Consider the following 72,089-nt stretch of genomic DNA (forward strand, 5'->3'; position numbering starts at 1 on the left):
ACCGTCTTTTCCCTATTTTGGGAGCAGCTGTGGGATTACCACCAGGGGAAGAGACAATAGTCTCCTCTGCACAGCGACCCTTGTGGGTGCAGATACAATGGGCTGCTTAACAGATGAATGTAAGAATGGCAATACTGGGTCAGACCAAAGTTCACCTAGCCCAGTATCCTGTCTTCCGACAGTGGCTAATGCCAGGAGCTTCAGAGGGAATGAATAGAACAGATTATTGAGAAGTGATTTATCCTCTCTTGCCCATTCCCAGCTTCTGGCAAATGGAGGATAAGGACACCATCCCTGCCCATCCTGGCTAATAGCCATTAATGGGCTTATCCTCCATGAATGTACCTAGTTCTTTTTGAACCCTGTTATAGTCTTGGGTTTCACAACATTCTCTGGCCAGCAATTCCACAAGTTTAGGGTGCACTGTGTGCTTTTTAATTGTAGCTATAAAGGTGTAATGGGAGATGAGAGAAGAAGAACCTACACAACAGTGCAGATTCCAATGACAACTTTTATTTTTCCCTCTTGTGTGGTGGTTGGTACCAAGCGGAAAGAAGTCAAGCTTAAGAGCCCACCCTTTTTGTGAGATGGAAAGCATGTGAGAGCCATGACACAGTAAGCATTGTTGATTCCAGGCTATGGTGATGCCGTCCACCTGGAAGCGGAGCAGCCATCACTGTCAGTGAGATCAGTGTCTGGTTCGGTGAGGACCCCACCTGGCTCCAGGCAGGGATGCTCCGTTAGCTAGGGCTATGGTTGTAAGAAAAGTTTCCTGACTAGCTGTGGCTATGAAGCAGACAAGGTCCCCATTATCAGGGGCTGCTCATTTCTCTGGTTAGGAGCTGTGTGTCCTCTGCAACAGAAAGCTGGATCCAGGAGGATGACTCCAGCTGGTGAGTTTCTTGCCTTCCTCACAAGTTTCTGTCTCTTCTCTAGTGTGTTGATCAACTCTCTCTCTCTCCTTGTGCCATCTCCCTTCATAGGACACAGGCATGTTTGCTAGATGTGCATCCCCAGAGGCTTGGTTTCAGGAGCTGTGATAACTGAAGTGGGAGGGGTAGCTCCCTTATGAACACCCAGCTAGCCAGTTGGCTGTAAAATTCTTCTTAGTGTCTGTTCTCTGCTTGCTTTACCTGTAAAGGGTTAACAAGCCCACAGGTTAAAGAAAAGGAGTGGGCATCTGATCAAAAGAGCCAATGGGAAGGTAGAACTTTTAAAAATTGGAAAAGGAACTTTCCCTTTGTCTGTTGTTCTCTGGAGAAGGAGACACAGAGCAGCAATGCTATAAGCAGGAATGTTGTGTAAAGCTTGAATCAGGTATGAAAATTCATAGGATCATACCTAGAATTACTTATTTGAACTCCCCAAAATATGTAAGTAAGTTAGGAATGTTTAGCTAGATGTGATCAGGTTTATTTCTTTATTTGGCTTGTGGACTCCTCTGTGCTAACCCCAGAGGCTTTTGTTTGCTTGTAACCTTAAAGCTGAACCCCCAAGAAAGCTATTCTTGGTGCTTAATTTTTGGAATTTCTCTTTTAAAATCTAGCAAAAACCGAAGTTCCAGATGTATCTTCTTCTTAAAAAAGGTAAATTTTATTAAAAACTGGATTGGATTTTTGGTGTCCTAAGAGGTTTGTGCATGTTGTTGGATTAGCTAGTAGCAACAGCTAATTTCCTTTGTTTTCCTTCTCAGCTCTTCCCCGGAGGGTGTGGTGAACGGGATTGAGGATACCCCACAAGTTGGAATTCCCAAGTGCTCCTCCCTAGGTCCAAAGGGGTTTTTTTTTTGAGTGGTGGCAGCATTTACCAAGCCAAGGTCAGAAAAAAGCTGTAACATTGGGAGTTTAACACAAGCCTGGAGTGGCCAGTATTAATTTTTTCAATCTTTGCGGGCCCCCACCTTCTGTACTCAAAGTGACAGAGTGGGCATTCAGCCTTGACGGGAGTCATGAACAAGTAGGAGGGAATGAAAATCATGCTGGGTAGTGGTAGGGTGTATATGGTGCTGTATGGAATCTGGGGGACACTTTAGGATATTATTAATACTAATATTGTAAAATTGCAATGAGTTGTGCCAGATAGGCCGTGTACGGTGATGGGGTTCGGTCACAGAGACTCCCTTGGGGACTGTTGCCTGATGGGCTGAAACTACCTCTGAGCCCGTTTTCCCTGTCAGCTTGCCTTGTTGAGCCAGACACACAACTCCACTCCAACGCAGACCCAGGATCTGAGCCACGTCCCCAAAGCTGCAGGCTTTAACTGAAAACCACTCAGCAGATACTCTTATCTCCAGCACCCAGATGACCAGCTCCCAATGGGATCCAAACCCCAAATAAATCCATTTTACTCTGTATAAAGCTTATACAGGGTAAACTCATAAATTGTCCGCCCTCTATAACACTGATAGAGAGAGACGCACAGCTGTTTGCTCCCCCAGGTATTAATTACTTACTCTAGGTTAATTAATAAACAAAAGTGATTTTATCGAGTATAAAAAGTAGGATTTAAGTGTTTCCAGTAATAACAGACAGAACGAAGCAAGTTACTAAGTAAAAAAATCAAAATACATAAGGCTAACTTAATACACTAAGGATTTAGTTACAAATACTAACTTCTCACACTAGATGTTATCTCAGGGGCAGTCCTTTTCAGACCAATGTTGTAGTTTATGGCCTGGGTCTAGAAATTACTCACACCCCCGTAGTTACTGTCTTTTGTCCCAGTTTCTTTCGGGCATCTCTTTGGGGTGGAGAGGCCATCTCCTGAGCCAGCTGAAGACAAAATGGAGAGGCTTCCAGGGCCTTTTATATTCTCTCTCTTGTGGGCAGAAACGCCTTTATTCTGTGCAAAATTACCGCAACAAGATGGAGTCTGTAGCCAGCTGGGCAAGTCACATGTCCATGAATGATTCAGCTTTTTGCAGGCCAATACCATTGTTTACTTGTTAGTCTGAATATTCCAAGGAAAGCTCAGATGTGGATTGGGGTCTCCTGAGGTCGATTGTTAAGTCCTTCCAGTACTTGAATGGCACCTTCACAATATGTTGGCCAAACCTCCCTTATGTGTTTCCTACAGAAAACACTTCAAATACAAGCATGGAGCCAACGCTCATAACTTCAGATATAAAAATGATACATGCATACAAATAGGATGAATATATTCAGTAGATCATAACGTTTGCAAAGATATGTTGCGTGGCATATCTAGCACAACCTATTCCAGTTATGTCATATTTACATTCATAAGCGTATTTCCATAAACATATAGAGTGCAACATCACCTACGGTATCTGCAAAAATGTTATCATTTGCCAAATATGATAATCTTGTTTATATGTTTATATCACCTTTGTATTATGAGTTATGGTTAGGTATGTATGTCTGTATTTCAAACTTGTGCTCTGCTTCTGACACGCTCAGACGGTTTAGCATCAGCACTGCCTAGCCTGCTTGATGGACCATCAAAAGGGTCAGGAGCTACATCTTATGACTCAGCAAGGCATGTGGGGACATGCGTATGGACAGAAATCTAAGGCTTCCAGGTCATGTGCTGGGCAGCTTGTGTTTGGAACAGAGGAAATACAAGCCACATGGCAAAGGAATATAAAAGGACAGTTGCAACCTTCTCCATTTTGTCTTCAGTCCTACTTCTTACCTCTGGAAGAACTTTGCCACAAACTGAAGCTCTGAACAAAGGACTGAATGACCCATCCGAGCTGCGGATGTATTCCAGAGGGACTTCAAGCTGGCAAACTCCCCAGTACTGCTAAGAACCTGATAGAGGGACTTACAATCTGTATATGTATGTGACTGCTTCACCATTTAACATCTCTCTTCTTGTTCTTTCTGTTTTTTTACAATAAACCTTTAGTTTTAGACACTAAAGGATTGTCTGGCAGTGTGGTATTTTGGGTAAGAGCCAAACCTGGTGATGTGGCTGGCCCTTTGGGGTCAGAACATTTTGTATATGTGAGTAAAGTTTTAAAATAACTTCTATCTCTGCGGGACCTAGACGCTGACTGGGAGCATGATAACTGGAATGCAAGAAAGAGGCTGTGTGATTTCTCTTTTGCTTCTTGATAACCAGATCAGGGGATCAGAAGCACAGTTTGTGACTGATTGGGGAGTTGAACTTCAGTGTTACTTGCAAGACTGGAGGGTATTTGCTCTCCTTTTTGCAGCTTGCTCGGACCTTGGCATTTCCAATGAGGACTGCTACAGGCACACTGGGTCACGGTGTGTGTCGGTGTTGATTCGGTTTCTGTTCGAGTGGGGCTGATGTAGATGGCATGGGAGAAGGAGGAGGGCAAGATTTCACACACAAATAGAGTTTTGTGTAGTGATGGCTCTTGCTTGGCTTTATTAGCTGTGCTTACAGAGGAATCATCCAGGAGCCTCAGCCAGAGGAGAAGCTGGCACAAGTGGACCTGAGCAGCCTGGACATCGTTGTAAGCAGAGATGAACAGTTCTCAGCTTTCTGCCTTATGCATCAGTGGCTGTGAGTAAGTGGTCAGTGCTTTGAATGCCTCATCTGTTCTCCCTCTAGTTTTCTTCAGAGGCAGTGAGCCTTGTCATTGGGCATGGGGCTCTGTGGGATTATGGCTGGGGAAGGGACAATAGTCTGCTATGCAGAGTATTTTGGGTGCAGGTGCAATGGGCTGCTTTCTAGTTGTAGTTCTAAAGGTGTAATGGGAGGAGGCTTGAGGGTGGAGCCCTGGTATGTGGTAGATGTCAGAAGAAGAGCCTACGTGAAGTTGCTGACTGAGATGCTAACTTGTTTGCTTTTCCCCCTTATAGTGGGTTTAGTACCGAGAGAAAAGAAGTGAAGGATCAGAGTCCACTCCCCTCATGCTCCGAGCATTGTTGATGTCAGGCAAGAGCCATCCAGCTGGGAGCAGAGCAGATGTCACCGTCAGTGAGATAAGGATCTGGTTTGGGGAGGGCTCTGGTCACAGCTTACTTGTGGCCAACAGCCAAGTGACACATATTTGAGTGGAAGAAAGAGAGATGCTCACCTGTGCTGGCCTAGATTCCGTGTGTTTTCTCCTTCTCTTTTCAGTTTCTGATGACATTGGGTATATGAGAGAATGGCCAACATCTAGGGGACGTTCAGAGAAGGAGCAGCCACTCTGAGTTTATCTGTGGGGATGGAAACCAGACAGTGATGTGCTGAGTAAGAGGAAATGGAAATTTTCTTGAGGAGTTGCAGATTAAGGTTTCCTGGCACCCTGGGTCAGAAGAAGTGGAGGCCGCTTCCCATCCCTTCTGCCTATGGGTCCACCCCCCTTCACGCCCCTTTGGCATGTGGCCACGCCCACAGCTCTGCCTCTTTCTATTCCTTCCCTGGGGCTCACCTCTGTCCCACCCAGCATCCCTTTTATTCCATCCCCCGCACTGCAGTCCCACAAGAACCCACAAGAAGGGTTTCTTCAGGTATGTTAGCAACAAGAAGAATCAAGGAAAGTGTGGGCCCCTTACTGAATGAGGGAGGCAACCTAGTGACAGAGGATGTGGAAAAAGCAAATGTATTCAATGCTTTTTTTGCCTATGTCTTCACGAACAAGGTCAGCTCCTAAACTGCTGCACTGGGCAACACAGCATGGGGAGGAGGTGACCAGCCCCCTGTGGAGAAAGAAGTGGTTCGGGACTATTTAGAAAAACTGGACGAGCACAAGTCCATGGCGCCGGATGCACTGCATCCGAGGGTGCTAAAGGAGTTGACAGATGTGATTGCAGAGCCATTGACCATTATGTTTGAAAACTCATGGTGATCAGGAGAGGTCTCGGATGACTGGAAAAAGGCTAGTGTAGTGCCTATCCTTAAAAAAAGGGAAGGAGGAGGATCCGGGGAACTACAAGCCAGTCAGCCTCACCTCAGTCCCTGGAAAAATCATGGAGCAGGTTCTCAAGGAATCAATTCTGAACCACTTAGAGGAGAGGAAAGTGATCAGGAACAGTCAGCATGGATTTACCAAGGGCAAGTCATGCCTGACTAACCTAACTGCCTTTTACGATGAGATAACTGGCTCTGTGGATGAGGGGAAAGCAGTGGACGTGTTATTCCTTGAGTTTAGCAAAGCTTTTGATATGGTCTCCCACAATATTCTTGTTGGCAAGTTAAAGAAGTATGGGTTGGATGAATGGACTATAAGGTGGATAGAAAGCTGGCTAGATCGTCGGGCTCAACGGGTAGTGATCAATGGCTCCAGGTCTAGTTGGCAGCCGGTATCAAGCAGAGTGCCCCAAGGGTTGGTCCTGGGGCCGGTTTTGTTCAATATCTTCATTAATGATCTGAAGGATGGCATGGACTGCACCTTCAGCAAGTTTGCAGATGACACTAAACTGGGAGGAGTGGTAGATATGCTGGAGGGTAGGGATAGGATACAGAGGGACCTAGACAACGTGGAGGATTGGGCCAAAAGAAATCTGATGAAGTTCAAAAAAGAGAAGTGCAGAGTCCTGCATTTAAGAAGGAAGAATCCCATTCACTGTTACAGACTAGGGACTGAATGGCTAGGCAGCAGTTCTGCAGAAAAGGACCTAAGGGTTACAGTGGATGAGAAGCTGGATATGAGTCAACAGTGTGCCCTTGTTGCCAAGAAGGCTAACAGCATTTTGGGCTGTATAAGTAGGAGCATTGCCAGCAGATCGAGGGACATGATCATTTTCCTCTATTCGGCATTGGTGAGGTCTCATCTGGAGTACTGTGTTCAGTTTTTGGGCCCCACGCTACAAGAAGTCTTGGCACATCAGTTGTCAGTTCCCAAGGGAGTTTCTGTGATCCAACCCATCACATGGTGGTTTAGGGTGGATATTAGGAAAAACTTTTTCACTAGGAGGGTGGTGAAGCACTGGAATGGGTTACCTAGGGAGGTGGTGGAATCTCCATCCTCAGAGGTTTTTAAGGTCAGGCTTGACAAAGCCCTGGCTGGGATGATTTAGTTGGAGTTGGTCCTGCTTTGAAAAAGGGGTTGGACTAGATGACCTCCTGAGGTCCCTTCCAACCCTGATACTCTATGATTCTAACCCCTTTTGCTACTTTCTGCCCTCCTCCACTGTGGCCCCAAGACCAGAGAAGCTTTGTCCCTGTTCCATGGCCCCAGGGTGCTGCCAGGGTTGGGGGCAGCTGCGGGGTGGGGGTCGCTTCCACTGCCCAGTGGTGCTGCTGCAGAGCAGGGTTGCAGCATTGGGACTTTCAGCCTGTCAGCCAGAGCTCTGGGCTTCTGCCACCTAGAAGCAGATTCTATTTCTTTCCTTCTTCTTGGCAGTAGCTGCTCTTCAGCAGCTGGAAAACACTCCTAGGAATTACCATCTTGAGGGTCAATGAGAGCCTGTAAAATGCTCAAATTCTTGAATCTTTGCTGTGACTTTTGTGGATTTAAAATTTGATCCTAAATACTAATAAATCTGTGACATAAAGTGTTTGGGTCTTTTGAACTCTTATGAATTGTGACCTTGCTGCCTTGTGAGCCATTACCTAGCCAAAAACTTATAGAGCTGCACAGACGAAGAAACTGTTGGGCCCGATCCCCAGCTGGTATAAGTCAATGTAGCTCCATCTAGGTAAAAGGAGCCAGATCCCCAGATGGTGCAAATCAGCATATCTCTATTAAAGTCAATTGGCCAGACTCCCTAGCTGGACTAAACTGATGTTATTTTAGGCGTTACAGCAATAAAAATAATAATTGATAATAAGTCTATACCACTATGCCAACTTACATCAGCTCAGGATTTGGCCCAATTAACTTTTAAAGTGAGAAGTCCCAAGATCCAAAAATAACTTTGTTTGCTTCCTGTTCTAATCCCTTGTAACTATGATCACAGACTGTCCATGAAATCCTTTAACAACACTTATAGTGGGTGTAATTAAAAGTAGCCTTTAACATGGTCCCAGTGTGATGCAACTTGTGAATAAGTTACAACCACAAATCTAATTCCAGTTTTCAGCCGCAAGGTTATGTGAACACGAAAGAGACCTCAAACTTTGTTTCTCAGTAGGAAGCTGATGCAATATGAAGTTTAATTGCTTTCCAAGTGCTGCTGGAATTGGAGTTTAATCTCAAGGTACATGAATTTCTATGTAAGTTACTTTACCTATTTCTGCTTCAGCTTAGTCCTCAGGAGATAAACGACTGCCAGAAGAAGAGAGTGGGTTGGACAGAGTGAGGCAGGGAAGCTGCCCACGAAAGTCAGGGTCTGCCAGCAAGGACAGAAATAACCATTGCTCCAATCTGAGCTCAGCAGGACCTTGGTATGAAAATTTTGCTGAGAGCTGACAGCTTAACGTCCTCCCCATATCCCTAAGCGGGTCATTAGTAACGTACAGACTGCACAGAGGGACCCTAAGAATAGAGGGCGAGGTTTATACATCAGCAGACAGCGCTGCTCTGGCTGGCCAGTTTCATAGTTTAAATAGCTCTCTATCAGTCAGGTTTCCCATGCTGTACACACCGAAGGACTTTCTCTTCTGAGCAGGTGAAAGCAGTGGAAAGTAAAGCAAACGTCACTTGAGAAAGCTTTGGCAATGCATCCAGTGTAAGTGTTCCATCTGTTTGTCTGTGTGTCTGTCTGTCTGGTGTCCATCGCCTAGCACTAAATACAAGGATTAGTTGGCGCTTTATTACTCTTCCGCTAGGGCCATAGTCTAAGTCGTGTTTCCTGGGTTTCTTTCTCTCACAGATAAATTAAAGCACAAAGGGCCAGATTTTTAAAGGTATTTAGGTGCCTAACTCCCATGGAAATCAGTGGGAATTAGGCACATAAATACATTTAGAGATATGTCCCTAAGCCCATTGATGTTAATGGGAAACAGAAAAAGCAGAAAGCCTACAAGGAGTGGAAGAACGGTGGGATTAGCAAGGAAAGCTATCTTAGTGAGGTCAGAACATGTAGGGATAAAGTGAGAAAGGCTAAAAGCCAAGTATAATTGAACCTTGCAAAGGGAATTAAAACCAATAGTAAAAGGTTCTATAGCCATATAAATAAGAAGAAAACAAAGAGAGAAGAAGTGGGACCGCTAAACACTGAGAATGGAATGGAGGTTAAGGATAATCTAGGCATGGCCCAATATCTAAACAAATACTTTGCCTCAGTCTTTAATAAGGCTAATGAGGAGCTTAGGGATAATGGAAGGATGACAAATGGAAATGAGGGTATGGAGGTGGATATTACCACATCTGAGGTAGAAGCCAAACTTGAACAGCTTAATGGGACAAAATCAGAGGGCCCAGATAATCTTCATCCAAGAATATTAAAGGAACTGGCACATGAAATTGCAAGCCCATTAGCAAGAATTTTTAATGAATCAGTAAACTCAGGGGTTGTACCGTACGACTGGAGAATTGCTAACATAGTTCCTATTTTTAAGAAAGGGAAAAAAAGTGATCCGAGTAACTATAGGCCTGTTAGTTTGACATCTGTAGTATGTAAGGTCTTGGAAAAAATTTTGAAGGAGAAAGTAGTTAAGGACATTGAGGTCAATGGTAATTGGGACAAATTACAACATGGTTTTACTAAAGGTAGATGGTGCCAAACCAACCTGATCTCCTTCTTTCAGAAGGTAACAGATTATTTAGACAAAGCAAATGCAGTAGATCTAATTTACCTCGATTTCAGTAAGGCATTTGACACGGTTCCACATGGGGAATTATTAGTTAAATTAAAAAAGATGGGGATTAATATAAAAATTGAAAGGTAGATAAAGAACTGGTTAAAGGGGAGACTCCAACGGGTTGTACTGAAGGGTGAACTGTCAGGCTGGAAGGAGGTTACTAGTGGAGTTCCTCAAGGATCAGTTTTGGGACCAATCTTATTTAACCTTTTTATTACTGACCTTGGCACAAAAAGCGGGAATGTGCTAATAAAGTTTGCGGATGACACAAAGCTGGGAGGTATTGCTAACACAGAGAAGGATCGGGATATCATACAGGAAGATCTAGATGACCTTGTAAACTGGAGTAATAGTAATAGGATGAAATTTAATAGTGAAAAGTGCAAGGTCATGCATTTAGGGATTAATAATAAGAATTTTAGTTATAAATTGGGGACACATCAGTTGGAAGTAACAGAGGAGGAGAAGGACCTTGGAGTATTGGTTGACCACAGGATGACCATGAGCCGCCAATGTGACATGGCCGTTAAAAAACCTAATGCAGTTTTAGGATGCATCAGGTGAGGTATTTCCAGCAAAGATAAGGAGGTGTTAGTACCGTTATATAAGGCACTGGTGAGACCTCAGCTGGAATACTGTGTGCAGTTCTGGTCTCCCATGTTTAAGAAGGATGAATTCAAACTGGAACAGGTTCAGAGACAGGCTACTAGGATGATCCGAGGAACAGAAAACCTGTCTTATGAAAGGAGACTCAAAGAGCTTGGCTTGTTTAGCCTAACCAAAAGAAAGTTGAGGGGGATATGCTTGCTCTTTATAAATATATCAGAGGGATTAATATTAGGGAGGGAGAGGAATTATTTAAGCTTAGTACCAATGTAGACACAAGAACAATAGGTATAAACTGGACACTAGGAAGTTTAGACTTGAAATTAGATGAAGGTTTCTAACCATTAGAGGAGTGAAGTTCCGGAACAGCCTTCCAAGGGGAGTAGTGGGGGCAAAAGACATATCTGGCTTTAAGACTAAGCTTGATAAGTTTATGGAAGGGATGGTATGATGGGATAGCTTAATTTTGGCAATTGATCTTTGATTATCAGCAGGTAAGTATGCCCAGTGGTCTGTGATGGGATGTTAGATGGGATAGGATCTGAGTTACTGCAGAGAATTCTTTCCTGAGTGCTGGCTGGTGAGTCTTGCCCACATGCTCAGGGGTTAGCTGATCGCCATATTTGGGGTCGGGAAGGAATTTTCCTCTGGGGCAGATTGGCATAGGCCCAGGAGGTTTTTTGCCTTCCTCTGCAGCATGGGGCATGGGTCACCTGCTGGTGGATTCTCTGCAGCTTGAGGTCTTCAAACCACAATTTGAAGATTTCAATAACTCAGACGTAGGTTAGGGGTTTGTTATAGAAGTGGATGGGTAGGGTTCTGTGGCCTGCTTTGTGCAGGAGGTCAGACTAGATGATCATATTGGTCCCTTCTGACCCTAAAGTCTATGAGTCTATGAATCTTTCCATTCACTTCAGGGACCTTAGACTGGGACCCTAGCTCTGGCTCAGTGTAATTACACTTTCCTCTTTGATAAACATGTTTTCATTTCTCTATCTGTGTTTTTGTTGGTTGCTCTGTATTTACCATGAGTTAGGGCTGGTGAAATGTGCTGGATTGTCAGAGCTGAAGAGTTACTTCCACAATTATCACCAGAACAGGTAACACCCCCCCCCGCACCCCTGAATGCCCCAACAATGCGTGTTAGCCATGACTGTGAAAGCCTGCCCTACCCTTTCACACACACACTATTTGTGACAGAGGAATTCAGTCATCACAATTCATTCAGACCTTGTCCTCTGTTGACAGACCAGGTGGGACAGCTAGTGCCAATTGTGGTGGTAGTTTTTGCTTAGTTGACACCTGTCCAGTAAGGAACTGTACTGAGAACCCACCAACTCATTTCACACATGCTCTTGAACAGCCAGCAGATTGCAATGGTGTGTAAGACCTACCAAGCTGGACTGACATAAACGGGTGAGTTAGATGTGAAAGAATCAGTGACCCACAAATAGTGTAGTAGACCACACAGTCCTTATTCCCTTGGATAGACTGTCAGCATATGAAAACAATCCTGACTGTAGATGCATGGACATCCCGTATGAACATATGGAGCCTCACTCTCCTAGGCCACTGCTGGTTTGATTATAACCCATCTGTTAGGGATTGAAAATCATTCCCCTCTGATGGCCAATTTGAAATGAACTGAGGGTTTCAGTCTGGTTCCTAGAGCCTCATTGTAGAAACCCGTGGTAGGTCCATGAGCTCCAGAGGGAACACACCCCCGGTAAGAGACAGCCCCTGCCCCCAAACAATCCCAACAGACAAGAGAGACACAGGCTGGGGTAGGAAACAGAGGATAAGTGGCTTGCTCGGAGTCCATCACAGGTCTGTGGTAAAGCCAAGAACAGAACTCAGATCTGCTGAGTTCCATTTCATTGTCCCAGCCCCTGGACACATTGCCTCAGGCTGTCGTCCCCTAGAGTCTGATCTACCCAGATTAAGGAAAAAAATTACATGCACGGGTACACAAAGTATATCTGAAATATACATCCAGCACCAGTGAAACAAGAACACCCTCATGGTGTTGAATAGTTGCTGTTGTGACTTGTTGAATTGTTGCTGACAATAGATTTTTAATGTCCGTGTAAAGTAGCTAGAACCTCCCTTTTTTTCTTAAAGTTTAATCCAAAATTAACAATTAACTATTCGTGGTACCTTGTGATAGGACTGACCCATCCACATCTCTGATTGACAGTGTAACGGAAGACCATGAGCTGAAATAGCATGCTCTTTTGTTCATCTGAACTCCAAAAATGAAAACACTTCATGTAAGTTTTGGGTTTCCAGAGGCCACTTTCTTTTCAAAAGCAGATTTATTTAATATTCAGGAGTGCAATGGGACATATTGTAAAATTGTACCAGTAGTTACACTATTTCACGCTCCACTTAGTGGAAAAAGTCAATTCCTCTCTGATCCACAGGTGAGACTTCCTACCTGTACAACAAGAGCTCAACTGCATATTCCATACTCATAGATTTGTAGGCCAGGAGGGACCATTATGGACTAGTCTGAAACTCCTGCATAACATAGGCCAGAGAACTTTACCCATAGATTCCTGCAGTGGATGGCATATTCTTCCATATGTTGTAAATAAACACTGTTGGACCAAATAACTAGAGTATTATCCTTTAGAAAGACATCCAAACTGCATGTGAAGACTCTAAAAGGTAGAAAATACCCCACATTACTTGGGAAGCTGTTTCAATGGTTAATTACCCTCTCTGTTAAAAAGGTCACTTTTTTCCAATTTGAATTTTTTAACTTCAGATTCTAGTCAATGAAATCTACTTATGCCTTTGTCTGGTAAATTAAAGAGCCTTCCCCTATTAGATGTCTTCTCCCCAGGTAGGATTTGGTAGCCCATGATGAAATCACCTTTTAAATCCTCTCTTTGTTTAGTTAAATAGATTATACACTTTTAGGGTGTCCCTGCACTGCAGTTGGGGGTGTGACTGTAACCCGTGTACACATACCTGAGCTCACTTTAATCTAGCTAGTGTGAATATCGATAGCACGAAGCCACAGCAGCATGGTCTTCAGCCTGGGCTATACAAGCTTGCTGAGGACCCTGGGTACTTACTCAGCCAGCTAGCCTGTACTGCCACAGCTTCACTGCTCTTGGTACTTGCACTGGCTAGATTAAAGCTAGCTTGAGGATGACTACATGAGCTGCAATCACAACTCTGACTGCCGCGTACACATACCCTGAGTCTCTCTCACTGTTTTGCAGACCTCGGATTACCTCTGTAGCTCCCTTTCGGACCCTCTCCAATCTTTCAACATCCTTTTTAAAGGGCCCTAGAATTAGACACAACATTCTAGTAACAGATCATTCCCTTCTGACTTAATGGAAGTTATGCTCATGGAAGAATAGTACAAATCAAAATCAGCAACGTGGCACCTGAGAGAATTTTACCCATTAAGCAGCCACCAAATTCTGCATATTTGGAGTTTAAAAGTTCTCTATTTTGCAATGGAACAATGATTCTCAAAGTATAGGCACATAAGAAATATGATAAACAGATAGGCAGACCTATAGATGATGTATAGATTATACTATAATTAGGGCTGTCAACTAATCACAGCTAATTCACATGATTAACTAAAACAATTAATTGTGATTAAAAAAATTAATCACAATTAATCGCAGTTTTAGTAGCACTGTTAAACAATAGATACCAATTGAAATTTATTAAATGTTTTGGATGTTTTTCTGCATTTTCATATAGCATTCCGTGTTGTAATTGAAATCAAAGTATATATATTTTTATTACAAATATTTGCATGGTAAAAATGATAAATTGTATTTTCAATTGACTTCATATAAGTACTGTATTGCAATCTCTTTGTCATGAAAGTGCAACTTACAAATGTAGATTTTTTTTTGTTACATAACTGTTTTGTTTTTGAGTGCAATGTAAAACTTCAGAGTCTACAAGTCCACTCAGTCTTACTTCTTGTTCATCCAGTTGCTAAGACAAACAAATGTATTTACATTTACGGGTGATAATGTTGCCCTTTTCTTATTTACAATGTCACCAGAAAATAAGAACAGGCATTTGCATGGCACTTTTGTAGCCTGCATTGCAAGGTATTTACGTGCTGGATATGCTAAACATTCATAGGCCCCCTTCATGTTTTGGCCACCGTTCCAGAGTACATGCTTCCATGCTGATGACGCTTGTTAAAAAAAAAAAAAAGCATTAATTCACTTTGTGATTGAACTCTTTGGGGGAGTCTTGTATGTCCCTCCTCTGTTTTACCCACATTCTGCCATATATTTCATGTTATAGCAGTCTCAGTGATGATGACTCAGCACTGCAGATTTGACAAAACGCAAAGAAGGTACCAATATGAGATTTCTAAAGACAGCTACAGCACTCGACCAAGGTTTAAGAATCTGAAGTGCCTTCCAAAATCTGAGAGGGATGAGGTAGGGAGCATGCTTTTAGAAGTCTTAAAAGAGAAACACTCTGATGGGCAAACTACAGAACCCAAACCACCAAAAAAGAAATCAACCTTCTGCCAGTGGCATCTGACTCAGATAGTGAAAATGAACATGCATCAGTCCACATTGCTTCGGACTGTTATTGAGCAGAACCTGTCATCAGCATGGACGCATGTCCCCTGGAATGGTGGTTGAAGCATGAAGGGACATATGAATCTTTAGCATATCTAGCATGTAAATATCTTGCGATGCAGGCTACAGCTGTGCTATGAGAACACCTATTCTCACTTTCAGGTGACATTGTAAACAAGAAGTGGGCAGCATTATCTTCTGCAAATGTAAACAAGCTAGTTTGTCCTGAGCGATTGGCTGGACAATAAGTAGGACCGAGTGGACTTATAGGCTCTAAAATTTTATATTGTTTTATTTTTGAATGCAGGTTTGGGTTTTTTTTACGTAATTCTACATTTGTAAGTTCAACTTTCATGATAAAGAGATTGCACTACAATACTTAGGGGAATTGAAAAATGCTATTTCTTTTGTTTTTATACAGTTCAAATACTTGTAATCAAAAATAAATATACAGTGAGCACTGTACACTTTGTATTTTGTGTTGTGATTGAAATCAATGTTTGAAAATGTAGAAAACATCCCAAAATATTTAAATAAATGTTATTCTATTATTTTTAACCATGCAATTAATCACCAGATTAATCTCAACTAATTTTTTTAATAGCTTGATAGCCCTCACTATAATTCTTTATTGATATTGACCACAAACACAAGAATGGAGTGTTACTTTGGAAACGTTCTCAGCTGGTTATGGGCACCCTCTCTCTCTAGTGATCTTGAGAAATCCCATCCAACCCCAACTATTCCTAGGGTTCATAGGCATCCCGCAAACAGAACCCTCATTTATGTCATAATTAATGTGCTTGTTGCCCAATTCACTTCAAATTTGGCTGAAAAGCTCTACCTAGGTCCTAGGTATAACCAGCCAAATTTAAGGCTGGTATGACTTTTCTGGTGGATTGTAGAGGGGATTCCAGAAGTAAGCATATAATGGAAATAAGTTGCAGCCTTAGTTATGGAGTGGATGCACTTGCTCCATAATAACTGTAAGGTATTTCTATGTGTCAGTGCAGGTGAATTATTTCTGACCCATCACCTGTGCTGAGTACATGGAGAACAGAAACAACGTGACTGTGTTCATCCTCTTGGGACTCTCCCAGAATGAGATTGTGCAGCGGGTCTCCTTTGTCCTGTTTCTGCTCATCTATATGGTGATCGTGCTTGGCAACCTTCTAATCGTGGTCACCGTCAAGTCCAGCCAGCACCTCCAAACGCCCATGTACTTCTTCCTCTCGGTCCTGTCCTTCGTGGACATCTGCTACTCCTCTGCCACCGTACCCAAGCTGATGGTAGACCTGTTGGCAGAGGACAAGACAATCTCCTACCGGGGCTGCATCACTCAGCTCTTTTCTGTGCACATTTTCGGCTGCACTGAGATCCTCATCCTCACAGTGATGGCCTACGACAGATACGTGGCCATCTGCAAGCCCCTCCGCTACACAACCATCATGAACCAACGTTGGTGCAGCCAGATGGTGGTGGCCTCCTGGCTGGGGGGTTTTGGGCATTCCATGGTTCAGACTCTCCTGACCACCCAGCTACCCTTCTGTGGGCCAAATGAGATTGACCATTATTTCTGTGATATCTACCCTTTGCTGAAACTGGCCTGCACTGACACCCATGTGGTGGGAGCCCTGGTTGTTGCAAACACAGGGATGATTGCCCTGGGCTGCTTCCTTATCTTGCTAATCTCCTACGTCATCATCTTAGTCGCTCTGAGGACACATTCCTCTCAGGATAGACGCAAAGCCCTCTCCACCTGCACCTCTCACATCACTGTGGTGGTGTTACTGTTCGGGCCCTGCCTCTTCATCTACATCCGCCCTTCCACCACATTAGCGGTTGACAAGGTCTTTGCCTTGTTTTACACCATTATCACCCCAATGCTAAACCCTATCATTTACACCCTGAGGAATGCCGAAATGAAAAGCGCCATGACGAAGCTATGGAGCAGAAAAGAGAGTGCTTGGCAAGCAAGATAAATGGAGTGATGTGGGTTGGGAGGGTCTGGTGGGACAGGTGGCAATATTAAACCCAACCAAAGCACAATCGTAACTGGTACTCAGTGGACCCCAGGCTGGCAGCCATGGTAGGGAGACCAGAGACTAGGCTTGGAGGTGAGATTCCATGGCAGGACAGAGGCGCATTGGCAGAAGTGCTATGTGTGTTTGGGAAGTTGTCTCTTTCACTGCCTGTGCTCTACCTGTTCTGGGGTTAAACACTGAACATTGAACTGCAGGGCTGTCATTCTGGAACCTTTCACAACCTTAAAAGTATGTCTACACTAGAAGTTAGGAATGTGATTTCTTAACTTGTATAGACATAGCCGCATTAGGTATCATTGAATTACTGTGCTAAAAATAGCAGTATAGCCAAGGTAGCATGGGGAATGGTGGCATGGACTAGCCAAGCTGTGTATATACCCAAAGGGTTTAGGTGGATTTGTATTCTGCATGGCTATCCCATGCTGCTGCTTTTCTTTGCCCATGCTACCCATGGCTATGCTACTATTTCTATCATGATAGCTCGATGAGAGCTAGCATACCACTACACTAGTCAGGGAATCACTGATTTTTCAGTTTAATGTCAATTCAATTTTTTTTTAAAAATGCCTTCCTTTTGGGTTGAATCAAAATTGAAATTTTTCAAAATTGTCAGTGAATTGGTTGAAAAGTTGAAGAAAAAGTTTTGTTTAATTTTTGAGTATTTAAATGGTTTAATTATTTAAAATAAAATTAAAGGAAATTTCAAAGCTAAAAATCACTTTAATTAAAAAATTAAAATATTCAAATCTGAATGTTTCAAAATGAAATGTTTCATTAAATTTTTTTTTTCTAAAGGCTCTGTGCACCCAGCAACTCCACTCCAGAGGATGGCCCAAGCAACAGAAAGTTGTCATTCAAACAGTTTTGATTTGTAGTGTGGCTACGATAAGCAATGTGGCCTTATCCTTCCATCCTCCTCCACCCCACTCCACCTTGTCAGTTATGTCACTTTTTTTTAATTAATAAAGAAAGAATGCATGGTTTCACAACAATAGTTATTTTATTTTGAAGGGGAGAGGGTGGCTGGCTTACAGGAAATTAAAATCAACAAAGTGGGTGGGTTTGCATCAAGGAGGAACACACACAACTGTCACACCGAAGCCTGGCCAGTCATGAAACTGGTTTTCAAAGCCTCGCTGATGTGCAGTGTGCCTAACTGTGCTCTTCTAATAGCCCTGGTGTCTGGCTGCTCAAAATTGAATGCCAGGCGATTTGCCTCAACCTCCCACCGCGCCATAAACGTCTCCCCCTTACTCTCACAAATATTATGGAGCACACAGCAAGCAGCAATAATGGTTCTGCTTTGAGCAGGGGTTTGGACTAGATGACCTCCTGAGGTCCCTTCCAACCCTGATATTCTAGGATAACAATGGTAATGTTGGTTGCAGTGAGGTCTAACCTAGTCAGTAAACTACGCCAGCGAGCTTTTAAACGTCCAAAGGCACATTCTACCACCATTCTGCATTTGCTCAGCCTATAGTTGAACTGCTCCTTACTACTGTCCAGGCTGCCTGTGTACGGCTTCATGAGCCATGGGACCAAGCAGTAGGCTGGGTCCCCAAGGATAATTATTGGGATTTCAACATCCCCAATGGTAATTTTCTGGTCTGAGAAGTAAGTCCCTTCTTGTAGCTGCTTGAAAAGCCCGGAGTTCCTAAAGATGCGAGAGTCATGCACCTGTCATGTGAGCATCATGCATCCCACACTGATGTCGGTGAAACGTCCCTTGTCATCCACCAGTGCTTGCAGCACCATTGAGAAGTACCTCTTGTGGTTTACATATTGGTTGGCAAGGTGGTCTGGTGCCAAGATAGAGATATGCAGTCTGTCTATTGCCCCACCACAGTTAGGGAACCCCATTGCAGCAAAGTTCACCCACTATGACCTGCACATTTCCCAGAGTCACTACCCTTGATAACAGAATGTTAGTGATTGCATTGGCTACTTGGATGACAGCAGTGTTTGTGGACTGCAATATAATGATCATGCACCATCACCATGAGGATGAAGCCAAAGAAATGGACTACAAACTTCAATTCAATGTGTCTGCTGTGATCTACAAATTGTCTGGGTCACCGTCCTGCAAGACATGACCCATCTCTATCTATTCCATCATTGGAGATCAACTCTCACTATTGGTAGTCAGGGCTAAAGTTACCATGCCAAATTATTCATAAATCACACCCATGTAATGGTACAGAAGTTAATTGGCTGCACAAGTGCAAATAGTGGTAGACTTTGGCCTAAGGCAGTGGTTCCCAAACTTTAACAACCCACGAATCACTTTCACAAAAATGTGAAGTCTCATGAACCTCCTCCTAAAAATGAATATTTCCAGGGATTTAAGTTTAAATCTGCTCAGTGTGATGCTAACATTCACTCACCTCTCACTGAAGCAAAACAGCACTCCAGAGAAAATGACTTAGGATCAAATTTTTGAAGCACCTGAATGCTGCTACATTGACTACTACCTGGTTCCAGCTGGTTTGGCATGCAAACACCTTTTCTTCCACCACCAGGGCCATCCCTAGGAGGGTGCCCCACAAGGGACAAATTAGCCTGAACCACTCCCACATACAGCATGGCCCCTGCTCATTCTGCCCCTCATGCCACCCAACTTTCCATCTGCCACGGACAGGGGTCCCAGCTGCCTCTCTGCCTGCGATGAGGCTCAGGCTGCTGGCCCCATGCCGGGGTCTGGATTCCTGGCTCTGCACTCCAGGGGCTCAGGCTGCTGGCACCTGCTGACTGCTGGGGCTTGGGCTGCAGGCCCCAACTGCCTGGCCCCACGCTGCATGGGACTCAGGCTACCGGCGCCTCCACGGACCAGGGCTTGGCTGCGTGCTCTGCCGGGTTTGGCTGCTGGTCCCATGCTGATTGGTGCTCAGCTGCCCACTCAGTGCTCCACAGGGCTCGGGCTGTCTGCTCTGCAACTGAGTCACACCTGCTGCCTCCCATGCATGGGATCCTCTGGATGCCATTAAGGAAATTTTTCTGGTGACTCCTCCCTAACATTGTGCAAACCCCCAGGGGTTCTTGAACCCCAATTTGGGAACCACTGGCCTGAGGGTATATCTACACTATGAAATTAGGCTGATTTTATAGAAGTTGATTTTTAGAAACCGATTTTATACAGTTGCTTGTGTATGTCCCCACTAAGTGCATTAAGTCGGCTGAGTGAGTCTTCGCTACTGTGGCTAGCATCAGCTTATGGAGTGTTGCACTGTAGGTAGCTATCCCACAGTTCCCACAGTCTCTGCTGCCCATTGGAATTCTGGGTTAAGCGCCCAATGCCTGATGGGGCAAAAACATTGTCACGGGTGGTTTTGGGTACATGGTGTCAGTTGCCCCTCCTTCCCTCCCTCCCTCTGTGAAAGCAATGGCAGACAATCATTTTGTGCCTTTTTTCCTGGGTTACCCATACAGACACCATACCACAGCAAGCCTGGAGCCCGCTCAGCTCACCGCTGCTGTTGTGAGCATTGTAAACACCTCACATGTTATTCTGGAGTATGCGCAGAACCTGGCTAAGAGACACCAGCACGAGGACGATTGTGATGAGGACATGGTCACAGACATTCCTGAAAGCATGGGCTGTGGCAGTTGGGACATCATGGTGGCAGGGAGCTTGTTGGTACAGTGGAATGCCAATTCTGGGCCCGGCAAACAAGCACAGACTGGTGGGACTGCATAGTGTTGCAGGTGTGGGGTAATTCACAGAGGCTGAGAAACTTTAGCATGTGTAAGGGCACTTTTCTTGAACTTTGCAAGTGGCATTCCCCCACCCTGAAGCACAGGAATACCAAGATGAGACCTGTCCTGACAGTTGAGAAGCAAGTGGTGATAGCCCTGTGGAAGCTTGCAATGCCTGTCTGCTACTGGTCAGTTGGGCATCAATTTGGAGTGGGCATGTCTACTGTGGGGACTGCTATCATCCAAGTAGCCCATGCAATAAGAGTTGCTGATATCAAGGGTAGTGACTCTGGGAAATGTCCAGGTCATAGTGGATGGCTTTGCTGCAATGGGATTGCCTAACTGTGGTGGGGTGATAGACGGAGCCCATATCCTTTTCTTGGCACTGGAGCACCAAGTGAGTGAGTACATAAGCCAATGGTGCTGCAAGCACTGGTGGATCACAAGGGACGTTTCACCAACATCAACGTGGGATGGCCGGGAAAGGTACATGACACTCACGTCTTCAGGAATTCTGGTCTGTTTCAAAAGCTGCAGGAAGGGACTTTCTTCCCAGACCAGAAAATAACCATTGGGGATGTTCAAATGCCTATAATTATCCTTGGGGACCCAGCCTACCCCTTAATGCCATGGCTCATGAAGCCATACATAGGCAGCCAGGACAGTAGTCAGGAGCTGTTCAACTATAGGCTGAGCAAGTGCAGAATGGTGGTAGACTGTGCATTTGGACATTTAAAAGCGCACTGGTGCAGTTTAGTGACTCCTATAGACCTCAAGAGAAACCAAACTTCCCATTGTTATTACTGCTTGCTGTGCGCTCCACAATATCTGTGAAAGTAAGAGGAGATGATTATGGTGGGGTGGGAGGATGAGGCAAATCGCCTGGCCACTGATTATGTGCAGCCAGACACCAGAGCGGTTAGAAGAACACAGCAGGATGTGCTGTGCATCAGAGAAGCTTTGAAAACCAGTTTAATGACTGGCCAGGCTCCAGTGTGAAAGTTCTGTTTGTTTCTCCATGATGAACACCCCCCCGCCCCAGTTCACTCTACTTCCCTGTAAGCTAAACATCCTCCCCTCCCCCCTTCGATCACCACTTGCAGAGGCAGTAAAGTCATTGTTACTTCACATTCATGCATTCTTTATTAATTCATCACACAAATAGAGGGATAACTGTCAAAGTAGCCAGGGAGGGGTGGGAGTGGAGGAACGCTCAGGCTGGGGTGGAGCTATTGAGACACATGGAGGGAAACCTGGACCAGGAACCCCCTTCAGTAAGAGGCTGCAGGTACTGAGGCCTCAAATAGCTCTAATGGAGCAGGATTCACAACAGGTGCCATGAGATGCTGGGAATGTGTCTGCATGCTCTGGAACCCAGCTCACACAGACAACACAGGACCCCTACTGCTCCCAGCAGCGATAGCTCCTGCAGCTCACCCGCTAGAGGTTTGGGGTCTTTTAGATCAGGTTCATTCCCACACCTCACCCCATGGACATTCCCGGGAGCTCTTGTCCTGTGTCCATGACACACTCACTGCAGCGGGAGACAGCTCCACACCTGAGCTGCTGCAATGCACCAGAGGAGAGTCCTTACCTCTCCCACCCTAGCCAGGTTTTTATACCCCAGGCGCTCAGGATCCTGGAGCCCGTGCCGGCACCATAGGTCTGGTGCCTCTCTGGTGTTGAGCCCTGGGGGAGAAAGACACACCCATTGGGGAGGTTTGGCCTTCTGTTTTCAGTGCCTGTTTCCTTCTGGGTGCACACTGGCCAGGCTCCTCGTGGCATCCACGGCCCAATGGAATCGCAGGGTCTGTGCCAGGTCGGTTAGTACCAGAAGGGGGATTTGTTTCAGCCATCACAGTAATCATGTGACCCTTACAGTCATTGTGCTCTGGGAGTGGGTGCCTGTTCATGGGGGTGTCTAACACTGAGAACCCCCCACACCCACTGAAGTCAGGATCTGGCCCTGGCTACCCAGCTGGGGACATCCTACAAGCTTTGTGTCCATCCCCTGTGGTGCCTGCTCCTGCCCCTGCCCTCATGATGGGCTCTTTCCTTCCATGTGTCTCAATAGCTCCGTTCCTGTCCTCTCACGAGCTGGCTGCCCCATAGGGGGGTGGGCTGATTTCCCTGGGCTGGGGGACAGAGCCGGGCTCTGAGATAAAGCAGCCAATTTCCCTGGCACTTTCATGCTCATCTCTCTAATTCAAAGAGAAAGGGAGAGAAAGAGTCATCATCTAAGCTGGGGTCAGTCTCAGAGGAGGGGGCTTCTTTCTGTAGGGTCTCACTGCCCGGCAGAGAGAGTCTCAAAGGAGGGGCCTTGTTTCTATTGGGGTTCCTCTTCCCCGCTACAGCAGGTCTAAGTTAGTTCTAGAGGCGACCCAATGGCCAGCTGGAGCTTGTCTCCCAGAGGCTCGTTTCCATGGCGTCCCATTGCCCAGCTGGGTTTCTTACCCCTCTTTCAGAGCAGGAGCCTCTGCAGCCAATATATCCCATCCTTGGCTTGCCGACTGATGTCACTGGCTGGGCGGGATATGTAGAGACCCAGCTGCAGCACTAATTTGCCTGCCTTGGAGAAGTCAGAGGAGATCTGATGGAAGGAGGACGAGAGGGGAATCCATCACCATTCTCCCTTCAGCTCCCCAGTGCCCCTGGACCTGAGCTCTGCTCCCACCCCTCTGTAGGAGGTGCTGGGGGAGAGGAGCGAGAGCCCTCTTCCTCCTTGCCCCCAAGGGAGCTCGGAGCAAAGGGAGCAGGGCAAGGGCCCTCTCTGAGCACTCGCTGCCTCGCTGCTCCAGAATAACAAGGGCCCTGAGGCCAGGCACGATCCTGCCAGCCAGCGGCCTATGGAACGCAGTCCTTTACAGACCCAGGGAGGGCCAATTACCCAGGGGATGAGGAACATGACTCTATAGGATGCTGGGGTCAGAGGTCACTTATGTCAAATCCAGGCAGGGAGGTGGCAAATTGGAGCAGGGCTGCGCTGGTCTGTATGGCCCTGGCTCTCTCCTGGGTGTTTTTTGAATGGAGAGAGAGATGGATGTGCTACGGGAGAAGGAGGCAGGGCAGGGTCAGCGGGCAGGTGTACATGCTGTACAAACCAGCCTCTCCCCCTCCCCAAGGGGCTCAGACTTTGTGCTCAGGGTGGAGTAGCCAAACCCTGGTCGCAGAGCTTGAAAAGGGGTTCATGACACTGCCCACGTCTTGCTGGGTACAAGCTCCTTGTCTCTCCAGGCTGGGACAATGGTCAGTCTTGGGGCTGGTCTATTTGCTGTGAACCCCTGATCCACGAACAGCACGTCAGGATCAAGGCACATGCCCTGGACCCCAGACCCCAGCTGCAAAGGCCTTGGTAGGATGGATGGAACGGCCCTGAGGACAGTCCCTCCGGGAACTGCAGCGTCCCTGGGACAGAAGAGCTGATTCCCTGAGGCTCCTCCTGTATCTCAGGGTCTCTCCCTAGCGAGGAGCCAGTGACTTTTCTCTGAGGCCCGTGTCATGCATCTCGCTGGGGTTTCAGTCTCTCAGGCCCCAGCAGGGCCTGGTGCTCACTGTTAATGCTTAATGCAACCGTGCAGAGCTCTGGCTAACAGTCCCAGCTCCTTCCCCCTGCACTGGCAGCTCTGGGAAAGTGTGGCCGGCTGGGTCCAAGCAGGGAGGACACAATGGAACCGTGGCTCTTCTAGTCTCTCCTTTGCTGCCCTCCCACAGGGTTCAGGGGCAATTCCACCCCAGACCGTCCCATTCTGCTCACCTCCAGGAGGTGCTGCAGCTTCTCCATGGCGGGGGTCTCTGTTAGCCGGCCCCTGAGCAGGACGTCCAGGCTCTGCGAATAGCTGTTGTACAGAGCCTGCAAGAAGAAGGATCACCCATCCGTCATGGGACATGGAGCTACACCAGTCAGTGAACAATTAGGAGGATTCTCCAGGAGCCCTGGCAAGACTCAGAAGGCACATCCTGGCCTCTCCCATTCACATCACTCCAGGGACACTTGGCAAGAGTTTATGGCCAGATGCCTGCTGCCTCGTCAATCCTTGCTCTTAGCAGTTCTCTGTGCAGGGCCTGGTACCTAGCAGAGTATGGACCAGCCAAACTGCAATAGGTGGGAGGTAGGATCCCCAGGAGAGTCCAGGCAGGAGATCAGAGAATGAGGAGAGGAGAGAAGGCTGGGATCAGCCACAGAGGGGTAATGCAATCCCCTCTGAACCCCTGATCCATGAACAGCACGTCAGGTTCAAGACACATGCCCTGGACCCCAGACCCAAACCAGCAGCAGGGCTCAGACCTCCATAGGGTTGGACGTTGAAAGCCACCCCCTTCCCGAAACAGACAGGGGTTGTAACTTGGACAGAGTCTGCGGGGACCTTGGCCTGTGTGGGACAAATGTCCCCACTTTGGGGTGCCAGATAACAGAGGAAATGTGTCCGCCTGTTGGTGTCACCAGGTATAAATCTAGGTAACTCGGGAGAGTGGTAGATCACAAGTGTCAATGAAGCCCTCCTGTTGTAGGCCTCAGTGAACCATTGTTCCTCCATGTTCAACACTTTGTGTAACCTAGTGTAACCTAATGTACTAATAGTTGCAAAAATGTAATGTTAGCAGTTAGTTTTTGGTTGTAACAGGCAGTTCTCTGCTGTAATACATTGAAGCTCGGCTGAAGCAAGTTTCAAGGCCACTTTTAGATACAGCATACATGTCTCTGCAGCAGAAAGGGGGTAGAGGGAGGGGGAAAACAAAGAAATGTGTGAGAAGAGAATGCTGCAGCTGGACAGAAGAGGGAGGGGAAACGGGGGATTGCTAGTCAGCGAGAAAAGTTCTCATGGATATAAAGGAACAGACTGCTTGTTTTAATCGTGCTTGATTTGAGTCAGTCTCCCTGCACCGCTTTCAGATCTCAAATAAACTTGGTTTGCTTCTCCATCCTGGTGTGTTTATTGGTGCGGCACACCAGGCGACAGACCCCCCCCCCCCGCTGTTGCTTGGCCTCAGGCAGTTACCTGCCGGCAACACCCCTATTGGGGGTGAGGGCTTCTCTGGTACAAGACCCCCTGCCTGGGTGAGGATGGAACAAGGAGCAGGACAGACTTGGTGGCAGCGCAGCTGGGTGATTTTTGTACCTCAGCTCTGCCCTGGAGGTGCTGCTGGATCACCATGATGGTATCTTCCTCAGGGGACAAATCCTGCTCCTCCTCCTCCTCAACGCGCTCCTCGTCTTCCTCCTCCTCAGGCCATGCCACCTGGGCACTGGGGGTGTCTGCACCAGGGAGGGATGGAGAAAGTTTAATCCCTTCTGTTGCTGGGGGGATGCAGTGGACAAAGAAGGCTCCATGTTTCCCCTTTCTCTGTAAGGAGCCCCATGGCAGCGAGGGCCCCACCCTGCCCCTCTCAGAGATGCCCTCAGCCCCATCAGCCTCAGGGCCCAGTGGCAGTCAGCCCCACTGCAACATGATCAGGGGAGGCTGGAGCTCCCCGACTCCACCTAGCATCCCCTGCCATGGGGCGTGGTTGTGCCACCCCCACTGGTGTTAGTGGGGCTCACATGGGTCAGTCCCGGTGCCTTGGCGAGCCAATGAGCACAGGGTGTTACTAGTCCCCCACTGCCCCAGTCCTCCTCCCTTTCCCCTGGGTCTCCCCTCAGCTCCAAAGAGGGAGCCTTTAAACTCACGGCTGCCAGACCCCACGGAGGAGCTGCTGGCCCCACAGGAGTATGCGAAGCTGCTGGTGTTTGACGCGCAGTCGCTCAACTCCTGCACTGGGCTGGCGGGAAGCTCCTCGATGGCCAGAGTGGGGCTGGCAGGAGGCTCCTCGGTTGCCAGGGTGGGGCTGGTGGGAGGGTCCTCAGGGGCCAGGGTGCGGCCGGTGGGAGGCTCCTCTGGGGCCAGCGTGGTACTGGCGGGAGGCTCCTTGGTGGCCAGGGTAGTACTGGCGGGAGGCTCCTCGGGGGCCAGGGTTGGGCTGGCACAGGGCTTCACAGTTGTCATGGTGGTGGACGGCTCCTGCTGGGCCCTGGGGCGCAGGTCCTGGCTCCTTGGCTTCCTGTGAAGTAAGCCCCAGTGCTGCCTTCCCCGGCTCCTTCCCTCTCCTGGCTCTCTCCTCCATAGCTGAACCCGGGACCACCTCCATTTTGGCCCAGAAGGTGCCTCAGGGTCAGCTAGGGGAGCTGGTATCTTCCTCCTCCTCCAGCATGTGACGCAGCTCCTCTCTTTCTCCTGGCCATAAGCCTCTTCCCCGCCTACGGGGACAGAGGGGCCGCTCTCCTCCTAGGAAGGCTGGCTGATGTTTACTGCTGGCTCTGGAGCCACCTGCTCGGCCTTCCTTCTGAGCATCTGCCTTATTCCCTCCATCCTGGAACTGAGTGGGGAGCAGCCATGAGTCTGGCTTCAAAGCAGCTTTTCATTAACGAGCCTGCCTGCTCCCCTGCCCACCTCCCCTCTGCTGAGGCAATTTCTCCTCCTGACACAACCCACCTCAGGGCACAGGAACCCTCAACCTGGGGAACAAACCCTGACAAGGGACGGGCTGGGAGCCCTAGTGATGGGATATTCCCACCACACTGGGGATGGCTCTGGAGAACTCCACTTGTTCTAGATCGGATGAAGCTGGATGGCAGATGCTCAGGGTTGCTCCTCCCTTCACCCTCCTCGATCTCCTGCACCCAAGTGGCCTGCAACGGGTGCCGCACAGTGCCCTGCCAGCAGGGCAAGGGGTAGAAACCAGAGATCGAAACTGGCTGTGAAAACAATACAATGCCACTAGCAGAAGGCTCCTGGGACACTCCATAGCTGTACCGGGGGCCACTTCCATTTTGGCCCAGAAGGTGCCTCAGGGTCAGCTAGGGGAGCTGGTGTCTTCCTCCTCCTCCAGAAAGCCAGAGCTGGGAAGTGCCAGCAGGACTCTATTCCCAGTCTCCCTGGCTCTGAGTGTGACCTGTTGTAGTGACTGACGGATTTGCAGCTTGTCCCCCATCCAAAGCCAATAACACATCTCTGGGTTGTTCTCAGCACCCCTCTGTCCCCCGCAGCCCTCAGCTGTTCCTTGCATTACAGAGGCTTGGACGGTAACAGGATTGGATATTGTTACTGGCTCACTGGGTGGTTCTAGCCAATGAGGGTCTCAGTCTAGCCTCAGAGGCCCACATCCCCAGACACTACAGGTCAGGGTGGATTGATTTCATTCCACAAGTTCTGTAGTTGTATTTTTAAGTTATTTTCCTAATGAGAGATTGATTCTCATTAAATTCTTAGTGGTGGCCAATGACAGAACAGGGAGCAATGGTCTCAAGTTGCACTGTGGACGGCTTAACTTGGCTATTAGGAAACACTAGTTCACTAGGAGGGTGGTGAAGCCCTGGAATGGGTTACCTAGGGAGGTGGTGGAATCTCCATCCTTACAAGTTTTTAAAGGTCAGCTTGAGAAAGCCCTGGCTGGGATGATGAAGTTGGAGTTGGTCCTGCCTGCAGCAAGGGGTTGGACTAGATACCTCCTGAGGTCTGTTCCAGCCCTAGTCTTCTATGATTCTAGGAATAGGGATCCATTCAAACATGTTGACTTGCTGGTTTTGCAGGATATATACAAACAAAAAGGTTGACTGAACCATTTATTTTCATTTTAAACAAACTGAGGTAAAGAAGTATCTCTAGTTCGTGCACTGAACTGATTGTTCCTGCTCATAATGTCCTTCCAGATTTTAGAAGTAGTAGCTCACATCTCTGCCTCTCTAGCGTTTATTCATATATTACAAGGGGAAAAGAAGCCTTCATCCTTTTTCAACTCCCAATCAGTTTCTTACATTTGAATGAAATAGCTGCATCAGCTGGAATGAAGAAAATATTCTTTCTGCACCTGCAGAAGAGGCTGGTGCTGCCAAAATCTGGCTGAGTGTTTCAATAACTTCTGGACCCCCAGGTGCTTAGGCAATGAATTCCAACAGTTCAGTGCTTTGACTTCCTCTGACACTTGGCAGCAAACACTGACTTCTTCATATAGGTATTTATTTAAATTACTTTAATAGGCTGGAGCAACTATAGGCCTTAACATCGCTTGTCATTGTTTCAAATTTTATACTTGACAGGTTTTAAAATAAAAATTTGTCAATATAAATTTAAAAAACCCAGTTTAAATAAAAAAAAATCTCTGGGGGGGTGGGGGTTTGAGTTGTGAAAAAGCCTTTGATTGGTCTTGCCCTTGATTTTAGAAGAACTACTTCATCTGAGAGAATCAGAAACTGCTTGTATTCTAGTCAAGGAGAGGAGGCAGCAAAATTCATCCTAGCAGTAATTTGTTGGGCCTTATTTGCTCAGTCTTAAACAAACAAGTGTGCAAAACTCTAGCTTGTCTCTTTTATGTAGGCCCAGCTAAGAGGTGGTAGGAGGGGCAGGAATGCTGTCTGTGTCCCGGATCCAGTAGCAATCGCACAGGATATTGCCACAAAAGCTACATTTTACTGCCAAACTGTCTAAGCCATTCCTCTTCTGCGCTTCCTGGTTTCTAAGTTTCAAATCCACAAAACCTTTCCCTTGCCAGTCACTGCCCAGGTGGTGCAGCAGGCAGAGGAACCTGAGCAGTAACATTGTGACACCAGAGGTAACTCAGCCACCTGTCGCTTCCTGACTCCTCTAACCCTGAGCATAAATCCGAAGCCTGAGCCCTGCCTTGGGCATCGCTCCCACGGAAACCTGCAGGTTCATTTACTGACTTCTGCAAATCACCTGTGGAGAGTTAGCACTGACTGGCTGAATTCAGTCTCAAGTCACAATGCCCTTCAGCTTACAGCGCTAATGGAAGGGGCACAGAGTGGAAATCAGGCTTTTCTGGTGGTCTGTTTTCCAACTGAGAAGAAGGGACAAGAGGGAAGGAGGAAGAGGGAAGCAAAATGGTTAAATTCCAAACGCCCCCAGCAAGCCACAGATTAATTCCAAGCCCAGAGGAAACCACTGTTGTCTGACTTTCTGTTTCACTTCAGCCATAGAATGTGCCTCAAAATAATTCCCATAGGAATTAGAGCAGATTTTTTAATAAAACACCCAAGCTTGATTTTAAAATAGGCCAGTTGTGGAAAATCCACAATTGCTCCAAACTCTGATGTTCAAAATGCTCCTTGCCTTATTTCCAGTGTGTATTGGTCTAGCTTTGACTTCCAGCCATTGTCTGCTCATAACCTTTATCTGGTAAAGCGAAGATGGAGGCTTGCTGCAGCAAGACTACAGGGCTCTCGGAGGTTCCCCCTGTCCTGCCTGGCTGTTGTCAAGGGAGCTCTGTGAGGTCACAGATGCCTCATTCATAGAATATGAGGGTTGGAAGGGATCTCAGGAGGTCATCTAGCCCAACCCCCTGCTCAAAGCAGGACCAATTCTCAACTAATTGTCTTTGCTCAATGGGCTGAGTCCCTGCCAAAAGCTTTTGTGAAGTCACTGCCACACCCACCTTTCCCTGACAGGCCTGATGTCTGCCCCTGGCCAGCCCAGCTGGATGTTTGAGCTGCACCCTGGATCACCCCACTTGCTCATTATTGATTCTGGGGAGCAAGCAGGCTACCCAGTAAAACAGCAGGGTCTGTTCCCCACACTGAGCTTTTCATAGAGGCATCGGTTGTGAAACAATTCAGTCTCCTAATCTGGCCTCTATTTCACGGGCTACGACATTTCACACTCTTAGCACCCTATTAAGCCCAATTGCTTGTAATTCACTAAAAGGCACCTTCCCAACCAGTTATGATGGTAGGACACCAGGAAACAGAGACTCCACCTCTCCCCTGGGTAATTTGTTCCAGTGGCTAGTCTCCATCACTGTCATAATTACATTTGAAATTGACAACCTCTGAGAAGGGCCAAATTTATGACAATCTTTTAAATAATTTAAATAAAAGAGAAAAAATAACATTCAGTAGAACATGTTCACTGCCAAGTGTTTCAGACAGTCGCACCACTGATGTGATAGCTAAGGCCCTGGAAGCAAAGTTAGCTGAAATGCTAACCCAGCTCTGAGCAGCAGTAGCTTCCTTGAAAGGTGCAGAAAATCTTGTCTTCCTTTCAGTTTATTCAAATCATTCAGTTCAGTCGACTAGTTTGTTGAAATTCAAGAAAGCCTTCGGGAATTCACAAAACAGGCAGACTTGTTTTCCTCCCTCAATCATTGGATAAAAACTAGGGAATAGATCTACTGGTTCATCAATCTAGAAACACGTGGAGACAAGAATGTATCATTTCAGTTCACTAACCACACATCAAATTGCCTTTGTTTAGGAAATCAGTTAGTTTGAAATGCAAAACATTTTGATACAACTTCTTTCTTATGATTCTCTTTCTAGCTCTGGCATGACTTGCTGTATGACCAAAGAGAGGTCACTTCTTTTCTCTTTCCCTCGGTATCATGGGGGATGGAGAAAATTCTCTCAGTCCTAGCAGGAGAGAGATTTGAGCAAGTCAGGCATGTTAGGGCCCTCGTGCTCTAAAGGACAATGGGAGATTGTTGTTTGGGGCAAGAATCCCAACGGATTTGTTACTTGTCCCCCAACCAAAGCCAAGAACACATCTCTGTGTTTTCAATCATGAGTTAGACATTCTCAGCACCTCTCTGTCTCCCGTAGCCCTTGGATTAGGGAGGCTTGGATGCTAAGAGAACTGGAATTATTCTACTGGCTTCTTGGGTGTTACTAGCCCATGCGGGTCTCAGTCTGGCCCCCAAGGCCCACACTCCCAGACACTAAAGATCACGATGGATTGACTTCACTCAAAGGTTTTTTTTTTGCATTTTTGAATTATTTTCCTAATGAAAGATCGATTCTCATGATATCTTAGAGCTGACAGAAGACAGAACAAGGATCAATGCTCTCAAGTTGCAGTGTGGAAGGCTTGGATATTAGGAAAAACTTTTTCACTAGGAGGGTGGTGATGCCTTTGAATCTGCTAGGATAGAGTCCATGATCTTGTATGTCTATCTGGAGCCTACAGTTTTTCTTACCTTCTACACAGATGGCAACGTCTTTGAAAAAAATACACACGGGAATGACAAACACATGCATTGAATCTCCTGCCCACCAAAGTCTCTTGGTCCTCAGTGAGAGACCACGAGATGGAGGCTTGCTGGAGCAAGGCTACAGGGCTCTCCGAGGTTCCCCCTGCCCGCATCCCTGTCCTGCCTGGCTGTTGTCAAGGGAGCTCTGTGAGGTCACAGATACCTCATCATCTTTGCCCAATAAGCTGAGTTCCTGCCAAAGGCCTTTGTGAAGTCACTGCCGCACCCACCTTTCCCTGGCAGGCCTGATGTCTGCCCTTGGCCAGCCCAGCTGGATGTTTGAGCTGCACCCCGGATCACCTCACTTGCTCATTATTGATTCTGGGGAGCAAGCAGGCTACCCAGTAAAACAGCAGGGTCTGTTCCTCGCCCCACACTGAGCTTTTCATAGAGGTTATGAAACAATTCGATCTCCTAATCTGGCCTCTATTTCACAGGCTATGAAATTTCACACACTGTGCACCATATTAAGCCCAATTGCTTGTAATTCACTAAAAGACACCTTCCAGAATGACAGGCAGTTGTGACATGAAGACACCAGGAAACAGAGACTCTACCTCTCCCCTGGGTAATTTGTTCCAGTGGCTAGTCTCCCTCACAGTCAAAAATGTGTGCCTACGGGTACGTCTGCACTATGGGATTATTCCGATTTTACATAAACCGGTTTTGTAAAACAGATTGTATGAAGTCGAGTGCACGTGGCCACACTAAGCACATTAATTCGGCGGTGTGCATCCATGGTCCGAGGCTAGTGTCGATTTCTGGAGCATTATACTGTGGGTAGCTATTCCGTAGCTATCCCATAGTTCCTGCAGTCTCCCCTGCCCCTTGGAATTCTGGGTTGAGATCCCAGTGCCTGAGGGGCAAAAACCATTGTCGCGGGTGATTCTGGGTAAATGTCATTAGTCATTCCTTCCTCCGGGAAAGCAACGGCAGACAATCATTTCACGCCCTTTTTCCCTGGATTGCCCTGGCAGACGCCATAGCACGGCAACCAAGGAGAACATTCAGCTTTTTTTTACTGTCACCATATGTGTATTGGATGCCACTGACAGAGGTGATACTGCAGTGCTACACAGCAGCATTCATTTGCCTTTGTATGACAGCAGAGACGGTTATCAGTTGTTCTGTACAGTCTGCTGCGCCATTGTAAATTGGCAATGAGATGATGGTTATCTGTCATTCTGTACCGTCTGCTGCTGTCATAGGTGCCCCTGGCTGAAGTCGACCGGAAGCGCAAAGACAAAAATGGGAATGACCCCCCCCGGGTCATTTTCTCCTTTATGGTGTCTAAAAATAGAGTCAGTCCTGCCTAGAATACGGTGCAAGTGTACTAGGGAACCCGTGTATCAGAGAACCAGAGAGCACAGCTGCTCTGTGTCAGATCCCACAGAAATGATGAGCTGCATGGCATTCTAGGGGGTGTCCCTGCAGCAACCCCACCCATTGCTTCCCTCGTCCCCAAACCTTCCTGGGCTACAGTGGCAGTGTCCCCCCCTCCATTTGTGTGGTGAAGAAATAAAGAATGCAGGAATAAGAAACACTGACAGTTACTGAGATAAAATGGGGGGGGAGGCAGCCTCCAGCTGCTATGATAGTCCAGGCAGGACATTAAGCTGTGCGGGGGAGAGGAGCCCAGCATCCCGCTGCTATGATAGTCCAGGCACTACAGAATCTTTTCTTTACACATGAAAGGGAGGGGGCTGATGGAGCTCAGCCCCCAGTTACTATGATGAGTACTCTTACCAGCCGTTCTGTACCATCTACTGGGAATGACCAGGAATCATTCCTATTTTTACCCAGGTGCCCCTGGCCAGCCTTACCTGAGGCAAGCCGGGAGCACTCACGGGCTGATGATGACAACGGATAGCAGTCATATTGTACTGTCTGCCATCGGGGAGGGGAGGGGAGTGGATACTGCTCTTCACTGCCACAGCATCGCATCTACCAGCAGCATTCAGTAGACATAGGATGACCTTGAAAAAAGTCCAGAAACAATTTTTTTCCCTTTTTCTTTAACGGGGAGAGGGGAGGGGGTACATTGACGAGCTATATCCTGAACCACCCTGGACAATGTGTTTGACCCTACAGGCATTGGGAGCTCAGCCAAGAATTCAAATACTTTTTGGAGACTGCTGTGGACTGTGGGATAGCTGGAGTCCTCAGTACCCACTCTCTCCCTCCATGAGCGTCCATTTAATTCTTTGGCTTTCCGTTACGCTTGTCACACAGCACTGTGTTGTGGACTCTGTATCATGGCCTGGAGATTTTTTTCAAATGCTTTGGCATTTCATCTTCTGTAACGGAGCTCTGATAGAACAGATTTGTCTCCCCATACAGCGATCAGATCCAGTATCTCCCATACAGTCCATGCTGGAGCTCTTTTTGGATTTGGGACTTCATGGCCACCCGTGCTGATCAGAGCTCCACGCTGGGCAAACAGGAAATGCAATTCAAAAGTTCGCTTTGCTTTTCCTGTTTATCTGGCCAGTGCATCTGAGTTTGGATTGCTGTCCAGAGCGGTCACAATGGTGCACTGTGGGATACCGCCCGGAGGCCAATACCGTTGATTTGCGGCCACACTAACCCTAATCTGATATGGTAATACCGATTTTAGCACTACTCCTCTCGTCGGGGAGGAGTACAGAAACCGATTTAAACAGCCGTTTATATCGATATAAAGGGGCTCGTTGTGTGGACGGGTACAGCGTTAAATCGGTTTAACGCTGCTAAAATAGGTTTAAACGCATAGTGTAGACCAGGCCTACGTCTCATTTGAATTTCTCTGGCTTCAGCTGGCAGCTGCTGATTCTTCTTGTGCCTTTTTTGGCTAGATCGAATTAGTCCTGCCCCGTGAAATCTGATATCCTTGTCCTGCTGGGACCCCCCAGCCAGGAGAACCCAGTAGAGGCCTCCTAGCTGTTTCTCTGCCTGACTGGTGACAGGACTTCCTCTCCATGGGGATATCAGACGCACCTGCAGAGGCAGTGCAGAAGTGCGTGTGCTGCATCAGCCCGGTGTTGGGCTCAGGGCTTTGGCCTTGGCAGCTTCTGCTCCAGTCACATCTCTGGGTACCCCGACTCAGAGGTTCTGGCCCCCTGTGGGGTCAGCCAGTGCTGGGGCACTGGGTTCAGGACTTTCATGCCCCTTCCCACTCTTGCCGGCGCTCTGGGTGCCTGGGCTTGGGGCTTCCGCCTGGCATCTGAAGCGAGAGCTCGGGGCTTCCCTTGCAGTTCCTTCTGGGGCTCAGGGGTCCATTTCTCTGGATGCCCAGAAAATGGTAGGAGCCGAGGTGCTTCCAAGTAGTTGGTAGGAGCTGAGGTGCTGACAACAGCAGGGACCCACCTGCACATCTGGGAACCTCCTCTAGCTTCAGAAAAGTTGCTGGCTGCTGCCCTTGGAGCTCAGGTCTGAAGGCAGCACAGAAGTGAGGGTGACAATGCTGTGACCCCCCCACAACAACCTCTGAACTCCCCCATTCTCCCAGTTTGGTCAGGACCCTCATGGTTACAATACCATGAAATGTCAGGTGGAAACAGCTGAAATGGTGACCTAGGTCAATTTCAAGACCAGTGGGTTTGTAAATTAGTCAAAGTGAGTCCTGAATTTGGTAGAGACCTGGCTCTTATGGAGGCCCAAGCAGGTTTGCACTCCCAGTTCTCCTAAAAGTCCATGGAGAATTCCTGCTGCCCGAGAAACTTCCCAGAATAAGCTACCAGGACTAGGGGGAAATGAAGGAAACCAACCAAAGCCTGAGCTAGGTTGAAGAGCATTGATCCAAGCCGTGTTTGAACCCCTCCACCCCCACCTGCCTACCTGCGGTGAAACGGACAGAGGGGCACTGATTTCTAGTTGTGAACTTGCTACAGACCGTGGGCTTCAGCACAAGCCGTACAGCCCATACTCTGAACTCTTGGATAAACAGCAAAGCTGGCTTTTCCGAAACCTTTCCCCCCAGTGCTCTGCATCCACTTGGGATTGTGCCCAGCAGGGGCTGGTGGAGGGGAGGGGAAGGGAGATGAGGCCATGCAAATGTTGTGGCGTCTGCACTACCCCACAGACACACACACAGCAATGCAGGGCATAATATCCAGGACAGTAAATGATTTGGCCATAACCTAACAAAATCCTCAGTGATGAAAGTCCAATTTCTCTAGAAAACAATGGGAGGGAGGGGTTAGAGAGTTGCAGTAACCACCTGGACTTCCAGTCTCTGGTCAGCCACATTCCCCTCTCCAGAGTTTTCACTGCTATCTTCTCCAAACTGGTCCTCCTGATCTAATGTGAGGTCACATCCTGGCCTTTAGGGACATTGGCAGGATCTTCCCTGTTCCCAGCTGCAGCATCACCCTTGTTATTCTGTCTGATAAGGATCCTGGAGGAGGAGGCAATGCTGGAGTGGGTGGGTGGAAGGCCTGGAGCGCCTGTGGTCCATTTGCTTAGAACTTCCTCCTGTCTACTTATTATGCAACCCCCTTTACTGCGCCATTGACAGGGGTTATTGTTGGCAGATGTGCACGATTAAGTGATTAAGACCTATGTGGCATTTTGGGTGCAGAATAATTCCCCTCAGGCGTATTGTTCTGTTGGAGGTAGGGGTGGGAGAAGAAATTTTTACTCCTATGCCCACTAGTTTCAGTCCTGTTTTCTTTCACAAAAATCATTGCTTTTCCAATTTTGTATTGAAGGAGGGCCAAAATAAAAGCCCTATTTCTGATTCTATTCTATCCTACATAAACTTATATCACAATAGTATCTGAGCACCATCCAGCAGTGCACTAAGTGACAGGACTGGTTGTTCTCTCCTCTACTCCCCATTGCTCCTGGGGGAATTTTGCACCATTGCGCAATACAGAATTTTCACAGAATTAATGTTCTAAGCAGAGTTTTCTCCCCCCTCCACTGAATTGCACTGTAGATCCACTGGCCACCACTGCAGGCTGCTGGGCCTGGCAGAGCCCAGATCCCCAGGTCACAAAGAGAAGAGCAGGATGGTTCCTGTCAGCTCCAGTTCCTGGCATACCCTGAAAGAAAGAGGTGACATGTAGGAAACTCCATACAAACCCAGAACCCAACACCAGGCTGTTTCTCCTTCTGGATCCTTGGATTCTGGAAATGATAGGGATACGAGAGTCTGGGCTGGTGGGCGAGGGTGGTTTTGTCATGTGTCTGGCAGGTATTTTGAAAAGTGACCAAAATAATTGAAGTAGTATGATTATATAGTGTTATTTTGACAAATAAAATATGCAGAATTTTAAAATATTGTGTGCAGAATTTTAATTTTTTTTGGTGCAAATTTTCACCAGGAGTACCCCATGGAGAAATGTGTGTGCAGTGGAGTATATTGTTTTTCTAAAAGTTTTTATTATTATTATGATCTGGTTTACACAATTTTTACATAGATGGGACTCCATGGGACTTCAATGCGGTTACTCCTGATTTTCATCTGTTTATAGCAGTTTAAGTGAGTCCTGAATCAAATCTAACATCGGTTTTCAGTGTAATGGTGTCTGCAGCTGCCTGTCATGAGTGTCCCCTTTCTGGTTGGGTGTGAGCCTGCTTTTCTTTCAGTTCCTACAATGGAGTAGCACCCGCATCTCATAAGCACCCCCCAGTGGATGGTTCTTTTGCCAGGCCTTCCGTGACTCAGCCTTCTGGCGAATTCACACACACAGTCTCCTCTTCCATGCTATACAGTCTCTAGCTCTTTCTCATGGCTCTGGTATGGGGCTGTAGCACCAAGGCTTCCTTCCTGGAGACACAGCCTTCTTTAACACTCCAACAGGGGCCCATCTCAGTACTCTAGGTTGGTATGTCCTTTTTGGCAGCCTCCATGGGCTCAGCCTTCAGCCACACCAGTAGGGCCCATCATGGTACCCTTGCCCAGTCTGGCTAGGTTCTGGGCTCAGTCCCCTGGGCCCTGTCCTGCCTACAGTGAGCTGCCCATGGTACTGCTGCTCTGCCTGCCTGTCTGCCAGAGTTTCCTCTTCAAGCTCCAGGCAGCAACTGACTGCTCTGCTTCTGCTGCTTCCTTTTATATGGCCCTTCTGGCCATTGATTGTTTGCTCCAGTAGCCCCTCTGATTGGCTGCTACCCTGAAGCCACTCTGGGCTGCCTAAAAGACTTCTCCTCTGCTCTTTTCTGGGGCAGGGTGAGGCAGAGCCATGATGCCTCCAGCAAGGAGCCTCCAGACCTTCACACAGCTTGAATCAATTTCACTAGTGGGCCAAAGGCAAATAGCCCAAAGTTTAGGTTGTTTAGATCTGATCAAATCAGTTTTGGTCCATTATGGAGATACAGTAGTCTGGCTGCCATTATAAAGCAACTTACAGGAAAATATAGTAATAAGCAAGGGATCTCACATGCATTCACTATCCTCTACTCCAGAAAATGTTACAATTCAGTGGTGCTGCTTTTATACTCTGTCATTGATTAAGTAGTCCCAACGGAGAGGTGCTGTGTACTGTAAACTAAAGCGGATCATAAGATATTAAGTATTTCCCATGAGAATTTCTGAAGTGTTATTCCCCCACACTCTTATTTTGTTGTTTTTGTTTTGTTTTATTTTGTTTCCATTATATTTTTTCACTGATTTTAATGAAAACTTAAGATATTTTGGCTTTTGGAAACCAAAGCCAAACAAAAAAAAAATCAGATTTCAAAATTTGGAAAAAAAAATCTTCTTTTCAAAAAAGTCCACGTTTTGGTATAAAGTAAATTTTAATCAATTCTATTGTAGAAAAAAAAAGTTGTGAAATTCTTTCCTGTTGTCTTTCAAGGTCTGGTTGTTTTCCAGTGAAATCAATGGGTATTGGATGCATATATGAATGACATATCTGTGTAACCTACATTAATACCTGGTATGGTTTGGAGTATGTCTACACATTAAATAAAGATGTAATTGTAGGATTGGTAGGCAAGGCATACCTCCCCTAACTTTAATATAGCTATTGTAGATAATTATAACAGTGAAGGTGTGGCAGCATGGATCCTCGTAGGGCCAGCAAGCTAAGTTTGTAGCCAGGGTCCCCAGTGATCTTGTACTGGGGCAGCTAGCCCTTGCAGAATGTTGCACCACTACCAATGTTACCCGCACTAGCTAATTTAAAGCTAACATGGGACTCCCTAGCTCCACTGCAGTCACATCTTCGTTTGTGTGCAGATGTACCTTTTGAGTGGGTGGACCAAATCATGAATTATAGGGCTCTGTTACCAACTTCAGGCTACTGGACTTGGTGCTTTAGCCTCAGTAATAGTCTTTCATGCAGACCGAGTTCAATCTCTGAAGATATGGTCAACAGATATACTTTGACAAAGACGGCAGCTCTGATTTCCTGGATACTCATGAGGTATCAATCGAGGAGAAATGACAATTGGTGACCATGGCCCAGAACAAGGAAATTCTGGTGCCCTTACTGTTAGGTAGAGTGGCACAGATCAAGAGATTCTGAGAATTTGGTCAATAGCACTGGAATGCCAGTGGCCTTGCACAAGATCGGCATCACTCAAAAAAGCATCCAGATTATGGAATCTATTTCTAACTAAATTCTCTCTCACTTAGAAAAAATGATAAAATAAAATAAATCCCAAACCAAAAACATCGTAAAACAAACACCGAAAGAAAAATTGACACAAAAACTGATGCATTAATGCAAAGTTAAGACAAAGAAATCAAGTATTTCAAAGTCATAAATCCAAAGTTTGGAATTTCGGCCTTTGCCTTAAAATGTGGTCTTGCTTTATATATTTATAAAATATGTGCCACTTAAAACTACAATGCAAAATGGAGCTTCTTATACAACATGCATTTTATTGTCCACCCAGAAAGTGACAGCCCAGTATAGAGGCAAGTGGATTTTTACATTTAAATGAGATCTATAAAATATGTCAATTTTTGAAGTAAGTTGATTGTTTTTGCAACATAGAGAAAGTTTTGTCAAGCATATTTCTTTACTAAAATGCAAATACAAAAAAAGAAAATACATGTTAATATGTATTAATGTGCTAATATGAGCTTTTTAAACCATTCATAACCATTTTCATATATATTTTGTTGTTCATTAACATACATTTGTGTCATTAAGTATCTTTGTTATCTAACAGAAGGGCCATAATCAGTATATAGAATTGGTGAGAATATAACTCTAATTAGGTTATGTTGCTGAAGAGAAGATCTGTAAACAATTTACAGTAACAACGAATATATAGCTGGAATCAGTATATAGTGTTAGCAAGGCAAGACAGGTGAGATAATATCTTTTACTGGACCAACTTCTGTAGGTGACAGAGACAAGATTTCAAGCTACATAGAATTTTTTAGAAGAAGAAGAGCTTCAAAAGTTGGTCCAGTAAAAAATATTACCTCACCCACTTTGTGTCTCTACTATTCTGGGACAAACAGACTACCACAACAGTGCAAACAGTATAGTGTTTAGCTCTAATCAGTGTATAACATTGAACCTTCAGCTGAACCTGTAACTGGCTTATTGCAAATGCTGGCACTGAACTTGTACGATTCAGCTGGCAAACCTATTATCAACCAAAACCAGCTTTTTCTCACACTGAAGCTCTGATTTCATGCCACAAGGAAAATTTGGCTCCTGATTGAAATAATCATAAGCAACAGAGGAATCATGAATATTGACATTAAAGCACACACATTCTCAGCTAAGTGCAATTCAGTTATACCACAAATCTTGAGTAATTACACTGACTTCACTGCAAGTACTTCAGATTTACACTGGGGGAAGTGAAAGTGGGATTTCTCTTGCTCTCTGTCCCCCTCACCCCATTTTCTTTCTTTCACTCTCTCTCACACATGTAGACTCACACACAAATACATGCCCCTGCTGGATGTACATTAAGGGTATGTCTACACTTCAGTTAGACACTTCTAGCTCCTGGTGCTTGCCCTTGCAGGGCTGCAGCCTGAAGTCTGGGATCCTCCCACTTGCCAGGGTCCTAGAACCCAGGCTCCAGCTCAAGCCTGAACGTCTACCCTGTAATTAAATGTCTGCTTAGCCCAAGCCCTGCGAGCCCAAGTCAGCTGGCCTGGGATTGCCATAGGTTTTTAATTACAGTGTAGACATATCCTAGGAGTGCATCCAAAATCATCCCTTGTTTGTTCTTTCTACCTCTGACTAATAGAAATGGTGACTGGAATATTTACTCCTACCTTGCAATATTCTTGGGTTTACTTACATGGGCTTACTTGGGTGATAATAACAAGAGGCACAGGCGATATTTCAAAAATTTAGAGCCCTATTTCTAATGGCATGACTTCAATGGAAAGGAAAACAGAAACACAAAGTTAGGCACCTGCTTAAATGTTATGTTGAACAAAGATCTCCTGATGAGTCGAGGTTTTAGTAACATGACTGATATCTAGGAACTTACATAATTCAATCTACCTAGGGCACTGAATAGGGACATCCACAAAATACATACCCTGGGTGATACTTTTCACCTCTTTGTGGAAATACCCTGGTTTCACATTCCATAGCTACAGTGGGATTCCTCTTTCCAACCACCCTTCTCCACTGGTTACTCTGAATTACATTATGATAGGAATTCATGGAGTAAACATTTTTCTCTCTATCATTTTCCTTACAGCACCTTTCACCTCCTTGTTTCTCAGGCTGTAGATCAAGGGGTTCAGCATGGGGATCATCACTGTGTAGAACACTGAGGCCATTTTATCTGTATCCAGCGAGTAGCTGGAACTGGGTCGGAAATACATGAAGAGAATTGTCCCGTGGAATATGGCGACAGCTGTTAGGTGGGAGGCGCAGGTGGAGAAGGCTTTGTGCCTGCCCTCGGCAGAGTGGATCCTCAGCACTGCTACGATGATGAGAATGTATGAGACAATGATGATCAGAAAAGTGCTTATTTCAAACAAACTGCCAAAGATGAAAACCAGCATCACATTCATATGGATGTTGCTGCAGGAGAGCTTCAGGAGAGGGGTGAGATCGCAGAAAAAGTGGTTAATGATATTGGAGTCACAAAAGGATAATCTCAACAACCCACTTGTGTGTATCAAAGAGTTCACAAAGCCCCAGAAATACGACCCAATGACCAGCAGCAGGCAGACCTTCTTAGTCATAGTGACTGTGTAGAGTAGTGGATTACAGATGGCCACATAGCGATCATATGCCATAGCGGCTAGGAGGAAAATCTCAGTGGTGGCAAATACGGCAAAAAAGCAATATTGCATAATACACCCGCTATAAGAAATGGCTTTGTGCTCCACTAAGAAATTGACCAGCATATTGGGAGCAATGGTGGAGGAATAGCAGGTGTCTAAGAAGGACAAGTTGCTGAGGAAGAAGTACATGGGCGTGTGGAGTTGGGGGTTGATCTGAATGACCAAGATCATCCCTAAATTCCCCAGCAGGGTGATGAAATAGATTAATGAAAACACTACAAAAAGCGGGACCTGAAGCTCTGGACGATCTGTTAGTCCGATGAGAATGAACCTAGTCACCGCTGTGTCATTGTTTCCAGCCATTGGCTTAGCTTGATTCTTAGCTGCCGAGATAATAAATATTATGTATTATTTGTATTGCATTAGCACCTAGGACCTGATGGTGTTAGGTGCTGTACAAAAACAGAACAAAAGGACAGTCCTGAAGAGTTACAATGTATTTATAAGACAAGAGACAACAAATGTTTACAAAAAGATAGATCAGGGGAGCACAAGCAAACAAGGAGATTATATTGGTCTGCATGATAGGCAGTGGACACAGTATGTCACCCTCCTGACCTTATAATAACTGATGTTTGTTTACGTAGTATTATAGGCTGGTGGCAAACTCCATTCAGCTGGTGACCTCTCTCTAGGAGTTGGCAATGCCTTCATAATTGAGTCAGCAGCTGCACCGAGTGTAGAATAACTTCTGGGCATTTATTAAAGGAACAAAATACAGATTAAAACTGGTGTCTGTCTTTTTAAGTTCCATGCACTCAACAGTGCATCACTTACCCTTAACCCACATCATCTGTAAACAGCCCAGGTGTCCTTCAGCTGTGCCCGTTTGTTAGATGGGGGCAAAAAATCTAACTAGCTTCAAGACTGCACTTGATAAGTTTATGGAGAAGATGGTACAATGGAGCTGCCTACAATGGCAAGTAGCCAATCTGTGATTGCTAGCAACAAATATCTCCAATGGCTGGTGACAGGACATTAGATGGGGAGGGCTCTGGGTTACAACAGAGAATTATTTCTTATGTGACTGGCGGGTGGGTATTGTTGACATGCTCAGGGTCCAATTGACTGCCATATTTGGGGACAGATTGGCAGAGACTCTGGGTTTTTTTTGCCTTCCTTTGCAGCATGGGGCCACTTGCTGGTTTAAACTAGTGTAAATGGTGGATACTCTGTAATGTGAAGTCCTTAAATAATGATTTGAGGACTTCAGTAACTCAGCCAGAGGTTATAGGTCTATTATAGGAGTGGATGCGGGGGAGGTTCTGTGATCTGTGATTTCCCCAGGAAGTCAGACTAACGAGGTGATCATTAAGGTCCCTTCTGGTCTTAAAATCTATGAGTCTATGAATTACAAATATTATTGTAACACTCTTGTGAAAAGAGGCAGAGTTAAAGTTGTGTGTGCAACCTAGCGTTGGCATTTCCTGACAACTGAGTGCTTAACTATGCCCAACATTAATATTCATTTACTATGTTCTTTTTAAATGAAACTTCCTAGAATTTTAAAAAGAAAAAAATGGAGGGGGGGAATCCATCCAATTCCATGCAATTTATGAAGTCCTCTCCTCTTCCATGCACCTTAACTGCTAGACCATCTGTTTTTTCTCTCTGTTGGTTTTCTTGTTGCATCCTTCCAGTTGCATTTTATCTTCTTCCCACACCATTCTTCCGATAGCTATCTGTTCTTGCCCTTGTCATTACCCAAGCAGAGTTGAATGGGATGCCCACGAAAGCATTCTGCCACTAAGCTCTTGTTTGGTCATTCCAGGGAAAGGTGGCCACGGCTTGCAAAATTGAGTAATGATTTAGGTGCCTTGACTGTTATGTGCAACTTTAACTTCTGACAATTTAAAAGGGAGGGATATTCAGAAACCTAGATTGTCATATTGATCTCCAAGCTCACCAAGAGCTGAACATTTGCCTCTACAGCACAATCCTAACTGCTGCAAACCCCTGGGAGAGAGAGGTTGGTATTAGCTGTCAAACCCAAGCCAGCTTCATCAGCTGTGTGGGATACTGTCCCTAAATCACTGGATCATCCCAGTCACCAGCTATCTTGGTAGGGAAAGCAGCACCATCATTTAGTTGAGGTTAAATGGATACATTACTCAAGAGCTAATGCTGTGATGTGTCTCTTATAATCATATTGTATCATCAAAACATCACACAGGTCTCACAGTATCCAAAAGCAAGGGGTTGTAAAAGGCCTAGAGAGCTCATTTACTTACATAGGGTCACTTTGTACTCTTTTTATTCACTTTGAGTAGCACTTTATGAAAAAGTCCTTTTAGCGTCAATGGAATTATTCAGAAAGACCCCAGATCAGGAAGATACTTAAAGCATGTGCCTTACTTTAAACACATGCGTAGTCCCAAATTAATGAGATTATTCAGGTGCTTAGCTCCAGGATCACAGTAAAATATCATTCAAATTTAAAAAAGTGTGCCACTATGTAACCCACTATTATTATATTATTTATTTTTTGTATTATTCTAGCACCAAGATCCCAGTCATGGATTAGGCCCAATTGTGGCAGGCAATGTACAAACACAGAGCAAAATGCTTATCAAATAATACAAGAAAAGAGGTAGCAAGTGGATACAGACAGAGAAATGGAAGAGAACAAGGCAACAATGAGACAATAGTTGTTATTTTCTGAGGCTAAATATTACAGGTGGAAGATCCATGGATACATTATTCTGTAAAAATATTTCTCCCACGTCACCAGTTTTACACAATCATTTAAAATGAATTTTTTTATCCTAACGTAGCAGTACTTACTTCAAACTTCTTGGATCACAATGACAATAATTACTTTTCACATTCTTTCTTCCAAACTAAAATAAAATATAAAATTAAGATACTTCAGGCCAGTGATCCAGCCAGTGTAAGTCAGCATTGCACCACTGGAAAACATCAGCTAAGAATCTGGCCCTAAATATTTCCACCTGAGGAAAATAGATATTTTTCTCATTATATATCCCAGTTTAGTCCATACTAGGGATAGTAAGAATGTTTTTCACCTAAATATTTTTGTTCACCAGAGAATGTCATTGACACAGAAATGTTTCATGGAGATGTGTTGATTCTGGTGGAGTTTTCAGCCAGAAGTTTTCTGAGATTTAAGGTGCACTTTTTGATCAATTCCAGAGAAAGAAGGAAAGAGAAGGGAGAATTGAAAACCTGACTTTTCTGATCATCAAATGGACATTTTGACGCAATTCCATTTTGTGAAGCCTTTCAAAAGGTTGTATTTTCATTCCAATATGGAACGAAGACAAATTTTGAAACCTTGAAGATTGTCACAAAACATTCTCTGGCTGTCTCTAGTCCATATATAGTGCTATGAACCCTACCTGCAGGAAAAACAGACCAACTTACTGAATGACTCCAGAGGATCCACATTAAAGAAATGGTAAGATAAAAAAGTGCTTATATATATATAGCTTATATTTGTCTTTCAAGGCAAGTCACTTGAAATCTCCAAACATCCCTCCTACTCCCAAACTTCTTCAAACTAAGCAATTAAGACTTCCATCCTAGATCTTTGTTTTGGCTGCAGAATAATTGCCCTCAGATGAATTGTGCCATGAGAAAAAGAAACGATGCTGATCCATTATTTCTATTGTGTAGTGAGCTAGAGGACTCTTTCCACAGAGACCCAGCTGGGACAGTTGTAACCATGGTGTTATAACCTAAAACATATATCCCTCAAGTCTTTTGTGGCCACAGACTTGAGCTATGGGTGGTGCTCTACCACTTCTCATTGGTCCCAGGGCTTTGGGAGCTGTAAGCAGGGAGAAACTAAGCAGCCACACAGCCAGGGAGCATCAGGGAGACTCAAGGCCTCCAAGCCACAATAAAGGGCAAGGTGTAGATCCAGCAGTTACAGCCCCCTCTATGCCAGATATACAGGAACCTTGTGTTGTAGTTAAGAAGGGTAGAGATGGACTCACTCCGCCCCACCATACACATCATTATCGTTTCCTCCCACCTTCCCTGCGTCATGCTGTCTCCACATCAAACTGCAAAAAATCCTGCTGTCTTCATATCCTCATGTGCCATGAGATGAGTTGATGATGGAGGATCCTTGTCCATCTTGTATGTCCCCTTGAGTCCTCTTACATGTCATATGTTTAAAAACTCAGGAAATTTTATAAGCAAGAGCCTCGTTTAATAACAATCTGCAGCTCTTTTAGAGCACTTCTCATCCCTAGATCTCAAAGTGCTTTATAAAGAAGGTCAGTATCATTATCCCATTTTACAAATGGGGAAACTGAGGCACCGGGAAAAAAAAAAAACCCAATCAACTCCTCCGAAAACAAAATGCTTGCCCAAAGTCACCCAGCCATAATACTAGAAGCCAATAAAAAGTCATTTCAAAGTGACAAATCAAAATGTTTCATTTTTAAAATGTCAAAATTAAACATTTTCATTTTCTTTAGGTTATATTTTGACTAAAAAAAAAATTAGGTGAAATCAGCACAAATTCACAAATGGTTTGGTGTTGCCAAATCTGCATTTTTATTTTATTTTTTGGCTAAAAAAATGTTCAGTTGAAAATTGGTACCCAGCTTCATCTACAATCTCAGGCTTCACTCATAAGCACCCAACCCCACTGTGCATACACCTCACACCAAACATTAGCTGATGTTGCCGAGGACTTTTCTCTCCTTGGAGGGCCCAATCCCAGGGAGGGCACCCACATGAGTGCTTCCACCAGTGGTGGTGGGGAGCCACAATTCCATAGGTCAGCTGTGGCTCTGTGGGCGCTGGCCCTACCCCTGGGGTCCTGATTGGATGGGGATGGCAGGAACGGCACCAGGGTTTTTGGCTCCCTAGGTTGGGGTCCTTCCGTGCTCCTGGTTGTTAGCGGCAATTCTGCGGCGGGGGCGTCCCTCTGCACTCCTGGTCTTCGGGGCACGTCGGCGACAGGTCCCAGAGCGAGTGAAGGACCCGCTGCAGAATTGCCGCCGAAGAACCAGAGCACAGAAGGACCCCCTGCCGCAGAATTGGGCTTGAAGTGGTCATCTGGTCCATCTCCCATGCTGAAGCAGGAACAAATAAACCTAGACTATCCCGGACAGAAGCTTGTCTTATCAGTTCTTAAAAAAACCTCCAGTGACAGGCATCCCTTGGTAATCTTATCCTTATAGTTAGAAAGTTTTTTTCCAACTTAAATCTCCCTTGCTGCAGATTAAGGATACTCTTCTGCTCTCTGCTGCTCAGTAAGGGAATCAGCTGATCCCAGTTCAGGTGTGCCTTCTTAGCAACTAGAGCTGACTGGGCAACTTGAGGGGTCAGCAAATGTGCATTGTGTTGAAAAGAAATCCAGCTTTCCCAGTGTTCCTATTTTCCCAAGTTTCCTGAAGAAACCAACAACATACCAACGCAGAATATACATTAGTGGCCATTCCTCACCTAATTAGTTGGTGAAATTTGGTTCAAATTCCTCATGGCATGTTTAGAAAAAATGGGTTCCAAATAGGTGAGACCTTGTAAAACAGAAAATTCTGCTGCCCTGGTCTATTTGAGATTATGTTAAAATTGTAAGATTGGACTTTAAATTTCAGGGGGAGTTACTGGACCTGTTTGCATGCTAGAGGGCTCAGTATGGAAGCACACAATAGGGGCCTAGCAGCAATCAGTGAGCAGGCACATAGCCTAGAGTAAGTTGGGGTAAGTTGTAACTTTCTGTTATAGAGAGCAGCCTGCTTTCTCTCCCTCTGTTTTTTGGGTTCTTGTGTGCTATTGATCTTGAACTTAAGAAATAAAGTAGTGTGATATTGCAAACTTCCAGGAAGACTATTTTATGTTTTTCTCTAACTTCTCTGCTTGTTGGTCGTGAAATGTAAAAGACGCTACCTCATCTGTAGTCTCACTACTGTGAGATCATATCATCTAAAACAAATTCTGAAGCCAAAAGTCATTTTGAAATAAAAAAATGAAACATTTAATTTCAGTAAGGTTGATCTTATTTAAACACTTTATTTCATTCTCTTTCCCAAAACCAAATGTCATTGAAATTGAAATATTCACAAGGAATGCTAAAACTTTTAAAAAATCAGCATTTCCCAACAGAGAAAATGTTCTGCTGGAAAATTTTCAACCAGTTTTAGTTGGTTTCCATACCAGCTTGCAATTATTGCTCTTTGCTATGCACCACTGCATGGTGCATTCATTTAATTTCACACAATTATTGAGAATGTGGTTTATGAAACTGAATAATATTTATCCCTTTAGTTTGTTAAACTATTTCCACTCACCCCCCTGCCCCTCGAATTCTTGCTTATTGGGCCTGGTGCTGTGATTCCTCCTGTGGTTATATTTTTCTATTGTCCAATAAATTAGTAAATAAATGCATAGATTCATAGATTTTAAGATCAGAAGGGGCCATTTAATCATCTAATGCTACCTCCTGTATAACAAAGGCATATAATTTCATCCAGTTTATTTCAAAGATATGTACATATAAGCAAAGAAATTTCTGGAGACCTTCATTATAGGCCTGAACCAATGTCCATCAATGAGAGACTTTCCACTGACTTCAAAGAGCACTGGATCTGCTCCTTTGGTCTCACACACTGATTACACCACTATCAAAAAGGGGAACCAAGGCCATCTCATGCTTGGGATGCGGATCAAGGAAATTAAATAAATCCTGACACAATATAAGGAACTGACCATCCCACTGGTGTCCTTCCCAACCCATATGAGCAATAGTCCTGCATATTTAAATATATGTCATCACAGTTTCTATACACAGACAAGATATGTGCCTTGGGTTCATCTTTAAAACCTCTTGTGACTTTGCTGTGTGATGCACCAGGGACACCACTGTCCCTTGTCCTTCCCAGTCATGTCACTGGGAAAACTGTTTTTTTTCTACAATTCTTATCAGGGCTTCCTTCACTTCCTTGTTCCTCAGGCTGTAGATCAGGGGGTTCAGCATTGGAAAGACCACAGTGTAAAACACAGAAACCACTTTGTCTGCATCCAGCGAATAACTGGAGCTGGGCCGTAAATACATGAATAGAAGAGTCCCGTAGAATAAGGCAACAGCAATCAGGTGAGAGGTGCAAGTGTTGAAGGCTTTGTGCCTGCCCTCAGTGGAGTGGATCCTCAGGATGGCGGCAAGGACATAGGCGTAGGAGATAAGGATGACCAAAAAGGTGCTAGTTTGGATAAAGCCACACAAGGAGAAGAGGAGGAGTTCATTGATGTGAGTGTCAGAGCAGGAGAGCGCTAGCAGTGGGGGGATGTCACAGAAGAAATGATTGATGACATTGGAGCCACAGAATGACAGACTGAATGTCGAAGAAGTATGGATCAGTGAACTCACACTGCCACTGATATATGCCCCTGCTATTAGAGAAACACAGACCCTACGGGACATGATTGGCATATAGAGCAGCGGGTTACAGACGGCCACATAACGGTCATATGCCATTGCAGCCAATATGAGGCACTCGGCATCTGCAAAAGCAGCAAAGAGATACATTTGCATTGCACAGCAAGTGAAGGAAATGGTCTTGCTTTGTGCTAGGAAGTTCACCAGCATTTTGGGAGCAATGGCAGAGGAGTAGCTAAGGTCTAGGAAGGCCAAGTTGCTGAGAAAAAAGTACATGGGGGTGTGAAGGCAGGAATTGATATGAATTAGCATGATGATGCCAATGTTCCCCACCAAAGTGGTGACATAGATGGCTAGAAACAGAACGAACAGGACCACTTCCACCTCTGGACAATGGGTGAGGCCAAGGAGGATGAACTCGGTCACTGTAGTGTGGTTTCCCCTGGACATTGCCTCAGCACATGCATTGTCTGTTGCCAGCTCAACACAAGGAAAATCAGGGAGGTAGGATGATCTTGGTGGATGAGTGAAACAAGAACAAATTTCATCCGTCTCCTATAAACACAATAAAGACAAAGTTACCATAGGCATTAGCATCTCACCAGATATCATTGCTCACAGAACGAAATATGAAGACCTAGCTCATGTCTGTGCATAAGGAAAGCTTGGGAGGGCTTTCAAAGATCGATGGTATGAATGTAATTCAAGATGTAGAGTTCCTCTTCCTCAAACAGACATATAAAATGATACCTGAATTAAATGTGGCCTCATGGGGCTTTTTTTCAAAAAGCAGCAGGAATGGTAACAGAATTGGAATGTCCATCTTTGACTCACATATGTCATATCACTCTGAAAGCCATGCCACTTACCATATAAAAGCTGGCCCTTACATATCTCACTAATTCAGTCTAGAGTATAGAACTCAGACATATTTTCCTAAAAATAGCACCATTGCATCAGATAGATATGCACCCCCCCAAAACATAGATACATCTTGCTCACCCCTGAGCTAAAGTAATCTAATACAGGAAAGGTAGATACTATCCAGGAAAGTAATCCTTCAAATGTCTATCTTCTTCGACAAATGGAAAAGACATCAATAAATACAAGGAAGATGCTACTCCATTAACACAGAGCTTTTAATTAGGTTCATTAATCAGCCTCTTTCACTCATAAAGGTAGTTTCATATATTAAAGTACAATTATTTTCCCGCATCTGTTAATGAAGACATTCGACTTTGCAACAATGCAAATTATTGAAATCATAGAAGCTAGTAGATTCTATTAATTGAAAATTAGTAACAGTCTGACAAATCTACAGAAACATTGCACCCTTGTTTGGAAATGTAAACCACAAGGCAGAGATCATTAATGCACCATGCTTAAATCTCAGACCTAGGGCCAGATTAACTGGAAAGCATTCATAAACATAATTTATAAGTTTCTGGCTGCTTTACAACACCAGAAAATTGTGAGGAAGCCAGCGCATGCCAAAGATTTTCTTCTTTTATAGCCAATCTAGGCATATATTAATAGGGCTGGCTGGAAAACAACAATTCCATTTTATGAAACATTTCAGGGTTTCAAAATTTGTTTTCCCTTTGGTGCAGAATAAAAACAAGACCTTTTAAAGTTTTGAGATGAAAAGCAAAGCAAGAAAGAGAAAAAGCCCCCACAGAAAGTTAGGACAGCCACCTAGGTCGTGGGACATGCCCTGTCCCTAGCCCTCAATTTGAATCAAAATATTTCCATCTACTGATTGCTGCATAGAGAAGGAATGATGTTAATATAAAAATTGCAGTAGTGCCTTGCATCCCCAATCAAGTTGGAGATCCATTGTCCCAAGCCCTGTGCAAACATATCTGAAGTGATTACAACGAAGGTGTAATTGGTTTTAAACAACATCTTGAGTTCCTCTCAAAAATTCTAAGCCGGGGTGGCCAACCTGTGGCTCTTCAGAAGTTAATATGTGGCTCCTTGTATAGGCACCAACTCTGGGGCGGGAGCTACAGGTGCCAACTTTCCAATGTGCCGAGGGGTGCTCACTGCTCAACCCATGGCTCCGCCACAGGCCCTGCCCCCACTCCACCCATTCCCGCCCCTGAGCCTGCCTGCCCTCGCTCCTCGACCTCCCCCCAGAGCCTCCTGCATGCCACAAACCAGCTGATCGAGAGGTACAGGGAGGGAGGGGGAGGCGCTGACTGGCAGGGCTCCTGGGGGTGGATAGTGCTGGGAGCCAGGGCGATGGAACTGATGGGGGCTGCTGATCATCGAATCATAGAATATCAGGGTTGGAAGGGATCTCAGGAGGTCATCTAGTCCCACCCACTGCTCAAAGCAGGATCAATCCCCAACTAAATCAGCCCAACCAGGACTTTGTCAAGCCTGACCTTAAAAACCTCTAAGGAAGAAGATTACACCATTTCCCTTGGTAACCCATTCCAGTGCTTCACCACCCTCCTAGTGAAAAAGTTTTTCTTAATATCCAACCTAAATCTCCCCCACTGCAACTTGAGACCATTACTCCTTGTTCTGTCATCAGGTACCACTGAGAACAATCTAGAGCCATCCTCTTTGGAACCCCCTTTCAGGTAGTTGAAAGCAGCTATCAAATCCTCCCTCATTCTTCTCTTCTGCAGATTAAACAATCCCAGTTCCCTCAGCCTCTCCTCATAAGTGGTGTGCTCCAGCCCCCTAATCATTATTGTTGCCCTCTGCTGGACTCTTTCCAATTTTTCCACAGCCTTCTTGTAGTGCGGGGCCCAAAACTGGACACAGTACTCCAAATGAGGCCTCACCAATGTTGAACAGAGGGAAATGATCTCGTCCCTCAATCTGCTGGAAATGCCCCTACTTATACAGCCCAAAATGCCATTAACCTTCTTGGCAACAAGGGCACACTGTTGACTCATATCTAGCTTCTCATCCACTGTAACCTGTAGGTCCTTTTCTGCAGAACTGCTTCCTAGCCATTCGGTCCCTAGTCCGTAACAGTGGATGGGATTCTTCCATCCTAAGTGCAGGACTCTGCACTTGTCCTTGTTGAACCTCATCAGATTTCTTTTGGCCCAATCCTCTAATTTGTCTAGGTCCCTCTGTATCCTATCCCTACCCTCCAGCATATCTACCACTTCTCCCAGTTTAACGTCATCTGCAAACTTGCTGAGAGTGCAGTCCACACCATCCTCCAGATCATTAATGAAGATATTGAACAAAACCGGCCCCAGGACCAACCCTTGGGGCACTCCGCTTGAAACCAGCTGCCAACTAGACATAGATCCATTGATCACTACCCATTGAGCCCGACGATCTAGTCAGCTTTCTATCCACCTTATGGTCCGTTCATCCAGCCCATACTTCTTTAACTTGCTGGCAAGAATACTGTGGGAAACCATATCAAAAGCTTTGCTAAAGTCAAGGATGTATTACTGTGGCTCTCTGGCAATGTACGTGGGTAAAGTCTGGCTCCTTCACAGGCTCAGGCTGACCATCTCTGTTCTAAGCAGATAACGATGATCATGGAGCAATGATGTTCTGTACACCCTGCACAACAAAAATTAATTATTTAAGGGCAGGAAGGATGGTCCAGTGACTGGTTATGGTGGTATCTTCAGATTCAGAAAGTCAGGGCCCGCTTCCTGGCTATGCTGCCAATACCCTATGTTACGTTGGGAAAATTGGGTTGTAATTTTCAAAAGTGCCTAGGTTTCTTAGGAGCCTAAGTCACATTTTCAAGGTTACTTTCAATGAGATTTAGGCATAAAAAATATTAAGCCACTTTTGAAATTAGGATCTAGGCCCAGATTTTTAACGGTTTTTAGGTGCCTAACTCCCAATGATTTCAGTGGAAGTTATTTCATAAAGGGAGCACTCATGCAACAAAAATAACACTTTACTCACAAGACTACAGGCTGGGGAACTTGCTTCCTTATTCAACCGAGCGAGGTATGTTGTGGGCTTCTAAAGTGCTGTTGGGGTTGTATTGCCAGAACAATGATACATACATTGGATTTCACTTTTTAAAAGGAGGAAGGGTCATCATGGAAACTTGACAATATTTGAAACTATTTGGCAAATTTGTGTTAAATTCAGCAAAGATCACAAGCCTAGGCTTAACTTCAAACATATGAATAGTTCCAATGAGGTCAGCGGGACTACTTACATACTTAGAGTTAAGCACAGGCTGGATTTGGACTATAGTTTTGCTGGACTAGGACTATAGTCTGAAATGTGACTATGCAAAATTGTCATTCTAGGGTACAACATTTCCATATTGCATTGGCTGATCGATAGATAAAGGATCAGATTCTCCACTGGAACAAATAGGCATCGACCTCTTGCTTTCAAAGCAACTGCACCAGTTTACACCAGCTAAGGATCTGGCCCATGCTGTCTGCTCTGCAAATTCTGCCCTGTCACACCTGTGTTATTTTCTCACTCATATAAAAGCACCCAGCAATAGATGTAAGTTAGCCAGCAAACCATTGATGCTTCATGAAGAGAAACTAGCTCTCCGACCGATTGAAGCATTGGCTCTGTAAGGCTAGCATGTATGAAAACAGTACAAGTTTTAGCTGTCATTGAAGTCAGCTGATCTCACTCTGTTATACAGAGGGAGCAGATCCTGAGAGAGTACAAAAGATACCATGAATACCTAGTAATTTTTTTAAACCATAACTGTGCTTAAAATACATCTTTCACTGCATCTGAAGGTGAAAAGAGAATGATTTTGTCCTACAAAACCCAGAGCAATTATGCAAAATCAGGTGGCTTTCTCCTATCTGTAGCTGGGTTGACAGGTAGCATAAAATAAGTTACAACAGAATCATAGAAGATTAGGGTTGGACTAGATCTCAGGAGGTCATATACTCCAACCCCCTGCTCAAAGCAGGACCAACGCCAACTAAATCATCCCAGCCAAGGCTTTCTCAAGCTAGGCCTTAAAAACCTCTAAGGTTCCACCACCTCCCTAGGTAACCCATTCCATCAAGAATCAAACACCCCCTAAATCTCGTTGGAATTTTTGGCTGAAATTAACTAAGGTAGGTAAACGAAATCGGGGCCCAAATTAGGCTCTTTTGTAGCTCAAACCCAGCTTTCATTTTGAAACTTAACTTCTAAACATTACCTTTCATTATCCGTATTTCATCAAATAAACTGTTTCACTCCAAGATCACCTGGATTATGGCCAGTTAAGAGCTCATCCCACTTGGAGCCATTTCTGTTTAGCCCATCAAATGGAAGTGAATAGTTTTTCATCTATATTTATTCAAACTTACTTGCTTTCCCTCAGTGCAGAAGCTGTTTCTGTGTGGCATTCAGGAGATTTCACAATCACATTTATGACATCTGGGATACAGTCCCTAAAGCATTTTTAGGCTGTTGATCTCATGAGGTGGGGGAGTAGAGCAAACAATTAAAATGTTCTTCTTGTCATTTCTGTAGGGGCTAAATATGCATGATGAAATGTGAACTGTCACAGAGTTGCTGTTTTTTATTTTCCCTTTGACTATGAACTGATTTATGGTGGTTTTAAAGTCCATCTGCTATTTTTTAAAAAGACCATCCACAGTTCGGGTGGAAGTGACTATGAAATGATAGATTTCACTGTTCTAAGGGAAGAAAATGAAGGCAGCAGAATAAGGACAATTGACTTCAATAAAGCAAATGTTAACAAACTCAGAGAACTGGTAGGTAAGGTCCCATGGGAAGAAATCCTAAAGGGAAAAGGAGTTCTGGAGAGATGCTTAACATTGTAGTTACGTTCCTGAAAAATGCTACTTTAAGCTAAATGATGTTAAGCAAATCCAATTTCCCCATAAGAATTAATGTAAATGGGGGGTTAAGACTATATATATAGTATAAGTTTTAAACAAACAATTTAATACTGTACACAGCAATGATGATTGTGAATCTTGGTTGAGGTGGGGAAGTCAGAGGGTGGGATATTTCCCAGGCAATGCCTTACTGCTAAATGATGAACTAGCACTCAGTTGAGCCCTCAAGGATTAACACATTGTTGATAATATAGCCTCACACTCTACAAGGCAGCACAAATGGAGGGCGGAGACACAGCATGGTAGTGGCTGCAGACATTACCTGTGGAAACTGAATGTGATGATGAACCCACGCTATCCCACTGGAGCACCCCACTCCCTCCACTTTCCAAAGGGCTAGGGGGGCTGTGCATGTGTGTGTGAGACAGACACACACCTCGTGTGTGTGTGTGTGTGTGTGTGTGTGTGTGTGTGTGTGTGTGTGTGTGTGTGTGTGTGAGAAAGAGAGACAGAGACACACACCCTGTGTGTGTGAGAGAGAAGTGCATTGCCCCTTTAAGTATGGTGAACCCACTCTAAGTACGTTGCCTTTTTAAGTAGATCAGCAAGTTGAGACAGCAGCTGCAGCCAGCAAGTTCCCATTGTCCTGAGCCCTGTCCTGTCTCCATGCCCCACCACCCCATCCCCCGCTCTGTGAAGATGGGGTATAGGAGCAGGGGGCAGAAGCAGGAAAGAGGGACACCCTGACTTCAGCACCTCTCTTCCCCCGAACCCTGCAGGACCAGCTCCAAGGCAGAGAGCAGAAGCAACATACAGCCATGAGGGGATGGACAGCTGAACTGCCTGGAAATTGATAGCCTGCTGGGTGGCTGCTGCACAGGGAATTTAGGGAAGCCGATGGGGGGCTACCAATCCACTCTGGTTCCAAGCTCCCACCAGCTAACTCCAACAGGCTGCTCTTCCTGCAGGCAGCTGCCAAACAGCATTATAAGGTAGCATTGCACAACTTTAAATGAGCATGTTCTCTAATTGATCAGCGACGTAACAATGAAACAACGTTAACTGGGACAACATTAAGTGAGTCTTTACTGTGCTTCAGAGGGAATGAACAAAATAGGGAAATTATCAAGTGATCCATCTCCTGTCATCCAGTCCCAGCTTCTGGCAATCATAGTTTGCATCCCTTACCATCTTGGCTAATAGCCATTTTTGGACCTATCCTCCCTGAACTTACCTAATTCTTTTTAGAACTAAGTTATACTTTTGGCCTTTACAACCGCCAATGGCAATGAGTTGCACAGGTTGACTGTGCGTGGTATGAAGAAATACCTCCTTATGTTTATTTTAAACCAGTGGCCTATGAATTTCATTCTATGACCGCTGGTTTTTGTGCTATGTGAAGGGCTAAATAACATTTTCCTATACATTTTCTCTACACCATCATGATTTTATAGATCTCTATTTCTTTTCTAAGTTTAACAGTCCCACCCTTTTTTCTCTCTCCTCATATGGAAGATGTTTCATCCAGCTAATCATTTTTGTTGTCCTTCTCTGTACTTTTTCCAGTTCTAATATCTTTTTTTCTTTTGAGATGGGGTGACCAGAAGTGCATGCAGTATTCTAGGTGTGCACATACCATGGATTTATATAGTGACAATATGATGTTTTCTGTTTTATCATCTATCCCTTTCCTAATGGTTCTCAGCATTATGTTGGCTTTTTTGACTGCCAGTTCACCTTGACCAAATGTTTTCAGAGAACTATCCATGATGACTCCAAGATCTCTTTCTTGAGTGGTAACAGCTAATTTAGATCCTATCATTTTGTATGTATAGTTGGGATTGTGTTTTCCAATGTGCATTACTTTATACTTATCAATTCAATTTCATCTGCCCAGTCACCCAGTTTTGAGACATCCCTTTATAACTCTTCACTATCAGCTTTAAATGTAACTATCTTGAGTAATTGTCTGTCATTTGCAAATTTTGCCATCTTGCTTTTCCAGATCATTTAAGAATATTTTGAACAGCACAGGTCCCAGTGCAGATCCTTGGGGTACTCTGCTATTTACCTCTCTCTATTGTGAAAATTGCCCATTTATTCCTCTCTTTGTTTCTTATCTTTTAACCAGATATTGATGCATGAGAGGTCCTTCCCTCTTATCCCATGACAGCTTACTTTGCTTAGAGCCTTTGGTGAGGGACCTTGTCAAAGGCTTTCTGAAAATCTAAATACACTATATCCACTGGATCCCCCTTGTCCACATGCTTGTTTACATCCTCTAAGAATTCTAATAGATTGGTGAGACTTGATTTCCCTTTACAAATGTCATGTTGACTCTCCTCCAACATATTGTGTTCATCTATGTGTCTGATAATTCTGTTCTTTACTATAGTTCAACCAGTTGACCTGGTACTAAAGATAGGCGTACCAGCTTATAATTGTCAGGATTACATTTGGAGTCTTTTTTTAAACAATCTCAGTTCAATTATCCCTATGTCTGAGGTGGGAAAGAGATTTTGAACTTGAATCTCATATGTTTCAGGAAAGTGCACTAGCCACACTAGAATATGTTATTCTGGCATGAATCATTCTTAATCTGTCTTGTGGAAGCTGTACTGTGATGTATGAATCATTAAACTATCATTGGAGCAGGGACTCTGCTTTGGGTCTCATATATCTTACGTGAATGCCCTAACCACCAAACTAAGGAGCCATTCTCAGTCTTTCTTTCTGGCACAGTGATCATTCATTATCATTCATAGTAGCAATTCTTTAATTCACAGACACCATCTCCTCTTCTCTTTCCCACCATATCCTCCCTGCCATTTTGTGAATGGCATCAAAGTCCTGGAGGAGATTGCCTGAAACTATTTGCCAAAATAGTTTCAGGTTAACCAAAATTGCATTTTTAGATGAATAAACTATTTGTGCTAAAATTTCATTCAGTTCTAATACAAAGAGAGCTAGAGGCTACACTGGACCGGGAGAAGCAGGCAGATGACAGTGTCCTGGAAGTTGGCTGCAAAGTCGAAGCCAGGACTGCAATGCTGAGAGGTGGGCAGGAAAATAGGGTGTTGCTGGTAGGAAGCCAGAATAGCAGGAGGTTACATCACAGCAGCCAGCAAATAGGGGATGTGGGAGCAACTGCATGTGTCACAGCAGGAGAACAGCATGGTCAGGCCCCAACAAGACCATGGTCAAGAACTGAGCTCTGGCTGGTGGCTGGACAGTCCAAGACACCAGTGCCTCTGAAAGAGGTTGGGCAGGAGGATGTGTCCATGACACAAGGCCTGAGGAGTACCCCTGATTACTGTATCTTTATATACCTGTACTGGACGAGAGACCCTTGGGACTGGGTTATGAACTGCAGGGATGATCTTATATCGTTCTTCAACTTAAAGTAACTTTCCTGAGGGAATTGGAAGTTCTTCATTTCTCCTTCCCTTAGTAACATAACCCTCTGTTCCTGAGAATCCATGAGCACGTATGGGAACCCAACCATGGACATAAAGGGGAGGTAACAACCTTTCTGTATACAGTACTATAAAATTCCTCCTGGCCAGAGGCACAAAATCCTTTTACCTCTAAAGGGTTAAGAAGCTCAGGTAACCTAGTTGACACCTGACCTAAAGGACCAATAAGGGGACAAGATACTTTCAGATCGGGGGTGGGGAGGCTTTGTTTTGTCCGTCTGTGTCTGTCTGCTCTGTGTGCTTGCTGGAGACAGATCAAGAAAGCAAGTAATCCAACTCCATTAGAATTAGTAAGTACTAGTAAGGGAATGTGTTAGCTTACTTTTATTTTGACTTGTGATTTTCTCTGTGCTGAGAGGAAGGTGTATTCCTGGTTTTTGGTGGAGTTTTTTGTAACTTTAAAGTTTTGCCCAGAGGGAAATCCTTTGTGTTTTGAATCTGATTGCCCTATGAGATTATCTTCCACTCTAATTTTACAGAGGTGCTTCTTTTACCTTCTTTCTCTCTAATAAAGTTCTGTGTTTTTTTAAAGAATCTGATTTTTTTTAGTGTCCTAAAACACCCCAAGGTTGGTCTGTCCTCATCTTGTTTATTCTCAAGCCTCCCCAGGAAAGGGCGGGTAGGGCTTGGGGGGATATTATGGGAAAGTAGGAACTCCAAGTGGTCTTTTCCCTGAGTTTTGTCTAATCAATTGGTGGTGGAAGCATTAACTAATCCAAGGTACAAGGGAGAATTTGTGCCTTGGGGAGTTTTTAACCTAAGTTGGTAGAAATAAACTTAGGGAGTCTTTCATGCAGGTCCCCATGTCTCTACCCTAGAGTTCAGAGTCGGGAGGGAACCCTGACATACCTGTACTAGACAAGAGACCCTTGGGACTGGGTTATGAACTGCAGGGATGATCTTGTATCATTCTGCAACTTAAAGTAACTTTCCTGAGGGATTTGGCAGTTCTTCATTTCTCCCTCCATTAGTAACACAACCCTCTGTTCCTGAGAATCCATGAGCACATATGGGAACCCAGCTGGCAGAAGCCTGTAGAGCCCAGTGCTTGGAGCATCAACAATGCTTGTTTCCAAGGTCATGGTTTGCCTGAACTTCTAACATAGACGGGTGTGCCACAGCACTTGCAGCTACACCTTGCACAGGGGTTGGTTACAATTCTTTGCAGATCACCTTTAAGGCTTCCCTTGGCTCATCAAAGAGGGTCTTGTTTACATGGCGCTATGTTGTCTGCCAGAGGTATACGTTGTAGAGTGCTCCAATGTGTCAAGCATAGGTGCTAGAACTAGGGATGCTAGGGGTGCTAGTTTCCATTATATACAGGGTTTACTGTTTGATTCAATGGCTCTCAGCACCCGCACTATAAAAATTGTTCCAGCACCCATGCACTATCTGTCCCTGTAGACCTTGCTAACCACGTTGGAGCACACCGCACCTTACGCCCTTCTGGTGTGCATTACTGCACCATATAGACAAGCCCTATGTTATAATCAAAATGAAAGTCCACAAGGAGAACTACATATATTAGAGCAGCATCGCCCAAACTTTAGAAAGCAAACTCCCTCCGTTCAGAAAAACATCCCAAAAATAATTCTGCCCCCATTCTAGCTATCTCATCATTTTACACTTCTCCCCATCACTGTAGTATCTAAGCACCATTCATATAAAAACACTTGTAATAGTGAAACCCCCAGGGGATTTCATGGACCTCCTGGCACCATCTTGGCACAAACTCTGCTTGTGATGGGTTTTTTGTTTTTGATTTTTATAATATTTTTATTTATTTCTTCCCTTTTTTATTTATCCATTCGTCATTTATTGGTAGGCATTTATTGGATAGAAAGGAGTTTGACAGTAGTGAGGGTTATTCTTCTGGTAGAAAGGCCGTGTGTTGTTAAAGATGCCCACATATTTTAGGTCTTCATAATATATTTCATCTACTTTCTAACATGTTTTGCTGAGCAGTGAAATAGTTAAAAATACTGACAGTCTGAAGTATCATCATTGATATCTGAGTGACACACTGTAATGGGTTGGCACCCACCTCTCACAAGCATCCCTTCTGATTGGGTGTGTCTGCATTCTATCACTTAAGCTGACCCCTCTTGGTGGTTCTCAGGAAGTTTTTTCAACAACTCAGACCTCCAGCCAAGTCACACACACACTGTCTGCATGTGAACCAGAACAGACCCCTTCCAGGGTATACAGTCCACCAGGGTCTATCTCAGTCTCCCTCCAGTGGTGTCTCTTTAGCCCTCCCTGGGATCAGCCTTTAAGTAGTTCTGTCCCTGGTATAGGGCCGGTTACATTCTGTACCCCAAAGCAACACTCTCATATTTGCCATGGTGATATAACTATGATGTGTTTTGTATAAAGTATGCCTTGTAAGGTATCATTCTAAAAGTCTTGATCTATTAAGCATTAATATCCTGTTGGATTGTATTTGTTGTCATTGTATCTGAAGTTATGAATATTGACTATGTACAAGTATTTCAAATGTGTTTGCTCCTGGGTAACACCCACAAGGTGGTTTACATCCCATCTAGCCAGCACATTCTGGAGGAATTATTCAAGGTAATGGCCCATTAAGAAACAAAATAGGCCATAGAAGAAGTAAAAGTCTATAAAAGAAATTCTGATTTAGTTTAAAAAATATGCTAGCATATAGATTATTCTTAGTATTTCTTATTTGTAATGTAGTAGCGCCTACCGGTCCAGTCATAGACCAGGATTCCTTTGTGCTAGGTGCTGTAGAAACACAGAACAAAAGATGGTCCTCTACTCTCTAGATCTCACAATCTAAATAAGGTGTCCAATACATGTCTGTTTGCCTAGAAGTAAAGAGAAGCAATCTATCTAAAATGGCCAGTAATTGTTAGGTTCTCTGAAGCTGGAGCTGGTTGACTATTATTAATCAAACTGCTTATCAATCTGTTTGGGCATTTTTCACTTCCTGCATTATTTAACAAATAATTTATCCTATTATTTGATATGCTGGTTGAACAACATTTATTATTAAATTTTTGCATTAATTGTGAAATAAACTATTCATTTTTTATGTTTTACCTCATTCAAGCATCCTCAACCAAAATATTTTCTTCCCTTTCACAGTGAGCTTGTGAAGCTCTGTTCATTACCATTAGCAAACGGTCAGCTGACCAGCGAGAGAGGTTTAATAGTAAGCAAAGTATTCGATTTTTAATTAGCGAGATTTTATTGTACTTTCACAGAGTGTAAACAAGGACATAAATTAAAAATTGGAAGGTGCATTAAGAAATATCAACCTATACAGTCTGGGAGCACAATAGTGAAAAATCTCATGCCATAGACAAGTTAGTGATAGAAAGGTAAGGGAGGTGTCATTTAATTAATAAAAATCTACCAAATCAGGAGGGACTTGATGTGCCCCACCACCTACCCCCACATTTTTTCTCAAATTGTACCAAACTGGACAACCTTAAACAATTATATAGATATATATTAGATACAATATTTAAAAATCAACTCTTTTAAAAGAAGGTTGGTCTGGGCATGCATGGTTTACATAGAAAGGTGTTGATATTTGCTACTCCTAGGGAAGTTAGCCTTCACATATAGGACTGAAAACATTTTTCATCAAAGTCAATACCAGAGAAGCAGTAATATTTGGCCCAAATATTAATGTTCTACATACAGTTACACTTAGTGGTGGCAAGCAGGAATGATACATGGCATTGGTGCTCTGCTAAGGAACATAAGAATGGAAGAAAAACATTCAGGTGCCGTGAGTAAGGACAATGCTTCTAAAAAACAAGCAAAATAAGTCACCATAACCAGAAAAAGAAACAGAAAATTCCCCACTTTAGGGTATGTCTACAGTGCTGCTGGAGGTGTAGGTCCCAGCTCTAGTAGATGTGTAGACATGAGCTTGAAATGAGCTAGCACGTTAAAAATAGCAGTGTAGCCATAGCAGCATGGGCAGGTGGCTCAGGCTATTCACTTCAGTAAGTACCTAGGATAGGCTAGTACTCAAGCAGCTAGCTTGAGCTGCCACATCTGCTGCAATGTCTACACCATTAGTATGTGTACAGAAGCTGGACCTTACAAAACTAACTGCCTAGCAGACATACTCTAGGAATTCATGCAAGTCCCATAACAGGTTTGGAGCCCAGTCTTCCTTCTACTTTATTTCCCAGTCAGCCACTTATGTAGGTGAAAAAGCTGCACTTACAGAAGTTCAAGTACTGGGAAAATCTTGTACATTCTCAACTCCTGACATATCACTATCTTCTTGAACAGCTGACTCCCTAACCCTGAAATAACCAACTTAAACCCTGCTCCTTTCCCATCTACAAAACTACACCTCTGTCTTTCAAGCTCAGCTCCTGGTCTCCGGGCAGAACCAAGAGCCATACCAATTATCTCAATACTCTAACTAATTTTTGAAGTGCGCCAATCTTTCAGCAGTGAGTTTTACAAAGAAATCCTCTTGCTGATGGTTTTCCTGATGGCTCGCTTCACCTCTTTGTTCCTCAGGCTGTAGATCAGGGGATTCAGCATGGGGATCACTATGATGTAGAACACAGAGATCACCATGTTGCTGTCCAGTGAATAGCTGGCAGTAGGGCATAAATATATAAACAAAGTACTCCCGTAAAACACAGTGACGACTGTCAAATGAGACGTACAGGTGGAGAAGGCTTTGCTCCTGCTCTCAGCAGAGCGGATCCATAGGAAGGTGGAGAGTACGTATGAGTAGGAGATGAGGATTTGCAGGGAAGTGGGCAAGCCAATGACAAAGCTGAAAGTAAAGAGCACAATCTCATTGATGGGGGTGTCCGTGCATGAGAGTTTCAGCAGCTGGTAGATGTCACAGAAGAAATGCTGGATCTTGTTGGAGTTGCAGAATGATAAACTGAAGGTGCAGCTGACTTGGACGAAAGCAGTGGTGAAGCCAGCAGCGTAGGAACCGGTGACGAGCCAAAGGCAAACTGCATGGGACAACACTGTATTATAAATCAGGGGATTACATACTGCGACATAGCAATCATACGCCATTACTGCCAACATGATGGCTTCCAGGGATACAACCCCTGAATAGAAGAACTGCTGTGCCATGCACCCAGAATGAGAAATGATCTTCTCATTGCATAAGGTCGACAGTATCTTGGGGGTGATGGTTGAGGTGCTGCAAATATCTATGAAGGACAAGTTACTGAGGAAGAAGTACATGGGGGAATGGAGTCGTGGGTCTGTGCTGATTAAGATGATCATCCCCAGATTTCCCACCAGGGCGATAAAGATCTATATGGATAGAAACACCACAGAAAGTGTGACCTTCAGCTTGGGCTGGTCTGTTAGACCCAAGACGAAGAACTCTATTACTGCAATATCATTGTCCCCAGCCATTCCTTGCCTGAGATTTACCTGCTGGAGACAGAGTGAAAACATGATAATCAGAGAAGAGAAGAAGGTGTCTTCTAGCAAACTGAAAAGACCCCTACGTGATCTTTTTTAAAATCAAATTTAGTCCTTTGCATCTGTTCCCACTAGATCTGCCCAAGGGAATGATTCTAAGAGAAGACTCTAAGGAGCAGTGGGGGTAATAAAAAAAGATGAAGTCCACGTCCGGCACTCAGCACTTGGCTGAGTACAGAGCTAGGAAGATTTCTGTGTATTTTTTTTTTCAGTAATGTTACCTGGTTTCAAATTCTTGTTATAAATCTTTCTTCCTTGACTCCAAGGCATTCCCACATCCAGACTAGGACTTGGAACTAGGATTCCTTAGAGCCACATTTCTAAGGAGTTTAGGCACCTAAAGATGCAGATACCTGCTCAGCCAAATTTTCAAAAGCACCCGTGGCACCTAATCAATGCGGGGTTAAGGTACCAAGGCTGCTTTTGAAAAAATCAATTTCAGCACCTATCTGCAGCTTTAGGTGCCAAAATACTTTTTAAATTGGCCCTTCATACCTACATCACTTGAAAATGGGACTAAGGTTTCTAACTCACCTAAGCTATTGATTTTTTTACTCTGTCTATTTAGCCTTCATTTATAAATAGGCCATGAAGAGTTAAGAAATCACAAATAAATGTGATGTTAGGGGTTAATAGTGTTATGCATTTTATGCAGTCCAGCAAGTGAATGAATTGGTTATTACTATGGCCTATATCCGTCTATAATATCTGCTGATGTGGATATATATAACCAACTATATACAACTACTCATATCTGTGGCATATTTATAAGATTTATAGACTTCAATAAGCTATTTACAGTTATAAACTTACTATTAAGTGTGACCCAAAAGACCTTGCTGTGAACTAAAGAAACAACATAAAATCTTGGGAAGCGGCATAAGATCTGGAGGAGGAAACAAAAGGGGAGGGCAGTAATTGTGAATGTATATAAACTAGAAAAGAAAAGACAAAGAGGGGAAAGCTCACATAAAAGGGCTTCAGTGGAGTTCCCTAGCTTGAAAAAAGGGAATTCCATGCAGTCCCAGAAGAAGGCAGGACAAAAAGGAATAATATGAAGTTGAAGGCGGAAAAAAAAAACTACTCAAGACATTATTACATTGTTCTTAAACTCTCAACAACCGAGCAGTGCAACAGCTAGTTGTTGGGCTGCAACAGCGTCATGGTGACAGCAGAATTTGAAGAACAGATCATAGAAGACATTATTGGGCTGATAGAGGGGGAAACATCCACAGTGCAAGATGAACAGCAATTTCACAAAATAATGCAAATGATTCTATCTACCCCAACTGTCTAGGACTTGGCAGTCATGAACATCCAGAAATATTAAGCTGCTCACCCTTGGTTTGTCACGAACTTTTAGCAAACCAATATTTTTGTTTCTTGCAGGGTGGCTTATGATCCTAAGCGTGCAACCATCAAAACAATTGCCTAGCAGAATTCTGCCAAATGACTTTGACTTTTTTGGACTGATGAGCGAGCCTCCAGCTAGGAGTTGGATAATATTGTTTGTATTGTCTGGTTATATTGAGATATTGAGTTTCCTACGAGGATGCACATCCATTTTTTAATTAGCAGGGATGTCCAGGCTGTTTGATATGGAAGCCTTTACATATATTTTTCATATTTCCATGAAAGACCTCATGGCAGTCCATCATCCCTGAGCCCATTATCTCCATTGTGCTCAGGAGGATTTATTAATAACACCATTACAAAATAAATCAAAGCTGCATAATCAAGTACTCAAGTGATACCAGCTAAGATTACACAGACACTCTCAGTCCTGCCCCATGTTCTATGATGTATAACACCGTAGTGCCAGCTAAGAGCCCATTCTGTCAGGAACTGTACAAACATATAGCAAGAAACAGTCTTGGCCCCAGATTACAACCTATATTTAGCCCATAGAGTGGGAGGGGAAATAGAAGCATTGAGTGACCTGTCTAGTATCACATAGGATGGTAATGGCAGAGTTTTGAACAGAGCCTTTGTCTCCTGAGTCTCAGCCTACTGCTTTATCTGCTACATTAGTGCTTGTTAACCTTTCTAACTTTTTGCCAAGCAACCTTTTCATAGAATATTAGGTTTGGAAGGGACCTCAGGAGGTCATCTAGTCCAACCCCCTGCTCAAAGCAGGACCAATCCCAGACAGATTTTTGCCCTAGATCCCTATAATGCCCCCTCAAGGACTGAGGTCTCAACCCTGGGTTTAGTAGGCCAATGCTCAAACCACTGAGCTATCCCTCCTCCAAAATACCATTCCACTAGGAGGGAGGTGAAGCTCTGGAATGGATAACCTAAGGAGATGGTGGAAAATTTAGCCTTTTGGTATCCATTGTAAAAATAAAAGCCAAAGCCACATAGGACTTATTTGTGAAAGGAAATAACCCAGAACAAGTTTGTTAGTATTGTTATAATAGATATTAATACTATAGGAATGTGCTTACTGTTTAGACTTTATGGACTGCTTGTAGGGTGCTAGAAGTATTAGTCCTACTTATAATATGCGTATTCTATGATATAAAGTTATATAGAGTGTTTGCATGGTAAACCTCTGCAACTCTGTGTGACCAGCGTCTTAGTGGGGAGCCAGCTATGGTCACTCAATTAGGGTGAACTGAATAGAATGGGTCAGCCAAACCCCAAAAAACTGGTGGATATTCCAATATTTAGATTTACCAAGCCTGCATAAAACAGCTTCTTTATTACTTTACTGGTTACTCAGAAATCCAAACAACACAGTTCCCTTAAAGTGATCCAGCCTCAAGTCTCCATCCAGGTTGTCATAAACAGATAAGAAAAGTTAATAGCACAGAAGTACTTTATATCTCTTTGACTGTAAAGGGTTAACAAGATCAGTAAGCCTGGCTGTCACCTGACCAGAGGACCAATCAGAGGACAGGATACTTTCAAATCTTGAGGGAGGGAAGTTTTTGTGCTGTGCTGTTAGTTTTGGTTGTTGTTCACTCTGGGGGCTCAGAGGGATCAGATGTGCAACCAGGTTTCTCTCCAATCTCTCCAATACAGGCTCTTATAAGTTCAGACTAGTGAGTATTAGGTAGATAAAGCGAGTTAGGCTTATGGTTGTTTTCTTTATTTCAAATGTGTATTTGGCTGAAAAGATTTTAATTTGTACTAGTATACTTAGGCTGGGAGGTTATTCCCAGTGTCTATAGCTGAAAGACCCTGTAACATATTCCATCTTAAATTTACAAAGATAATTTTTACTGTTTTTTCTTTCTTTAATTAAAAGTTTCTTGTTTAAGAACCTGATTGTTTTTTTATTGTGGTGAGACTCCAGGGGACTGGGTCTGGATTCACCAGGGAATTGGTGGGGAGAAAGGAGGGAAGGGGGAGAGAGAGGCTGATTTCTCTCTGTGCCAGGATTACTTTCTCTCAGGAAGAGTCTGGGAGGGGGAAAGAGAAGGAGGGAGGAAGGTGAATTGTCCTCTCTGTTTTGTGATTCAAGGAGTTTGAATCACAGTGATCTTCCAGGGTAACCGAGGGAGGGGAAGCCTGGGAGAGGCAATGGTGAGGGAAAGAGTTTACTTTCCTTGTGTTAAGATCCAGAGGGTCTGGGTCTTGGGGGCCCCCGGGCAAGGTTTTGTGGGGACCAGAGTGTACCAGGCACTGGAATTCCTGGTTGGTGGCAGCGCTACAGGTTCTAAGCTGGTAATTGAGCTTAGAGGAATTCATGCTGGTACCCCATCTTTTGGACGCTAAGGTTCAGAGTGGGGAATTGTACCGTGACACAGGTACTATGTCAAATATGAAAATTTCTTAACTCTTATTTCATTATATAAAAGAAAAGGTCCTACCAATCCCAAAGGATTGGACACCACCTCCCAGGTTATTGAATATTTCAGATCTAACCCAAATACACACTACAGACAATTCTTATTAACTAAACTAAAATTAATTAAAGAATGAGAGAGAGAGAGAGAGAGTATGGTTAAAAGATCAATATACATACAGACATGAGTTCAATTCATTGAGGTTCAGATTCATAGTTGAGATGGTGAGCTTTATAGTTGCAAAGAATTCTTTCAGAAATAGTTCATAGATTATAGTTCAATGTCCAAATCTCATATTCAGGGCGTACCAGCATAACTAGGACCTAAGTCTTATGACTCAAACTTCCCCTGATGAAGCCTAAAAAGATCTGAGATGACAGAATCAGGACCCAAGGATCTTTTATACAATTTATGTCCTCTTTGACAAGTTGGGATTTCCTCAGAGACCAAGAGGCTATTAAAATGACTTTGAAGGAGGTCCACCACCACTACTTAGCTATACAAATTAACATAAGGCCATTTGCTTGTTCCTCCACCATTCACAGTACATTTCAAAGACAGATGAATACTGAGATATCCCGTTTTTACAATTCATTTAAATGATAGAATACAGCATAGACAGTAACTTTGATTACATTGTTGACCCTACTCATACATATGTAAATACACAAAAATACAAACTTTATTTCTCCACAGTCTTTTGAGGTTTATTTATTTTGCAGGGTGTTTAACCCTTTCTAGCCATGTGTCACACTGTGTAACTAACCAGACAGGAAAAGAAGACTTAATTAGGGTAAAGTGCTCGACTGGTATCCAAGATGTCACATCGAAAGCAAAGGAACCATTTTGTAGCATCAAAGGACAGAGACTTTGTCAACTGCATTTCTCTCTCCCTCTAGAAAGGAGAAACAGAAGAACATAAGAACATAAGAATGGCTATACTGGGTCAGATCAAAGGTCCATCTAGCCCAGTATCTTGTCTTCCGACAGTTGCCAATGCCAGGTGTCCCATAGGGAATGAGCAGAACAGGTAATCATCAAGTGATCCATCCCCTGTTGCTTATTGCCAGCTTCTGGCAAACAGAGGCTAGGGACATCATTGCTGCCCACTCTGGCTAATAGCCATCAATGGACCTATACTCCATGAGTTTACCTAGTCAAACAGGGTTCAGACATGCATATGGACTGATCCCATCAGTTTGGATTCTGGGGTGAAGGGAATAAACCCTCCTGATAATGAGTAACTTGGTCTCTATGCTGTCTGGACTTGTAGGGGCAAAGATTCCTTAACCTAAAGGACATAGAGAGCTTTTCACCATAGAAGCCTCTATTACCTTTGAAAACCTGACAGTAACTCATTTGTGTGTGTTTGTTTACCTGCTTTAACCTTGTTCTTTCACCTTCCTTTTAATCTACACTAAAAGTAATTCCATAACTGTATCTCACTGGTGGCGCAATGGTGATGGTTTGTGAGGCATGATCAATCAGTGTATTGTCATCTACAAGTTTATTTTTGTAAAGAGGACTACAAAGATAGATTTACAAATGTGGCCTTTGAAGAGACACCTTTCTTGAAGATACATATTAATTGGTGAATGGAGCAGTAACAACACATTGATATGCCACAGGTTTTCCTTAATACTTCCTTTTTTTCCTATTGACAGGGATGATTTAATATTAGCTCCTTCTGTCGCCCACTTACCCAGATCAGCTCATCTTCACTGTCCGTCTTCTTGGTTCTTTCAGCAGAAGATAACACACATGTAACATAGAAATTGATGAGGAAAACTACATCGTGGTGACTGAGTTCATTCTTCTGGAATTTACAGGTCATACCGAACTGCCGATTATCCTCTTTGTAGTGTTCCTGGTGATCTATTATCACCCTGATAGGGAATCTTGGGATGATTGTGTTAACCAGGATGGATTCTCAGTTTCACACCCCCCATGTACTTCTTCCTCAGCCATTTGTCGTTTGTTGACATCTGCTATTCTTCCTCCATCACACCCAAAATGCTAGTGAACTTCTTATCTGAGATTAAAGCCATTTCCTACTTTGGCTGTGCAGCACAAATGTAACTTTTCCTCACCTTTGTGGTCACAGAGTCCTTTCTCTTGGCAGCGATGGTGTATGACCAATATGTGGCCATCTGTCATCCATTGCTTTATATGGTTGTTATGTCCAGGAAGCTCTCTCTCCTGCTGGTAGCTAGATCCTATACATAGGGCATCGTGTGTTCACTGACACATACTGGTTCTGCATTTTGATTAATCTTCTGTGAACCCAACACCAATGAATAAATGTCTAATGTGCCTACAAGGACTGCTGTGATGGGAACTGAGAACATTGTCTGAGAGGGGTCTAAAGGAGATCTTAGAATGCATATGTTTACTGTATGTGTAACACATTGGTCTAGTGAGTCTGGATTACACTATGTGGCTGATCCACAGTGTAATACTGGTCACTATTGCTGCCAACTAGCGGGACTAGTCCTTTGGCTAATAGGGTTGAGGTCTGTACTTTGCAGCTATTTCAATCAGAGGTAGCTCCTCATCTAGAGAGTGCTTTGGAACTCAGTTCTCAATTCAGTCGTTACAGACCTTTAGAGCTGCAGGATAGGCCAGTGTTTAGGAACGAAACATGGACTTCAGATATCTGAATTCACTTCCCTGCTCCACCACAGACTTTTCCCGTGTGGAGGAAGTCACTTAGTGTCTCTCTATGTCTCATTGTCCCATCTGGGAGGTAACAATACCTCATGGGGGTGTTGTGAGGATAAATACATTAAATATTGTGAGGTGCTCAGATATGATGGTGACGGGGGGGCCATATGTGAACTTTAGACAGACAAGGTAGTTTAAAAAATGCAAAAAAAACAAGCACAGAAAAAAATGTTTTAGAGTTTTATTTATTAATTATTATTATTTCTTTGTTTATTAATGAAAGCTTCATCAACATTTCATTTTTTTAAACATTTCCAACCAGCTCTACTGATGACCCAACCCAGGTGTTGTTGCACATGTGCTTCTATTGTGCATAGGAAGCTTCTACTGTGCATAGGAAGATGAAGAATCATGGCATTACAGATGCATGTAGGATGTTAGCAAGGAAGTTGGGAGTGGATCCTTTAGTCCAGCTCCCACCTTTGTCTGGTGGTTGGAATGGTTTTATCACTTTGTTGGGACACTAAAGTATGTGACACATATGGATGCATCAGAGGGAAATCTCCATCTTTTGCTGGTGCTGCACAACTTGCATGAGCTCTGTGGGGCTGAGTTTTTAGTCTGTGTCTCATAGACTATTCAAGAGATAATAATTTTAACTTCTCTTTTTGGGAAAAACACATAAGTGTTTTAAAGCTTTTAAAACTGTGGAGTCAATTTGTCTGCCAAAATAAGCAAGAAAGAAATGAAGTTTAGTAGAGATCTATCTATCTATCTCTAATCTCCATAACGATCCCTTATTTTCATAGTATATTAGGAGACACATAATCATTAATATACTATATAATTGGAGCTCACTGACATTTTTGTAATTTCAACAATTTTTGTGAGAAGTTTTGAAATACTTTCACCAGAAGCTTTTGCTGTTTCTCAACACACAAATGGAAGGCTTTGCATTTTTCAAAACTTTGAAATTTTGATGAAAAAAATTGCAAAAGATTCCAAAAGTACCTTTTTAGTTTTGACTAACTCTAATTATTACCCATCTTCTCATGTACTGTTATATATATCTTCCTACTGTATTTTCCATGATGAAATGGGTTTTAGTCCATGAAAGCTTATGCCCAAATAGATTTATTAGTTTCTAAGGTGCTACTAGTACTCTTCATTGTTTTTTTCTAATTATTATTGTTATATTTGAATTTTGCAAGAGTCCCAAATGAGGTCAAATACCCCTTCTGCTAGTTGCTTGGCAAACATAAAGAAAGAGACAGTCCCTGACTCTAAGAGCTAACAATCCTTATAGACAAGACAGACAAATGGTGAATATTAACTTGGCAGACCAGGTGCCAGCTCATGCCAAGGCCCATAGGCCTCAACTGACCACTGACAAACAAGTCTGGCTCACCTGTGTGTGTGAGCATTGTTAAAATAAATATTAGGTTTATAAAAATGTGTTTAGTGTTTAGACTTTATGAAATGTTTGTAAGCTGCTATGTGCATTAATCTCACTTATAATACCTGTAGCCTGTGTTATAAGGTAATATTTATGTATTTTCTCTGAAACCGCAAACCGCAGGTCAGGAGAGAAGTATTACCAAGTGGCCACAGGAAGTGTTATCTCCTGCCCAGCAAAGGAAGGCCCAGAGACACCAGACAAACCATTCTGGAACATCAGAGGACAAAACACTTTGTTGATTGCTCCCCCGCAACACACATGAAGAGGAAACATACATGTGGACTCGTCCTATCAGCTTGATCTCTGGGTGAAGAGAATAAAAATCCCTGACAATAAAAAATTGTATCTCTAT

At 44.2% G+C, this 72,089-nt stretch overlaps 3 protein-coding genes and 1 pseudogene across 5 annotated transcripts; 1 reads left to right on the plus strand and 3 right to left on the minus strand.

The window, feature by feature from the left end:
* Nucleotides 1-15,847: 15,847 nt before the first annotated feature.
* On the plus strand, nt 15,848-21,381 carry LOC115651636 (olfactory receptor 4S2-like; the record flags this gene model as incomplete). The annotated part of the gene is made up of 2 exons (XM_030562731.1): nt 15,848-16,743; nt 21,360-21,381. Coding segments are annotated over exons 1-2 (918 nt in total), but the record flags the coding sequence as incomplete, so codon positions are not given.
* A 19,739-nt stretch (nt 21,382-41,120) lies between these two features.
* Nucleotides 41,121-43,626, minus strand: LOC115651017 (olfactory receptor 1052-like). 2 transcript variants are annotated; one of them, XM_030561809.1, is made up of 2 exons: nt 43,585-43,626; nt 41,121-42,047 (listed from the first exon to the last, which is right to left on the minus strand). In XM_030561809.1, the coding sequence occupies exon 2, from the start codon at nt 41,925-41,927 to the stop codon at nt 41,121-41,123; it is 807 nt and encodes a 268-aa protein (XP_030417669.1). In that variant the 5' UTR covers nt 41,928-42,047; nt 43,585-43,626. The 2 variants fall into 2 exon arrangements, with proteins under 2 accessions (XP_030417669.1, XP_030417668.1); XM_030561808.1 differs by lacking the exon at nt 43,585-43,626 and having other exon boundaries at nt 41,121-42,059.
* A 4,995-nt stretch (nt 43,627-48,621) lies between these two features.
* LOC115651018 (olfactory receptor 1019-like) lies at nt 48,622-53,939 on the minus strand. Of its 2 annotated transcripts, XM_030561810.1 has the most exons (2): nt 53,929-53,939; nt 48,622-49,552 (listed from the first exon to the last, which is right to left on the minus strand). In XM_030561810.1, exons 1-2 carry the CDS (start codon nt 53,937-53,939, stop codon nt 48,622-48,624), a joined length of 942 nt encoding a protein of 313 aa, XP_030417670.1. The 2 variants fall into 2 exon arrangements, with proteins under 2 accessions (XP_030417670.1, XP_030417672.1); XM_030561812.1 differs by lacking the exon at nt 53,929-53,939 and having other exon boundaries at nt 48,622-49,560.
* An 8,876-nt stretch (nt 53,940-62,815) lies between these two features.
* LOC115651671 lies at nt 62,816-63,763 on the minus strand (annotated as a pseudogene).
* Between the last annotated feature and the right edge of the window lie 8,326 nt (nt 63,764-72,089).

Source organism: Gopherus evgoodei, chromosome 4 (assembly GCF_007399415.2).
Source record: "Gopherus evgoodei ecotype Sinaloan lineage chromosome 4, rGopEvg1_v1.p, whole genome shotgun sequence".
Lineage (NCBI taxonomy): Eukaryota > Metazoa > Chordata > Testudines > Testudinidae > Gopherus > Gopherus evgoodei.

Coding starts and splice junctions, on each gene's coding strand:
- LOC115651017 (XM_030561808.1), bottom strand. CDS start 42,059: ATGGCTGGAAACAATGACACAGCGGTGACTAGGTTCATTCTCATCGGA.